At 46.8% G+C, this 72,089-nt stretch overlaps 1 protein-coding gene and 1 long non-coding RNA gene across 2 annotated transcripts; one reads left to right on the top strand and one right to left on the bottom strand.

The window, feature by feature from the left end:
* Nucleotides 1-52,698: 52,698 nt before the first annotated feature.
* LOC115475020 (olfactory receptor 1F1-like) lies at nt 52,699-53,691 on the top strand. Its single transcript, XM_030210758.1, has one exon. The coding sequence runs from the start codon at nt 52,699-52,701 to the stop codon at nt 53,689-53,691; it is 993 nt and encodes a 330-aa protein (XP_030066618.1).
* Nucleotides 53,692-55,654: 1,963 nt separating this feature from the next.
* On the bottom strand, nt 55,655-71,496 carry LOC115473784. The gene is made up of 3 exons (XR_003942748.1): nt 71,486-71,496; nt 64,217-64,222; nt 55,655-55,738 (listed from the first exon to the last, which is right to left on the bottom strand). It is a non-coding gene; the product is annotated as an uncharacterized LOC115473784 (long non-coding RNA).
* Between the last annotated feature and the right edge of the window lie 593 nt (nt 71,497-72,089).

The raw sequence follows: 72,089 nt of genomic DNA, 5'->3' as shown, positions 1-72,089 counted from the left end.
TTTTTTTTTTGGGGGGGGGGGGGGGGCGGAATACCTCAACAACTATAATTTTTTTTTAATGCAGTAGACCACAAGCTAGGGGAGACTGAAATGGATATCCTTAATAGAGGATAAGGATACTAAAAAAGAAACAATATCACAGAAAGGATGGATGTCAAGAATTACGATTACATTCTACTTTTAATGTCCAAATAAATAAGGACTCCTCTGAGTCAGATTGTTCCAATGCCCTGGTAAATGGTTGTTACGTCCCTCACCTGGTGCCAGGCCTGCGCGGCTGATTCGCCGGTGAGTCGTGGTCCAGCAGAGATAGCCGGCCATCTTGGTGTTGGTTTAGCTTCAGGAAGGAAGGAGGGTCTGTTTCTGTTTCCTATTTCTGGCAACCGTCATCTGGGTTGGATCAATGGCCGCAGCCGTCTTGGATGGATCAGGTCCTGGGAAGCCATCTTGGAGTAACGAGGTCAGGAAGGAAGCCCATATTTGGATGTAGGCACCTCTGCTGATGGGGGCAGCCATCTTGAATCAGCTGCACATGCTTGAGCCTAATTCCTCCACTACTTAAGGCCCTGCCTTCAGTCCTTCGTTGCTTCGGCCTCAATTGTCTCAGAGGTCCACACTGGAGTTCTGCTCACCGGCTTTCCTCAGTTCCTGTATTCCTGTCTACCAGACTTCGGCTTGTTTTCCTGACCACGATTGTTTGCTGCCTGCCTAGACCTTGGACTGGTTTGACTATTCTTTGCCCTACGGATTACTTGGCTATTGGACTGTGTCTGCTTGCCCGTCAGCCTGGTCAGCGGCTGTGCAACCCCGCTGGTTCCAGAAGTCCTGGTGGCCACTTGCAGCTGGGAGCTCAACTCTTGGTGAATGGTGGTTGCTTCCCAGGTGAAGCTAGGGGTTGTCTGGCTGCCTGACCGAGTGCAGCGTCACTCCATCTCTGCCGTGCTCAGTCGGGGCACAGGGGCTCACTACTACCGGGTCATAACACTAGGCCAAAGCCATGAGCTCCCCAGACGGTTCCTACTACTACTACTACTACTACTATTTAGCATTTCTATAGCGCTACAAGGCATACGCAGCGCTGCACAAACATAGAAGAAAGACAGTCCCTGCTCAAAGAGCTTACAATCTAATAGACAAAAAATAAATAAAGTAAGCAAATCAAATCAATTAATGTGAACGGGAAGGAAGAGAGGAGGGTAGGTGGAGGCGAGTGGTTACAAGTGGTTACGAGTCAAAAGCAATGTTAAAGAGGTGGGCTTTCAGTCTAGATTTAAAGGTGGCCAAGGATGGGGCAAGACATAGGGGCTCAGGAAGTTTATTCCAGGCGTAGGGTGCAGCGAGACAGAAGGCGCGAAGTCTGGAGTTGGCAGTAGTGGAGAAGGGAACAGATAAGAAGGATTTATCCATGGAGCGGAGTGCACGGGAAGGGGTGTAGGGAAGGACGAGTGTGGAGAGATACTGGGGAGCAGCAGAGTGAATACATTTATAGGTTAGTAGAAGAAGTTTGAGCAGGATGCGAAAACGGATAGGGAGCCAGTGAAGGGTCTTGAGGAGAGGGGTAGTATGAGTAAAGCGACCCTGGCGGAAGATGAGACGGTTCCGAGCTTCCTAAGCTGGCTCAAGCGGTACAGGAGCAGCAAGCACAAATAGCATGATTGTCCAGTGAGCTGCAGAACATCTGCAATCAACTTCCAGCAGCCCAGCAGGAGGCCGCTACGGGTCCGCCAGGATCTAGAGCGGAGGCTTCCACCTCACATCTGCATCTCCCGGAGCCACCGCGTTTTGATGGGCCCCCGGCAGCCTGCAAGGGGTTCCTTAATCAATGTCAGATCTTGTTTGAATTACAGCCGGAGGCTTTTCCATCTGACAGAATTAAAGTAACTTATATTATTTCCCTGTTGTCCGGGGCCACATTGGCTTGGGCGTCTCCGTTGTGGGAACAGCGGAGCCCGATACTGATTAACCTGGAGGAGTTCTTACGACAGTTCAGGATGGTGTTCGACGTACTTGGCCGACCATCTTCTGCCTCGGGAGTACTGCTGCGGATTCAGCAGGGCTCCAGGTCGGTCGGGGCGTATGCCATCTGGTTTTGCACGCTGGCCGCGGAGCTCCGGTGGAACCAGGAGGCATTGACGGCCATCTTCTGGCAAGGACTGGACAGGCGAATCAAGAATGAGCTGGCTGGCCGAGAGATTCCGGCCACTTTGAACGGCCTTATTGCTCTCTGCACAAGGATTGACATCCGGTACCAGGAGCGAGCCCTGGAAAGGGGCATGTCGCGGTCAGGGCAAAGGTCCAGAGGTCCATCTCGTCATCCAGAAGCGCCTGGGTCCCGTGAGGAGGGTTCGGAAGGAACCAAGGAGGAACCCATGATAATGGCCGGCCATCGTCTGTCCAAAAAGGAGAGGGCCCACCGTCTCTAGAATCGGCTATGTCTGTATTGTGGGCAGGACGGCCATTTCACGCGTACCTGCCCAAACAAGTCTGGGAAGTCAGGAAACGCCCCGGCCCGAGCCCTATGAAGGGGGTGGCTCAGGGCCGGTTGTCTGCCCTTCCTGACCAGTTGCTCTCCGTTCCTGTACTACTTCAAGGTGAATGAGGCCAGGTTCATGCTCAGGCCTTACTGGACTCCGGGGCCGGAGGGAATTTTATTGATGCTGAGTTCCTGTCCCATCTGGGTGGCTCCTCGGTACCCTGCCAACCGGAGCTCTGAGTGACCTCCATCCAGGGGGATAGTCTTCCCCGGACCATCACCTGGATCACCGTGCCCCTGCGTTTGCAGGTAGGGGCACTACATCAGGAAGATATTCAGTTCCTGGTCCTCACCCGAGCCATTCATCCGGTGATCCTTGGACTGCCCTGGCTCTGTCTACACGATCCAGTGATCGACTGGTCCACCGGTGAGATCGGGCAATGGGGCGCCCAGTATGTCAAGCAATGCCTACAGCAAGTCAAGCCTCCCCTGTCACTTGCTCGGCTCAGTTTCAGACCCCACCGAAGGAGCTGCCCGGGCTGCCTAGGGACTATCAAGACTTTTGCGATGTATTCAGTGCCCGGGCGGCTGACACGCTGCCTCTGCATCGGTCATTCAACTGTGCCATAGACCTCCTGCAAGGAACCGATCCTCCCCGGGGGCATCTTTACACCCTATCCCGTGAGGAGTCCCATGCTATGAGGGAGTATATCTGAGAGAATCTCCTCAAGGAGTTTATCAGAGCTTCTATGTCGCCAGCAGGAGCCGGGTTCTTCTTTGTATCAAAGAAGGACGGGTCTCTCCGTTCCTGCATTGACTACCGGGGGTTGAACAAGATCACGGTGAAGAACCGGTACCCGCTTCCACTTATCCTGGAGTTGTTTGACCGTCTGCAGGGGGCCAAGATTTTCACCAAGCTGGATTTGCGCGGAGTCTACAACCTGGTGCGGATCCAGGAGGGAGATGAATTGAAGACGGCTTTCAACACACATGAGGGACACTTTGAATACCGGGTAATACCGTTTGGCCTCTGCAATGCTCCTGCAGTGTTTCAGAATTTTGTCAACTTCATTTTCAGGGATCTGCTCTACACTTCGGTGATTGTGTACCTAGACGACATTCTGATCTTCTCTTCCTCGCTGCCCCAGCATGTTTCCCACGTCCGCACGGTACTTCAGCGCTTCCGGGAACATCGGCTGTATGCCAAATTGGAAAAGTGCTTGTTCCACCAACAGAGTCTGCCTTTCCTGGGGTATATTGTCTCTTCCACTGGATTGCAAATGGACCCCGGGAAAGTGACTGCTATTCGTGACTGGCCGGCTCCCCAGGGTCTGCGGGCCTTGCAGAGGTTCCTAGGGTTTGCCAACTACTACTGGTAGTTTATCCAGGACTACTCCCTCATCACGGCTCCCACTAATGGCCCTCACAAGGAAGGGCGCTGATGTCAAGAACTGGACGCCGGAGGCGGTTGCTGCATTTACCACCCTGAAGAAGGCGTTCCTTTCTGCACCAGTCCTCCGCAGTCTTGATCCTACCCAGCCTTTCGTGGTGGAGGTGGACACCTCAGCCCTGGGAGTAGGGGCCGTGCTCTCTCAGACGTCTGCTGCCGGGAAGAAGCAGCCCTGCTTTTTCTTCTCCCGCAAGTTCACCCCCGCAGAACGGAACTATACAGTGGGGGATCAGGAGCTTCTGGCACTCAAGTTAGCTTTTGAAGAATGGCGCTACTTGCTGGAGGGGGCAGCGCATCCGGTGACGGTGGTCACCGACCACAAGAACCTGCTATACCTCCAAAATGCCACCAGACTGAATCCTCGCCAGGCCCGGAGGTCTCTGTTTTTTGCTAGATTCGACTTCCGCCTGATTTTCAGGCCGGGGGAGAAGAACGTCCAGGCAGATGCCCTGTCCCGCAGCTTCGAGGCTCCCAGGGACCAGGAGGAGCCCTACCCCATGCTGAACCCGGCCTGTATTCTCTCCATACCTGGAGCTGGCGCCGCTTGCCAGAAGGCAGTACCAGTGAGTCTCTGTAGGAAGGTGCTATGCTGGGGGCACTCTTCCGAATTCGCCGGACACTTCTGGTTCCACAAGACCCTCCATCTGATTGCCTGGTCATACTGGTGGCCTCGGATGGCACAGGATGTGCTGCAATATGTGTCCACCTGTCCAGTGTGCACCCAAACTAAGAGTTCCCATCAGCGGCAGTGGGGCTTGATGCAGCCCATGCCGGTACCACAAGGTCCCTGGGAGGACCTGTCCATGGATTTTATCACTGATCTACCAGGGCAACACTGTCATTTGGGTAGTGATAGACCGGTTCTCCAAGATGGCTCACTTTGTTCCAATGAGGGCCTTACCCACTGCTGCCAGCCTTGCCATCAGCTTCATAACCCACATCTTCAGGCTCCATGGATTACCCCAAAGGATTATTAGTGACCGCGGCTCACAGTTCACCTCCCGCTTTTGGCGAGTATTGTGTTCAGCCTTTGGGGTAACCACTCTTTTTTCATCAGCGTACCACCCACAGACTGATGGAATGGTGGAGCGGGTCAACCAGATGGTGAAGGCGTTCCTCCGGGCCTACTCCAATCAGCGCCAGGATGACTGGTCCACTCTACTACCCTGGGCTGAGTTCACCTATAACAACAGCCTGCATTCAGCCTCCCAGACTAAACCGTTCAGCACCATCTATGGACGCCATCCACGTCTACCTCCGCCTATTTCCCCCGTGGAGTTCCCACCGCAGGTACAGCCCATGGTCCGTTCGCTTCAGGAGGCTTGGAAGAAGGTGCAGGAGCAGTTGCGCCGGGCAGCAGTCAAGGCCAAGGAGACTTACGATCGTAGGAGACAAGCGGCGCCCACATTCCTGCCGGGAGACAAGGTCTAGCTAAGCACCCGGTACCTGAGACTGCGGCTCCCATCGCTCAAATTTGCTCCACGATTCATTGGCCCTTTTGCGGTATGCTCCAGGACAGGAGCAGTGACTTACCGGTTGCACCTACCCAGTCAACTCCGGGTGCACAATGCTTTCCATGTGTCTCTCTTGAAGCCTTTCCGCAGGTCCAAGTGGCATCCTGAACCCAAGAAGGTGGTTGTGCCTGAGAGTGATCCAGATCCCGAGTACAAGGTGGACCGCATCCTGGACTCGAAGTTGCGTGGAGGAAGGCTGTTCTACCTGTTGTCCTGGAAACATTTTGGACCAGAAGACAACTCCTGGGAGCCAGCAACCAACGTCCATGCTCCAGACCTGGTCCGTGAGTTCCATTCTCTTCATCCTATTCAACCCGGGCCGGGGAGAAGGGGGAGGCCTCACCTGGTGCCAGGCCTGCGCGGCTGATTTGCCGGGAGTAGTGGTCCGGCGAAGATAGCTGGCCATCTTGGTGTTGGTTAAGCTTCAGGAAGGAAGGAGGGTCTGTTTCTGTTTCCTATTTCTGGCAACCGTCATCTGGGTTGGATCAATGGCCGCAGCCATCTTGGATAGATCAGGTCCTGGGAAGCCATCTTGGAGTAACAAGGTCAGGAAGGAAGCCCATATTTGGACATAGGCACCTCTGCTGATGGGGGCAGCCATCTTGAATCAGCTGCACATGCTTGAGCCTAATTCCTCCACTACTTAAGGCCCTGCCTTCAGTCCTTCGTTGCTTCGGCCTCAATTGTCTCAGAGGTCCACACCAGAGTTCTGCTCACCGGCTTTCCTCAGTTCCTGTATTCCTGTGTACCAGACCTCAGCTTGTTTTCCTGACCACGATTGTTTGCTGCCTGCCTAGACCTTGGACTGGTTTGACTATTCTTTGCCCTATGGATTACTTGGCTATTGGACTGTGTCTGCTTGCCCATCAGCCTGGTCAGCGGCTGTGCAACCCCGCCGGTTCCAGAAGTCCTGGTGGCCACCTGCAGCTGGGAGCTCAACTCTTGGTGAACGGTGGTCGCTTCCCAGGTGAAGCTAGGGGTTGTCTGGCTGCCTGACCGAGTGCGGCACCACTCCATCTCTGCCGTGTTCAGTCGGGGCACAGGGGCTCACTACTACTGGGTCATAACAATGGTGAAGTGTGTGACATCACGTAAGCTTCCACTCTCAAGGCAGGGTCCTCCGAGCCAAAGAAGTGAAGTCGTTTGTTTCCATCAATTTGCCATGCAGCTTCTTCGAAGACATTAGCTTTTGCCTCCAATCCAGCAATTTCTTTGTCTTGCTGGAGCGCTTCTAACATGATGTCCAACTCAGCTTTTCGATGTGCTGCCTCTGCTTCTCTTTCAGCGTTTACATGTGCTGCCTGAGCTTCCAATTTGGCCCTCTTAAACCTCAGGGCGGTTTCTTTCTCACTGTGGCGACGGCGTGCCTTGGCCATCTCTGCCATAGCCCATGCCTGAAGGGTCGCTGAGCTCGTTGCCGATTGACTGGAGTGGTTTGTTGCACTTGATCAGGAGGATCTTAAGCTCTTGAATGTATACTTAGACGAATTAGAGCACTGGGAGACACTGTCTTGCGGATCTACAATTACAGACTCTAATTTCTTTATAGCCTTGACCACTTCTGCTTTGCACCTTTGATCTATGGCTTCTTGAAGTTCCTTTTCCATAAGACTCTGTTCAGTACTTGTCTCATCTAAGAACTGGCAATACTCTGTTGCCTTTTACTGATAGCGTGCATAGCTGGTCTTTATTGATGATAGACAGGCTTCCTTGTCTGCACCTGCCTTTAAAGCATTAGACATGTTCTCCTCCACTTCTGCCCTTAACTTGCTTAATTTATTACTATACCCTTCCTGTTTGACTTCATAAATTTCCAAGGCTTTCTGAGTTAACTTGCGAGTTCTTCTATCTCTGACCCCTTGCTGGGCCTGAAGAGAAAGGGTATTCCCCTTATCTGTACTGCTTTCTGGCTGCTCTTGCATCTCTGGAGCAGGGGACACTCTCTCTGGTGTGGTCTGTTCAGCCTTGAAATCTGCCATCCTGTGATTACTTATTTAACTGGATAGGTGAAGAGTCAGCTCTTATATGACAGGAGGGTAGAGAGATAGAGATTACTCTGAAGACTCTGTGCTGAGCCCTACTTGCTTGCAGCTGCTTATGTCTCTCTACACAGACTTCAGGAAAGAGACTACCTTTCAGGTGCTAAAATCAGTAGTGGATCAAATTTCAATGGCAAGTGATGATCAAAGGAGAAGAGAGGGGAAGGAGTAGCTCTCAGTAAAACACCTCCCTTATTCTGTCTCTTAGCCCTGATCACACCCAGTGAACAGTGTTGCGGGTTGCGGTTTTTTGGGCTTCTTTTTTGGTTCTTGGGCGGTTTTTTTGGCGGTTTTTTCGGCCGCGGGGGGCGGGGTTAGTGACGTTTTGGGCGGGGCCGATGACGTTCTGGGCGGGGCCGATGACGGGGGAGGCGGGGCCGATGACGTGGGAGACAGGGCCGATGACGTTCTGGGCAGGGCCGATGACGGGGGAGGCGGGGCCGATGACGTGGGAGGCGGGGCTGATGACGGCAGGGGCGGGGTTGATGACAGCGGGGGCGGGGTTGATGACGGCGGGGGCGGGGGCGATGACACGGGGGTGGGGGTGTCGGGGGCGGGGTTTGAGTTTGGGCGGGTTTTGGGCTGGATTTAGGCTGTTTTGGGTGGGAAAAAAATTTTCCACCTGGCAACCTTGCCAGTGAACAACAGTGTTGCAAATGTCTAGCTTGATTGGCAGCTGTAAGCAGAAAGGAGGAGGTAGAGTCACTCTCAGCAAGGCACCTCCCTTACTCTGCCTTTATTAAGTGAGGGGTCAGCTCTTGTATGCAGGGAGGATGGGGGTGGAAAAGGCTGTTCGTTATGAAGGCTGTGCTGGGACCTGCTAGCTGTAGTGGCTTCTCTCTTTGTGCTGGGTCACAGAGCAGTCTGCTTTTCAAGCTGCTGAATTAACAGTGGATCAGGTTTCACTGATAGAGCAGAAAAAAGGGAGGGGGACGAGTAGCACTGAGTTCAGTTCCTCCGTCCTTTTGTCTGCTTAGCAACCAGCACACCCTTCTCGCCCACAAAAGTTCCAGGCTGGCTTTCTGTTGCCCTGACTGCCGACAGAGGGGAGGGGCTGGTTTTGAGCAGGAAGAATTGTTACATTACAAGCTGGCTTTTCTGTCTTAGTTTCTCACTAAGATCCAGTGTTGGTAGGTGGGCGGTTTTACCGCCCAATTGGGCGGTTTTCCGCAACCAGCCGCGGGAAAATTTTGCCCGCGGCGGGTTGCGGTTTTTTGGGCTGCTTTTTGGGCTTCAGGGCGGTTTTTTGGGCGGTTTTTTTCGGCCGCGGGGGGCGGGGTTAGTGACGTTTTGGGCGGGGTTAGTGATGTTTTGGGCGGGGCCGATGACGGGGGAGGTGGGGCTGATGACGGGGGAGGTGGGGGTCGATGACGGGGGAGGCGGGGCCGATGATGGCGGGGGCGGGGGTGGTGATGGCGGGGGCGGGGTTGATGACGGCGGGGGCGGGGGTGATGACGCGGGGGTGGGGGTGTCAGAGGCGGGGTTTGAGTTTGGGCGGGTTTTGGGCTGGATTTAGGCTGGTTTGGGTGGGAAAAAAAATTTCCACCTGGCAACCCTGCTAAGATCTGATCAGTTCATAAACTGGCACTTTGACACTGATTTCTAATGTCCATAATATGGTCTGCTGTACACAGATTTAACTTCTCATTTGTTTTACAACTACAGTTCAAAAGGCTCTCTTTCAAGCTGAAAGTGTCTTCTAGCCATGACCACGCCCAGTGAACAACAGTGTTGCAATTTTCTAGCTTGGCTGTCAGTAAGCAGAAGGGAAGGGGGCAGAATCACTCTCAAGGTACTTCTTTCTCTGATACCAAGCTTCACAGATTCAAAAGGATTTTAACATAGTCTTTTATACACTGGCTTCCCTCAGCCAAAAGGATTACTTGTATGCAGATCAGTTAATATCCAAAATGATCACACTCCACTCTGATAACATTAACTCACTCAAATCCACTTCCCTATGTAACCCAGTGGGTTATATTTATCTTTTCATTTTTACCTGGGTTCCCAGAGATGGTTGGTGGTCAGTGCTGTGACTCCAGAAGCAGTTCTGGACTTCCTGCATGGAGCTCCGTTGTCTGCGGCTTGCCCCAATACTCTTGAGTGTTGGATAAAAGTCTGTAAATGTATTTAGATATGTGTTTAAACACGTGAAATGTGCACTGTGTGTGTGGTTTGATGGCACCAATGATTGTGGGATGTTTTGATCTGATTGTATAGAAATGTTATGGGGTTTTGTCTGAAAGTATAGCTTTTCTATTATTTCCTATGGAAAGTTATTTTCAAAAATGGCGATTGTGAAAAAATGTAAATTAGTGTCCATGAGGCAAACACCCTGTGTTCTGACACCTTATTGGCCAGCAGAGGTCAGCTGGTGATTCAGAGACCCAGTGTCCCTTGGCAACAGCTTGCCAGAAGTGGAGGGAGGGTCTGAAGACACTGGAGAGGGAAGATGTGTTTGGGAGAACTCTGAGTGCATGACAGGATTTCTAGGCAAAAAAAAGTGTGTGAAAGTAAGTTTTTCTGTGAGCTTTAAATTCCTGAATACAGGTGAAGAGAGTTGAAAGTGAAAATTGTTGGATTTGAGCAGAGAAAGAAAGTTCTAAAACTGATGTTTTTTTGGTGTACTGTTTAAGTATCTGAAATGGAATTTCTCTGCTAGTGTTTAGTGCTGAAACACTGGCTGGATGCAGGTGAAGTGTGCTGAAGGTGATTTGAACAAGAGAAAGAAAGAACTAAACTGGGGTTTTTTGTGTGTTGTTTAAAAGTTTTACAATTAAGATTGTGGTGGAGAGACCCTATGCAAGGTTGAGTAAGACAGATTTATGCAAGTGGATTAATCCCAGTTAAGCCACTAGGAAAACTGGTCTTCAAGCTTAAGGTTGGGCTTGCAGTATATGTGTTCACATGCTGGTGCACTAGAGTGGAAGATTGCATGAATTTGGAGAGACAAAGATGCTGAGAGCTGTGTGACTGCAAGATCCAATGAACAGTGCCCTTCCTTAGTTAGGGAACTCAGTACAAGAACAGAGAAACTATTTAAGGTTATACAATTATTCTTTATTTTGTTAGTTGGCCAGCCACAGTTATCCCTGAATCCCAGCTAGTGCTGTTCCTGCTGTTAGTCAGGAAGGAAGGTTTTTTTGTTGATTTCATTTAAAGGGTGAGGCAGTAGGTTCCTGTACTGAAAGAGAAGATCCTGAGCTCCAACATACAAGGGGGAAGAACAAAGAAGCTCCAAGAAGGGCCAAAGATAAGTCTTCACTCCTATGCAAAAGGACACTGAAAGGTCACAGTTTAATCTGACTTACCTGTTGTAGAGACTGAATCTGGGTGTTCACAGCTAAAAGACAAAGAGGGGCATAATTGAACGAAAACGTCTATCTCCATGGGCGTTTATCTCCGAGAACGGGTCCGTGAAGGGGCGGACCGAACCGTATTTTCGAAAAAAATAAACGTCCATGTTTTATTCGACAATTTGTGAGCTGGGCGTTTTTGTTTTTCAGTGATAATGGAAAATGAAAGCGCCCAGCTCAAAAATGAATAAATCCAAGGCATTTGTTCGTGGGAGGGACCAGGAGTCGTAGTGCACTGGTCCCCCTCACATGCCAGGACACCAACTGGCCACCCTAGGGGGCACTTTTACAAAAACAAAAAAAAAGGTAAAAGAGCTCCCAGGTGCATAGCACCCTTCCCTTGTGTGTTGAGCCCCCCAAATCCCCCTCAAAACCCACTGCCCACAAGTCTACACCATTACTATAGCCCTAAGGGGTGAAGGGGGGCATCTACATGTGGGTACAGTGGGTTTGGGGGGGTTGGACGACTAAGCATTAAGCAGCACAATTGTAACAGGTAAGGGGGGATGGGCCTGGGTCCACCTGCCTGAAGTCCACTGCACCCCCTAACAACTGCTCCAGGGACCTGCATACTGCTGCCAGGGAGGTGGGTATGACATTTGAGGGTAAAAATAAAAAGTTGTGAAACATCTTTTTTTGTGGTGGGAGGGGGATAGTGACCACTGGGGGAGTCAGGGGAGGTCATCCCCGATTCCCTCTGGTGGTAATCTGGTCATTTAGGGCACTTTTTGGGGCCTTATTCGTGAAAAAACAGGGTCCAGGAAAAGTGCCCTAAATTCTAGCTACAAACGCATACTTTTTTTCCATTATCGGCGAAAGGCGCCCATCTCTCCTCGGCCGATAACCACGCCCCAGTTCTACCTTCGCCACGCCTCCGACACGCCCCCGTCAACTTTGTACGCTTCCGCGATGGAGTGCAGTTGAAAACGTCCAAAATCGGCTTTCCATTATACCGATTTATTCGTTTTTGTAAGATAAACGTCTATCTCCCGATTTGGGTCGAAATCTAGGCATTTTTCTCTTTCAATTATAAGGTGGAAAGTAATTCAAAATAATTGATTCTTGAGACACACAATATAAAGGAAATTGGTTAATACTTTGGTTAATACTTGTCTGTTGGTTTCACTGTTGTTCTACTGCTGCACTGTAAGGAAAAAAATTATGCTATTAGTTTATGTATAAATGTATTTTTATGTTACAAAGGAACCTAATCTGTTAAGAACATCATTTTTTCCATACCCTAAATTGGTTTTAAATAAACAACTAGTAACTTGTACTTACCATCTGTCTGGTTACTGGGTCTTAAAATCATTTTAGTTTTCTTTCCCTTCCATGGTCTAGGACTTTGGAGCGAGGTTAGTTTAATTGTCTCCAAGCTCAGAGGTGAACTGCATGAGGTATTCGGCCACGGGTAATAGTAGAGCTTGCAGGGCCTTCTGGGACGAAGAAGCTACACCTACAAGCCCTCTTCCTCTGACTAAGTGCAGTGTAGGAGGCTCCCTGAAGACAGCACTTGCCCTTACTGAAACTTTCTTCAGTTTTTTGAATAACTACTCAGTTTACTTTGAATTTCCTGAGTGTCTGGGTCTTTATTTGTTTTTTTTACTATTCAAGCCTCCCAAGATCTGTCACTGTAAGATCTCAGTATCTTGGTGTATAACCTAAGCACATCAACACACCCTGAAGTCTCTTTATATTTCTGAAATGTCCTTTAATGAATAATAAACAGTTTACTCACAAATCAGAAGAGGTGCTTCTTAGCACAGAGCCTTCGTGTTCTGAAAGCTGCCTCAGATGGAATCAGAGACCTGAGGAAGAGGGCAGTTCTACTGCTTAGGTAGAAAACAGTTACACAGGTAGAGCAGCTCACAGATGGGAAATTGAAGATACAATATCTCATTGGCAAGATATGTATGAGATATGAGGTAAAAACCGAGTTCTCTCCAGTAAGTCCATGAGGACAAGTGCTGACAGAAAATAAGATGGAGACAGCCATCAAGTCAGTCAGAGAGAGCAACTGGACAGGAGAGGGGGTCTCCCTCAAGCCCACAGAACAAGAGGCCAAAAGGACCAATGAGAACAGATCCAAGATAGGCTGAGCAAAAAAGCCTAGGCAACAGCACACTAATAATAACAGTTTTCTAAACAAGCGTGTCTGCACTACCTGTGAACTTCATTTCACATAATGCCTTGCTTATTTAACATTACAGTGACTACATTAAACATTAAACACATTACAGGAATCTATCCCAACCAGGCAAGGCTGTCAAAGGAGAGAACAGTATCTCCAGGGGCTTCTGCCCAGGAAGGAAAGGTTGGAATGGAATTGTAATTGGAGATTCGATCATTAGGCATGTAGATACCTGGGTGTATGTTAGGCGTGAGGATCGCTTAGTCACTTGCCTGCCTGATGTGAAGATGGCAGATCTCACATGTCACTTAGATAAGATTTTAGACAATGCTGGGGAGAAGTCTGCTGTCTTGGTATATGTGGGTACCAATGACAAGAAAATGTGGGAAGAAGATTCTGGAAGCCAAATTTAGATTGTTAGGTAGAAATTTAAAACTCAGGACCTCCAGGGTAGCATTTTCAGAAGTGCTCCCATTCCACGTGCACGGCCCAAGAGACAGGCAGAGAGCTCTGAAGTCTCAATACATAGATGAGGTGTTGGTGCAGGGAGGAGGGTTTTAGATTTGTTAGGAACTGAGCAATATTCTGGGGAAGGGGAGCTTATTCTGCCTTAACCAGGGTGGAACCGGTTTGCTGGTATAAACATATAAAAGGAGATAGAGCAGCTTTCAAACTAGAAATTGGAGGAAGGCTGACAGTCACTCAAAAGCACATAGGGCATCTAGATAGAGAGGTTGCAATAAAGATAATAGTACCACAGGTATATTTATATACAGAACAGGCAATTCCCTGCTTGGCACAGATAATGATATTGCACTACTTTGATAGTCTTTATTAGCTAAAAAGTGGTATATACAAAAGTATAATAAATAAACAAATAAATAACACAGAAAAGTGATCGGGCCAGACCAAGAACAAATTAGACCCTGGAGCTATGGTTGAACACATCTGTTCCTGAGCTCAGCAAATCAAGTAACTCCCCCCCTCCCCCGATATTGTATTTTCTAATCTCTTGTATATTGCATAGAGTGATTTCAGAGATGCAGAATATCATGTTCTAATAAATAAAGGGAGAAGTGAAGTATAAAAGGTAAAGTTCTATGCATAAAAGAAAAGTAGTAGCTGGGGTGATCAGATCTGATGATCATAATCTAGCCAAACAGATAAGGCAACAGCAAAAGGCACCCACCACAATGCATTGCTAATGTGACTCTGCAGGGCACCTAACAGAAAAGGTGTCACACTCACCCATGAGCCACATCGCAACCAGGGAAAGGCTGTCGGAGGATACAACACATCCTGCTTTCGATTATAAGCTGGTATGTTACTCAGTCCTTCACAGCTTGTCTAATATATCTCTGTATGATATATGTCTGTATACTTTGATTTGTTTACCATTTCTGATAACATATTCATTTGTTTATGGTGATTCTTCACATTTGTCACACATATTTTGGTATCCGCTTTCAATGTATATGTTTTATACTCATATTTATGTATATTTGTATTTCTAACCTTTGGTTGTTTTAGAGCCCCTGACGCATCCCTGATGTGGGCGAAACATGGCCTGTGTCAGGAAGTTTGAATTCAAGTTTGTTTTAATAAACATTTGGTTTGACCCAGTGGTGTGCTGGTAAATTTTTAACAACAGACTCTCTCCCCCATCCACCTCTGTGCCCCCCAACCACCTCTGTGCCCCCCACCACCTCTGCGCGGCGCCCCTCTCACACACACATACAAATTGCAGAGCTGGCTATTCCCAGGAAGAGAGTTAGCTGGTAAAGTATTAACAACATGTAATTTTATTATACATTATTGGTACAAAGGACTTCTGTAGCAACCAATTTACAAACAATATCAAAAAGATACAATATTCTTTACTGTAAATTCCAAATGGCCAATTGATTTTCACACAATGCTTTGGTTGATTTTTGCCGCACTCTTGTATCTGTAGCCAACCTATGTTTGCTATTCATCCAAGATTTAACAAATGGAGTTGCATCCCAATCTGCTAACTCTTTTCCCAATAAATTTATTGACATTAAATGTGATATATGATTTACTGTCAGACTATTTCTCACCCTCGTACAAACTACATTCATTAAACTGAAACCTCTTTCAGCTTCAGCACTACTGACTGCAATAGTGCTAGCTATTTTTCTAGCTTCCTGGATAGTTGAAGGAATTGGAACATCTTTTGATTCTAGATTACTGTCTACAAAATCTCGAAAATCATTCAAGTCAATGTCATATTTTAAAATTTCATTTAAGTGACACAATTTCTCTTCACCAGCTATCCATGGTGAAGTTAATTCTTCATAAGGACAAGTAGATGGTTCTAGCACATCAAAACAGTCAATATTAACAATGCTTTCATCATTGTCTCTGTCTGGTAAAAGACGCAAGTTCATGTGTTGAATTACATTTTCTAATAACACATTCCTTGGAAGAGCAATGAATTTACTACTTTTAGTAAATGGAATATCTTTAAACTTTTCTGACTTAATCAAATCCTCAATTTGAGATTCATGCTTTCCAGCACCAATCCTTAAATTTTCTAAAGTTCTTATGGTACGTTTGATCAATGTGTGTGCTTTTTGGATGTTAGTTGATCTTGACTGCAATGCAGTTGAAAGTAATGAAAATTCCTCAAGAATATCAATCATTAAAGCAAGGTCTTGCAAGAAATTTATGTTAGCCAATCTCTTTGCCAAACCAGAATAAGCAGAAGAATGCACATATAATGCAGTATATGCACGCCACACAGCAGTAGCAGCTCGTAAACTACATGCTGCCCATCTTGGCCCTAGTACTCAACCAATTTTAATAATTTCAAGTTCAAGTTCTTTAGCTATAGCTTGTAGCTCAGTTTGATTTTGATTAGATTGGTGATAAATGGAATATATTTTATCTAAAAATATTTTAAAATTATTTACTTGCTTTATTTCAGATATTGAATCGTCAAGTGATAGTTGCAATCGATGATTTAAACAGTGCCAAATGATGATTTAAGGAAATTTTGCTAACAAGTTTGCAGCTACTCCAGACTTTCTTCCCAGCATTGTATTAGCACCATCAGAATAAAACGAAATCAAGTTTGCTTTCAAATATTCAATATCAAAGCCATAGTCATTTAATGTAGACAATAATGTATTGAAAATGTTCTCTGCTGTGGTTGATACCAATTCTTTTAAATCAACAAATACCATTACAGGTGCAGGGGCAGATTGAATTGCACACTGGAGATAAATCACTAGGGTGCTTTTCTTTGAAACTGTAGATGCCTCATCAATTATGATACAAATTTTGGCATTCTCTGCTATAATATTCTTAAATATTTTCATCTTAATTTCATTTGCAATGTGTTCTGCTATTCTTGTTGCACTGTAACATGTATGCAAACAATTGCCTACATCAACTCCATTTTTCTCTTGTAATTCAATTGCCCCTTCTATATCAGACAGAGGCCTATTACGTTTTACTAAACTGTAAATAGTATTAAAAACTTTTACAGTAGCCTCAATATTTTTATTATTTAGTTTATGCACTAAACTGGAAATTGAGTCATTAGCTGATTCTTTTAACAAATCTTGAATGTTAGCATGAGATTTAGAAACGTCATGTTCCCTAATTTTTTTCCGTATATAGAAGCTTGCCTAGTGGTTTTTATTACTGCCATTTGGGGTTACTAAATATGCACTCCATTCCTTGGACACATGGACATGCTTTCCTGCTGACACCCCTAAATGCTGAACTTTCGAACAATCCTTACATCCAAATTTACTTTCTTTTATGTCAAGCCATTCGTACTGTTTTGTAAACATAGATAATTGTTTCTCAGTCCAACAATCTGGAAATGCAAGATTATCTGTTTTTTCTTTTGATGTACATGATGGGTTTTCTTCAATAACTGGTTGTTCAATAGACTTAACATTTGTTTCTGCTGGCTTCTCTCTACAATGATTTTCGTTCCCATCATTTTCAGTATCTGTCCTCATGTTCTTCACTTTTAAATAACTTAAATAGATCACTCTATCATTTTCGCATTTTAGGGATCACAATCTGAAAATAATTTGTTACATTTTAATTTATAAATTTATTTATAGTAGAATAAATAAGGTAAAACAACCTACGTAGGGTTACCATTTTTGTGGAGCCAAAATAGAAGATACAAAATTTAAATGGTTGCTAATACATCTTTGCTAAAATAATATTTAATTGTAGCAAACATGTAATTGGATTTTACCTAACACACATCAAACTACTTTTCAAAAAAAACCTCCTTCCAGATTTTAGTTTGACTGAGTCTGGGGCTGATAATGTAACTTTATTATACATTATTGGTACAAAGGATATGCACATGGTTTTGCTTTTTAAACCCAATAAACTGTGTTGTTTCTGACTACTTATTTTGGAGTGCTTTGGGTCCTCCTATTGATCTGTACATGTGCTGTCTGGAATTTTGGAAGAAAGAAATAAGGAAATAAAAATTAAATTTTGGACGTACTCTGTAGAAGTTGTTTTCTTTTGCAATGTGATGTGATGGATGCCTGTTCTGGTGTATGAATGTGATAATCTTTGAATAACTACCTATACTAAATGGCTATGGATTTCTGAACATATGGTATCATTAAAGGACAAACTTTTAAATGCTCAGTTGGGTATATATCATATATATGCTAATCTCAAATGTTTCAGACATATCCATCTATTTGTTCCCATGATATAACTGAATTCTATTATTCTGTCTCACTGTATTTTCAAATGTAAGCCGACTTTCCTTGGAATAATGTGTGCTAAATGTTTTTTTTTTTAATCCTTTATCCTCCTTCTTTTAAGACACTGCCTTCCTGCTGGATAGTGATGGCACAAGGAAAGCAAGTTCGGTCCAGTGAAGACTAATTCAAAATAACCTTGCTAGAAAATAGTAATGAAATCTGGAGTGTCCCCAGGTAGTGTACATAAACCAAAAGCTGCCTGAACTGACTGTTTGTTAGAAGGAAAAACGGCCTCAAAGAGCTCACTGATATGGTATATATCTACGGAGGTGAATCGGATCAGTTTAAATCATCTCACCCCAAGCCAGGCCAAGGCTTGGGGTGAGATGATTTAAACTGCCGCAGCAGCAGACAGTGTGATTGTTGCACAAGGACTCGTTCAGCAGACACAGGCACAGGACAAGCCTTGTGGTACTAATTATCTGCCGGTTTTGTATTTAAGCACATTCTACCAATTGCTTAGCCTGAAGTTTATAGCTCAGCCAATCCTGGAGTTCATTTGATGTTGCATAATTATTGTATGTTTTGCCACATGTTTTCTGTGGTTTATACTCCAGTTTTGAAGGTTTTTTTATGTTCTGATGATGAAGGGAGGATCGGTGTGATACGATTCAGCTCCGTAGATATACCATATCAGTGAGCTCTTTGAAGCCGTTTTTCCTTCTAACAGTCAGTTCAGGCAGCTTTTGGTTTATGTACACTACCTGGGTACACTCAAGATTTCATTACTATTAAGTTATCACAAGAACAAAATATAAGAAAACCGCTATGGGCTGCATTAGGGGCTTATATAGCACATTTATGTATAAACAAAAGAAATCTGCATGAAACAAAATATTTATTTTGACTAATAAAACCACTTGGCACTGAAACATGTTCAAAACAGAATAATCCATTTGTGTATCTAGAAGGTAAACTTCTACAAAACAGATGAAGATCTGATTCCATGTGTGACCCAAATGAAAGGAGAGTTTAATTCTACTTCCATTTAATTTTAATATATTCCATCAACTTTATAATACCAGGCTTCCCATGGTAGATTACAACAACAGCAGAAGATGAACCCATCAGTAAACAGGATATACCTACTGAAATTTGGCCATCTGTATTGTATACAGTGTATTTATTTATTTTTATAGTGTAGAAAATTTAGCACAAAACACAGAGTTTAAAATTGCTGTTTCTACCAGCTATAATAATTTTTTAAGATGTGTGTTACTGATATTTGATTGTTATTTCATGAAATTTATATATGGGAAGCTTTCAAATAAATTAAAAAGCTGTTCAATAAGTAAAAAAAAAACCCAAAAACTTTTGACCTCTACTTTTTAAGGCACTACCTATCCAATTGAAACAGCTTTAGAGTTGTTACAGAAGATGGGCAATAAAGAATGACAACATGGATGCAGCAGCTCATAGGTTTGCTTCCTTTGGTGCAGCAGCAGACTGTCTAGAGGAGATGACAGCTGGGGCAGTGAAAACAGAGATTTTTACCAAACTGGCTTCCTTACTATGGAGTAGATAGGCAGCACAGCAAGCTCAATTTCACCTCCTTGGTCCCAACTCCTGACAGTGTCCGCTTTGACTGCTGCGTCCTGCCTACGCGGAAACAGCAAGTAAGTTCAGAGTAGGCCGTAGGCGGGATGTGGCAGCAGAAGGACCCTGACACTGACATGATCCGATCTTGTTCTACCGGTAGGAAGATGACGACGACGACATGAGAGGGAGGGAGGGAGCGGCGATGCAAGAGGGAGAAAAAAGTTTCAATGCATCGCATGGCAGTGCAGCGGGAAGGGCAGGGGAGAGAGAATCTTTTCCGGAGGACGACGATGACGATGACGATGATGATGACGACGACAACATGCAAGGGAGGGAGGGAGGGAGGGAGGCGGGAGGGGGTAAAAAGTTTTGTTTGGCAGTGCAGCGGGAAGGGCAGGGGAGAGAGAGAATCTTTTCCGGAGGACGACGATGACGATGACGACGACGACATGCAAGGGAGGGAGGGAGGCGAGAGGGGGAAAAAGGTTTCGGTTGGCAGTGCAGCGGGAAGGGCAGTGGAGAGAATCTGATCCTGTTCTATGGCGGTAGGAGGAGGACGACGACGACATGTGAGGGAGGGAGGCAGCAAATGTTTTCAACGGTTCTTGGCAGTGCAAGGGGAAGGGCAGGGCCGGAGAGAGAGAATTAGAACACGACGGTGCAAGTGTTTTGGGGGGGCGGCGGCGGCGGGCCACGGGGGACAATGCTCCCCCAACCACTTGACAGTGTGTAGTTGTCCTACCTACCTCCTCCCTCTCCCCCAACAAACGGGCCAGCAACAAATGTAAAATTCTTACCAGACAGCCAGGAAGCTACACAATCGCTGAGCTGCAGGAGCGCTACACGAACACCTCTTGCCTAGCCTTACCAGTGCAGCACGAGGAGGCAGGGGCTGACACATCACGCATGCACCAATCAGATGACAGCTGGTGTGTTTGGGCATGCATGATGCGTTCCTCCAGCCTTCTGAAGCAATTTGTGGAGGGAAAAAAAAAGTCCCTGCTGACGGCTTAACAACCGGCTAGCAAAAAACTTCAAAAAGTAACAACCGGCTCTGCAGAGCCGGTGCGAGCCGGCTCCAGCATACCACTGGTTTGACCTTTTCATTTGGTCTGCTTATATTTTGACAACATTTTGTAGTTTGCAGATCGATTGCACTGTTATTTCCTGGGACATTTTCACATACTACTGTTACACAATGGTCAGAAAATAGGTTATTTTGTAAATTGGCCACCAATTATATATTAGTGAGAAAAACTTTCAAATGTGTGTAAGCAGCTGCAAAATGCTAAGGTATTTTTGATTAGGCACCAGATCTCAGACGAAAGTGAGCATACATTTTCCCTTTGAGAATTGCCCAGAAAAAAAGTACTCTAGACATTTGTACATACTTTTGTGTGAGCATATTTTTCACAAATCAACTAAATGGTGCAGTTTTGAAAAGGGCCTACCATGGGACAACATTATCACATAGGCATTGTCAGATAATGGAAAGCCGGCCATATTAGTGCATTGGAAAGACCCAAGTAAGGATGCACTAAGGCCACTTTCTACTGCACCTTTGTAAAAGGACCTCTTTGGGCCCCTTTTAAAATGCTACGATAAAAGAGGGCCTGTGGTGGTGTCGGCGCATGGATTTGCTACATGTTGAGTCCCCCTTTTACCGAAGTGGGTAAAAGGAATTTATTGAAAAAAGAAATGGCCATTTCCAGAGGAGCCTTATCACCACCTATTTAGATGACGGTAAGGGCTCTTATGCTACTACTACTACTACTACTATTTAGCATTTCTATAGCGCTACAAGGCATACGCAGCACTGCACAAACATAGAAGAAAGACAGTCCCTGCTCAAAGAGCTTACAATCTAATAGACAAAAAATAAAGTAAGCAAATCAAATCAATTATTGTGTACAGGAAGGAGGAGAGTAGGTGGAGGCAGGTGGTTACAAGTGGTTACGAGTCAAAAGCAATGTTAAAGAGGTGGGCTTTCAGTCTAGATTTAAGGGTGGCCAAGGAAGGGGCAAGACGTAGGGGCTCAGGAAGTTTATTCCAGGCGTAGGGTGCAGCGAGACAGAAGGTGCGAAGTCTGGAGTTGGCAGTAGTGGAGAAGGGAACAGATAAGAAGGATTTATCCATGGAGCGGAGTGCACGGGACGGGGTGTAGGGCAGGACGAGTGTGCACTGCCCGATTACTGCCATGTGTGCCCCCACCACCAGTTGTATCTGCCCCATCTAATCAGTTATTTGCCCTCTTCCCTCCATTCATTTTATCTTTATTTTTATTTCAGATTTTCTTTGTAATACACCAACAATCCAATATGCAATGTATAAACAAAAGAAGAGGTACCCATACTCCACAAAACCCTTCAGGTGTACCTTCTCCTCCTTATAACCAAGAGCCTTAATACATTGGTATTGAATCATAATTAAACACAAAAGCAAAAGAAAATGTAACACGCTTCTCTCACTTAGCCAGGCCACACCGGGTCCAAGAGGCTGGGTGTAAACTACTTACTTCAGATCCCTTTCGGATCTCACACAGGAATCACACAATAGTGAGGAGAATGCAAGAAATTAACTGAACTTTATTTAACAAATATAACTGTGCAACATTGGTCATAGGAATCCTCAGCACAGGACTTAGATGGTAAACACAATTGACCTTATAAAGTCACAAGAGCAGTTAGTCTTTCCTTACTAGGGTTATGCACTTATACACAACCCCTGGCCTGATCTGCAACCAGTTGGTATTCATAATCATCTCCTCCGTTGCTTCAACATCGCCAACAGAAAATTGGATTACAGCACTCACTGACCAAGACCTTCAGGGGTTCACTCTTAAATGAATCACAGGCCGCGACCAGACCACGTCCTATCCCTAAGCCCGGGTTAGGGTGAGAATCCCCAATCTCCAGCCTGCAGGTCGGCTTCTCTTTACAGCTCAGGAGATTAGCACTAAAAGTTTTAATCCTGCTCCTCATTCAAGGCTCTCAGCAGGTACCCCTTTTAGTTCCAATGGGTCACTCATCCTTCTAAATTGATTACAGCATGTCCTTTTCAACTTCTTATAATTATTTTCCTGTTACACATCTGAAGCCTCAACATTCCTTTGGGGTTTTGTCTCATAGGTGCAGGAAACTCTTAAATGCTTCTGCCTGATCCAAGCCTTTGTTATCAGGAAGAGAATCTTTGCCACAAAATTAACCAGAAAAAGTGAGTATCCCTTTCTATTTTTATATTTCCTTTTATCAGAAATTCATGCAAACCAATATACAGCTATGACCTTTTAACCTATGCAGTTTTGGGGGTCTTTTACTAAACTGTGGTAACATTGTTAGCTCATGGTAGAAATCAGCTGGCAGTAAACACCGAAACACCCATAGGAGCTCAACTGCAGCTTAGTGAAAGACACCCTTTATTAGCTGAAAATATAGTTTTTGTCTGGTTGAATCTAAACAGCATAATCATCTCAAACAGAAGATGCATCCAATAAATATTATATGATGAGATTGGTAATCTTAAGAGGAATAATTTCACAAAGCATTTTCTGTGTGGAAAGTATGTTGTATAAATAAAAGATGACATAAAATTGCATTGTGTACATATGCATAAAATAGGTGCACAGAAACACAGCACCTACTTCCACTCAATATATGGGTAGGCATTTATGAAACTACAGTTTGGGTGGAGCGGGTCAGAGCTGCGATGTAAAGTACTTAAATGCATACTACATATGCACATATATTCACCTGTCCTGGAGTGAGTGTAAATTTTTACATGAGTATTTCTATACGTTTGGGGATAATTCTGGGTGCCTATTTTAAAAAGGCACAAAGAGGGGCATTTTCGAAAGAGAAGGGCGCCCATCTTTCGACAGAAAGCAGGAGATGGGCGTCCTCAACTGCTTTCCGTCGTGGGGATGACCAAAGTTCCCGGCGGCGTATCGGAAGCATAGCGAAGGCGGGACTGGGGCGTGCCTAGCACTTGGACGTCCTCGACCAATAATGGGAAAAAAGAAGGACATCCCTGATGAGCACTTGAGTGACTTTACTTGGTCCATTTTTTCTTACAACCAAGCCTCAAAAAGGTGCACAAACTGACCTGATGACCACCAGAGGGAATAGGGAATGACCTCCCCTTACTCCCACAGTCACTAACCCCCTCCCACCTTAAAAAAAATCTTTAAAAATATTTTTTGCCAGCCTCTATACCAGCTTCAAATATCATACCCAGCTCCCTGACAGCAGTATGCAGGTCCCTGGAGCAATTTTAGTGGGTGCAGTGCACTTCAGACAGGCGGACCCTGGCCCATCCCCCCTACCTGTTACACTTGTGGTGGTGAATGTGAGTCCTTCAAAACCCACCACAAACTCACTGTACCCACATACAGTGGTGGAAATAAGTATTTGATCCCTTGCTGATTTTGTAAGTTTGCCCACTGACAAAGACATGAGCAGCCCATAATTGAAGGGTAGGTTATTGGTAACAGTGAGAGATAGCACATCACAAATTAAATCCGGAAAATCACATTGTGGAAAGTATATGAATTTATTTGCATTCTGCAGAGGGAAATAAGTATTTAATCCCTCTGGCAAACAAGACCTAATACTTGGTGGCAAAACCCTTGTTGGCAAGCACAGCGGTCAGACGTCTTCTGTAGTTGATGATGAGGTTTGCACACATGTCAGGAGGAATTTTGATCCACTCCTCTTTGCAGATCATCTCTAAATCATTAAGAGTTCTGGGCTGTCGCTTGGCAACTCGCATCTTCAGCTCCCTCCATAAGTTTTCAATGGGATTAAGGTCTGGTGACTGGCTAGGCCACTCCATGACCCTAATGTGCTTCTTCCTGAGCCACTCCTTTGTTGCCTTGGCTGTATGTTTTGGGTCATTGTCGTGCTGGAAGACCCAGCCACGACCCATTTTTAAGGCCCTGGCGGAGGGAAGGAGGTTGTCACTCAGAATTGTACGGTACATGGCCCCATCCATTCTCCCATTGATGCGGTGAAGTAGTCCTGTGCCCTTAGCAGAGAAACACCCCCAAAACATAACATTTCCACCTCCATGCTTGACAGTGGGGACGGTGTTCTTTGGGTCATAGGCAGCATTTCTCTTCCTCCAAACACGGCGAGTTGAGTTCATGCCAAAGAGCTCAATTTTTGTCTCATCTGACCACAGCACCTTCTCCCAATCACTCTCGGCATCATCCAGGTGTTCACTGGCAAACTTCAGACGGGCCGTCACATGTGCCTTCTGGAGCAGGGGGACCTTGCGGGCACTGCAGGATTGCAATCCGTTATGTCGTAATGTGTTACCAATGGTTTTCGTGGTGACAGTGGTCCCAGCTGCCTTGAGATCATTGACAAGTTCCCCCCTTGTAGTTGTAGGCTGATTTCTAACCTTCCTCATGATCAAGGATACCCCACGAGGTGAGATTTTGCGTGGAGCCCCAGATCTTTGTTGATTGACAGTCATTTTGTACTTCTTCCATTTTCTTACTATGGCACCAACAGTTGTCTCCTTCTCGCCCAGCGTCTTACTGATGGTTTTGTAGCCCATTCCAGCCTTGTGCAGGTGTATGATCTTGTCCCTGACATCCTTAGACAGCTCCTTGCTCTTGGCCATTTTGTAGAGGTTAGAGTCTGACTGATTCACTGAGTCTGTGGACAGGTGTCTTTCATACAGGTGACCATTGCCGACAGCTGTCTGTCATGCAGGTAACGAGTTGATTTGGAGCATCTACCTGGTCTGTAGGGGCCAGATCTCTTACTGGTTGGTGGGGGATCAAATACTTATTTCCCTCTGCAGAATGCAAATAAATTCATATACTTTCCACAATGTGATTTTCCGGATTTAATTTGTGATGTGCTATCTCTCACTGTTACCAATAACCTACCCTTCAATTATGGGCTGCTCATGTCTTTGTCAGTGGGCAAACTTACAAAATCAGCAAGGGATCAAATACTTATTTCCACCACTGTATAGGTGCCCCCTTCACCCCTCCTTAGGGCTATGGTAGTGTTGTGGGTAGTGGGTTTTGGGGGGGGGGGGGGGTTGAGGGACTCAGCACCTAAGGTAAGGGAGCTATGCGCCTGGGAGCAATTTCTGAAGTCCACTGCAGTGCCCCCTAGGTTGTCCGGTTGTTGTCTTGGCATGTCAGGGGGACCAGTGCACTACGAATGCTGGCTCCTCCCTCTCCCAAATGGCTTGGATTTGGTCATTTAAGAGATGGGCGTCCTCGGGGACAACCATCTCTAAGGACAATCAACTCTAAGGTCGACCTAAATTTCATGATTTGGGCGTCCCCCACCGTATTATCGAATCAAAAGATGGACACCCATCTTGTTTTGATAATACGGGTTTTCCTGCCACTTCGCCAGGACGTCCTGCGAGGATGTCCTCAGGAAAACTTGGGCGCCCCTTTCGATTATGCCCCTCCAAGTCTGACTTTGGACATTTTGCTCAAATGTCCAAAATCCAAACAGTAAATATAGCCATTTTCAGAACAGCAAAACGTCTATCTTTTTTTTCCCCGAAAATGGCCAATTGCTTGATGTTTTTATGTTCTGTGCATTTATCTTTTTGGTACATTTTTGAAAAATATGTCCAAGTGAAAAATTCACAAAATGAATTTAGATGTAGGAGGAGCCAACAGTCTTAGTAGACTGACCAAACAGATATCCCAGGAGAGAAATGGGACATCCTCAGGGGCACTGCTGTGGACTTTTTATAAAAGTTATCAGGTACACATCTCAGTGTTACCCCCTTATCTTGTCTGCTGAGCCCTGCAAAACCCACTGCCCCCAACTGTACACCAACTGTACACCACTATAGAAGTCCTTATGGGTGAAGGGGATCACCTATATGTGGGTTCAGTAGTTTTTTGGTGAGTTTTAGAGGACTCACTGTTTCCACCACAAGTGTTGCAGGTAGAGTGAGATGTGGGCCTGGGTCCCCTTCTCTACAGTGCACTGTACCAACCACTACACTACTACAGGGACCTGCTCACTGCTCTATCAGAACTGTCCATAATATTGGAAGCTATCATAGAGGCTGGTAAGCAGTATTCACATCTTGGGGGTGGGGTGGATTGGGAGGGAGTATGGAGTAGGGATATAGTTTCAAAAAGCTCAAGTATGCTTAGATAAGTTTTTACAGGTTGCCTAGTCTGAATGGCAAAGTAGGCTATTTTATAAAAATATATATACACCTATGGAGTCCTTTTACTAAGCCGCAGTAAAACGTGGCCTGTGGCAGTGTAGACACCTGTTTTGGAAACGTGCCAAGCCAGTTTTTACCGCATCTTCAAAAAAGGGCTTTTTTAATGGGATGGGTTATCAATAGAAATCAAACAGAATAAAACATGGAAAAGAAAATAAGATGATACCTTTTTTATTGGACATAACTTAATACATTTCTTGATTAGCTTTTGAAGGTTGCCCTTCTTCGTCAGATCGGAAATAAGCAAATGTGTTAGCAGATAGTATATATAAGAGAAACATCAAAGCATTACTTTGACAGTCTGACAGAGTGGGAGGGTGGGGGTATGCATGGGGACATCAAAGCATTTCATTGATATTCTAACAGGATGGGTGTTGGTAGGTGAGAGGAGGGTATGAAACAGAGAAATAAACAGAGAAATACAGCTTTATGGTTTATAATGGGTTAGAAAACCCAGATCCTTATTAAGTCCTGTTTTTTGGGTGTCAAAATAGTCAATCATTCTTATTTCAAAGGTCTTACGTTCCTGTATTGTTTTAAAATTACCTCTCACCTACCAACACCCATCCTGTTAGAATATCAATGAAATGCTTTGATGTCCCCATGCATACCCCCACCCTCCCACTCTGTCAGACTGTCAAAGTAATGCTTTGATGTTTCTCTTATATATACTATCTGCTAACACATTTGCTTATTTCCGATCTGACGAATAAGGGCAACCTTCGAAAGCTAATCAAGAAATGTATTAAGTTATGTCCAAAAAAAGGTATCATCTTATTTTCTTTTCCATGTTTTATTTTGTTTGATTTCTATTGATAACCTTTAAGAGTGGACTAACACGGCTACCAGACCTCTCTACTTAATGGGATGGGAAAAGGGCATGTGGTAAAACTAGCAGACATCTAAAACTGGCCTAAGCCCTTAATGCCACCCATTAATCTAGCGTTAAAGGCTCACGTGCTATAGCCGCATTGACCGGTCGGCATTTGCCAACTGCTGATTACTACTGAAAACGTCATTTGTGTGAGGAAATAAACAAATTAATCATTAGAGTGTTACGGGCTCATGCCAAATCTGAAATTACCACTAGGGGGGCGCGGTAGCCTTGAGGTAGTCTCATTTGGGAATGCGCTGCATGCGTATAGAGCCTAACGTTCCTTTATAAAAGGGCCCCTTGATGTGCTAATCTCTAAATTTATATAGTGTTCCTCTACTCCCCGTATAGTGTTGGAGAAACTAAAATTACCTCATAGATTTGAGGGACTTAATCCCTCCCAATTTAAAAATTACCATAAGGCATTCCAAATTTCTCGGGCTAAATATTGATATCAATCTGATCATGATTCTAATGTTTCTAGACAGGTAATGTTTGAAAGTATACATTTCATCCTGTCCCATTGAGCCTCCTCCCATCTATGAACAAATTTCACTGTTTCAATGATTTATGCGTTCTGAAATTCACTTCACGCACTGTCAACAAGGTAATGACTTTTCAAAATTATAAATGGTAAGAAAGTATTGATAATTCCTCTATTTAGTGTATACTGTCCTATAAGATTAGAAAAATATTGTGTTCTACTAATAATTGGTCTTGTCCTCAATTGATTTCAAATGGTAAATCAGTTTCCTTTCAGGGAATATGTCAATACTTTGGCTTCCAGCCTAACCAAGGGGTCCTTTTACAAAGGCACGCTAGTGTTTTTAGCACGCCCTAAAGATTAGCATGTGCTAAATGCTAGAAATGCCCTTAGGAATATATGGGTGTCTCTAATGTTTAGTGCACGCTTATTTTTATTTTGCACTAAAAACGATAGCGTGCCTTTGTAAAAGACCCCCAAACTGAATTATTAGCAACAAATCTCTCAGGTAATTCAAAGTCAATACCCCTTGTCCTTTCAAAATATATCCACCTCCTTCAGCTTTTTAATATTTTGCCAAAATCTATTACCAGCTTCTAAACCTGTATCCAAGGTCTGCAAATCCCTTCAAACACTCAAGTACCCAGTTTTGCTGTAGCATAACCTTAGACTGGGAAAAAGAATTAAACACTTCTTTATCCTCTATGGAATGGGACTTATTTTGGACTATAACTATACATCCCTTTATTCAATTGTCATATTTTATTATACACAAAGCATACTGGACTCCAGTTAAATTGGCAAAATTGCCACAAATACTATCAGATCAGTGCAGGCCATGCCAAAAGGAATCTAGCAGTCTGTTCCATACTATCTATCATTGTATCAACTTAAAATCCTACTGTTCCCAAATCTGGGAATAAATCTCAATAATCCTCTCCATTACAAACCAGCTACCTTATAAAATAAGTATGTTGTGCTACATTCTTCATCTCCAGGCATTTCAGTTAATCTAAAATATGAGAAAGTGTTTAATAAAATGCTTATTTTAGCCATTCATATTGTTGTTTTAAACTGGAAAAATAATCTGAATACCTCATGACATGAATGATGGAACACTTTATGTGCATATATGAGGAGGCAGACCTTTCAAAAGAGGTCATTTAACCTCCTTTCCTTAAAATATGGTCTCTCCTGGACAATTACTGTTCATTTTCCTCCTCTGTTTGAGACTTTATTTCTAACTTGTTTATCCTCCTTATCCCACAATTGCATTATATTACATTACAGACAGTATTTCTACGCTGCAGGTAACCATAAAGGGATCATTACGGCTTACATTATTTTTTTTTAAAGGATATATCCCAGATAATGCAGTCTAAAACAATATGTTACAATTTTTAATGTCAAAAAAACAGATGGTCTATAGCAATAACTAATGGATTATCATACTTGAATTGTCGACATTAATTGGACTGTTTCTTTTTTTATTTTCTTTATCTTGTTAAAGAAACTTTATAAATAAATTTGGGGAAAAAAAGGTGATACTGGAGGTATCCCAGAGGTGTGTTTAACCAATTATGTGGGGCTGTAAAAAGAACAGGTATAAAGGTAATAGGATTAGTTATCTGAGGGGTCTTTTTACTAAACTGCATGAAAAGGGCCCTGTGCTAGCTGCAGGGGCCATTTTTCCCAAGCGCCAGGGCCCTTTTTACCGCAGCAGGTAAAAAGCTCCCAGACACATATGGTCATGTGATAAGAGAACTCTTACTGCATGGCCATGCAATGGGGAGCCCTTACCGCCACCCATTGAGGTGACGATAAGGGCTCTTGCGCTAACCCAGTGGTAACCAGGCAGGGCGCAGTACACATATGACCTCCAAGGAAGCCATTTCTGGGGGGTTTTCTTTTTCTCCCAGAAATGGTGCGCGCTCGGGGCAGGACTACCGCCGGTGGCCATATTGTGCCAGTGGTAGTCCCAGAAGAGCGAACTGTAAGCCCACGTTGGGCTTTGCTCTGTAAAAAAGGTCACTGAATATCTTTACAAAGGAATATTCAAAGACGCTGACATAACCAGTTATGTCTTTGAAAATCAAAGTACAATTAACCAGAAATAAGAGGAAATCACTACATGCTGATGTCATAATTTTTTTTTTTTAAATGATGGAGTCAATATTCAAAGCGATTTAGATGGACAGGAGAGGATCCTGGTTGGTTACATCACTCTTGTTAAACAATTGGTTGATATTCAACAGTACTTAACCAGTTAGTGCTACTGAATATCTGACTAACTGCTAAAGCCATAGCCGGCTATTTTCTGGGTGGTCTGGGGCGTTATGCAGTAGTGTGCATTTAACATGGGGAAAAATGGCCTAACACAGGATGTAGTAAAAGCTTTTGAACTAATTTTGCCATTTGCGGGATCCTTTTACTGAGGTGCGCTGAAAAATGGCCTTATGCATTAACCAGGCGGTAATGGTCTATGCACATCAAAAGCCTCTTACTGCACGGTAGCATCGCACGCCAGAAAATAAAAATTATTTTCTGGTATGTATATTGGACACATGTCAAAAATGAAATTACTGCCCAGGCCATGCGGTAGCCGGGTGGTAACTTGGAATTGGTGTGAGTTGGGCGTGTATAGGCGCATACGCGGCTTAGTAATAGGGCCCCATGTGCTAACTGCCTGGTGTTTGTTTTGTTAGAGGGGTGTGTTAGCGGTGGAGAATGGGTGTGGAAGCGCTATTCAGTTAGTGTGCTGACATTAGCGCATGCTAACTGAATAACACTAACTTAACACAGAAGTCCTAAGCAGCTCCTAAATAGGAGGCAGTAAGGGCTCCCGTGTTAATTTTTTTCAGTAGCCCTGCGCTAATGCTAACATTAGTGCACAGGCAGAAAATGAAATAATGGCCATGTGCTAATTGGGAAATTAACGTGTGGCCATTAATGAAAAATATAGAAATGTGGCCATTTTACTGAAGCGCTAAAAGTGGTCGCAGTGCGTGGAAAACCCACGTGCTAAGCACAGTAAAAACCCATGCGCGGCTTAGCAAAAAGGACCCCATAGCGGGGTCTGCACTGCCCCAAACTTTTCTCAAGCAAGATATTGTTTCTCTTCAGTTCATCTACCTTTCAGAGCACTAGCACATTTCCAGCATCACTGGTCTTTTATTTTTCTCTTCCCCTAGCCCTCCCCACCTGGTTTATTTATTTATTTATTTATTTATAAAATGTAAATCTGAGCACTCACTATACTTCTAGATGGATACACATGAAACATACACAATAAAACATAAAATGGATTTCCCTTCTCCTTCCCAATCTCAATTCCATAAGTCTCCCCCTATTTTGGCTCACCTTGTCCTCAGATGGGGGCGGCAACTTGTGGACCTGGAATAGTCTGCTTTTCTTTTTCCCTTCTAAAGCAAGGACTAGGGGTGTGCAGCCTAAGATTTTTTGTTTCTTAATGTTTCCCATACCTATGGGAATTTTCATTTTGCTCTCTTTTTTTCTGGTACAGGAGTAATATCAGTAGTTCTCTCTCTTTCCAAAATACTGCTTGCTCTTTCACAAAAGTGAGGACGTTATAATGCCTTTGTATCGTTCCATGGTGCGACCGCACCTCGAATATTATTTTCAATTATGGTCACTACATCTCAAAAAAGATATATTGGAATTAGAAAAGGTACAGAGAAGGACGACGGAAATGATAAAGGGGATGGGATGACTTCCCTATGAGAAAAGGCTGAAGCAGCTAGGGCTCTTCAGCTTGGAGAAAAGATGGCTGAGGGGAGATATGATAGAGGTCTATAAAATAATGAGTGGAGTGGAACAGGTGGACGTGAATCGTTTGTTTACTCTTTCCAAAAATAGTAGGAATAGGGGGCATGCAATGAAGCTACAAAGTAGTAAATTTAATATGAATCGGAGAAAATGTTTCTACACTCGTGTAATTAAACTCTGGAATTCATTGCCAGAGAATGTGGTAAAGGCGGTGTGTTTTTCCTGTCTCCTAGCCCTGATAGCGAGGGGAAAAACACTACAGCCTCATAGGCTGAGAAAAAAATAATAAGAAAGAAAACTTAGACTCTGTTAGGCGCAGTCAGTAAGGTAAAATTATATCTTACCTGATCATTTTCTTTCCATTAGTCCCTCAGATCAATCCAGAGACTTGTGGTTTATGCCCCTCCTCTAGCAGGTTAGATAGAGAGAACTCAGAAGTTTCCCTCTAGAGGGCATGTGCAGCCACGGTAACTTCAGTATACACGATACCAAAGCAGTATGAAATGGACCAAACACAGTCTCTTGCCTCTGTAAGAGCAGCATCAACTGGGTGAATCCTCCGCGCTGCTAAAGGAACAAGTATAAAATTTTAACTTGAAATCCACAGTAACCGAGCAACCGTTCAACCAAAACAAGAACGTGACCAGAACTAGCTGATTATACTGATCTTATCTAAAATCACGAAGTCGAACAACAGGGAGAGCCTCTGGATTGATCTGAGGGACTAATGGAAAGAAAATTATCAAGTAAGATATAATTTTACCTTCCATAGCATCCCCAGATCAATCCAGAGACTTGTGGGATGTACCAAAGCACACTTCAATCAGGGTGGGACCGATCTACCCTGGCCGCCAACACTGAAGCCCCGAAATTCACTTCCCGACGCACCGCTACATCAATCCAGTAATGCTTCGAGAATATATGCGGGGACGACCAAGTCGCCGCCTTCAAAATGTCTTCCCACAGCACCAGCCGAGACTCTGCAAACAATGCCGCCTGAGCTCTTGTGGAATGTGCCCGTATGGTCAGCGGAGAAGACTTTCCCATCAAAAGGTATGAGGAGGAAATGACCTCCTTTAGCCATCGAGCAATGGTCGCCTTAGATGCCATATTGCCCTTCTTACCTCCTGAAAAACAGAACAAACAGATGATCTGATTTTCTAAAAGAATTAGCCACCTCAAGATAAGCACAAAGAGCTCTCAGAACATCTGGACACCGGAGACCTCGAAAATCGTCAGGATAATCCTCACGCTTGAAAGATGGCAACACTACCTCTTGGTTCACGTGAAAACGAGAAACCACTTTAGGCAGAAAAGACGGAACTGTTCTAACTGAAAATCCCACCTCCGAAAAACGGAGAAAGGGATCTCTGCACGAGAGTGCCTGAATTTCCGATATCCGCCTAGCGGACGCCATAGCCACAAGAAACACTGTCCTTAACGTTAAATCCTTCAAAGATGACTTCTTCAGAGGCTCAAAGGGAGGTCGTTGCAAAGCCCGAAGTACCAAGTTTAAATTCCACACCGGCACCACCGGCACTCTCTGAGGCCTCAAATGTCCAACTCCGCACAGAAAACGCACCACATCTGGATGGGAGGCTAAGGAATGCTTCCCCAACCGGCCCTAAAACAGGCCAAAGCCACCACCTGCACTTTCAACGTGTTAAGCGACAACTTCTTGTCCATGCCTTGTTGTAAAAAAGTCAGGATAGACCCCAGAGAAGCTAAGTGCGGAGAAAGTCCAAGCCACAAAGGTTCTCCAAACTCTAGCATACGCAGTAGAAGTAAACATAGTAAACATAGTAGATGACGGCAGAAAAAGACCTGCACGGTCCGTGCAGTCTGCTGAGGTGGAAGGAGGTGTTTCAGAGAGCTCTGCAGACTTCCAGTGGGAAGGGAGTGAGGCCTAGCTCCCTCCCCAAGGATGTGGAGGGCCTCTGGGGAGCGTTCCCCAGGACAGGCCCAGGCCATGGGGCCTCTTGGGCTCAGGGACCAGAGGGTCAGGAAAAGCGGTCCCCTCCCTTGCAGTGCCACAGGGAGGAGGGAAAGGAGCCCTGTGGATAGAAGAGGGCCAGACTCCAAGGGAGGAAGCTGGACTGGTACCCCCCTCGCAGCCGCACAACGTCCAGCAGGTGAGGGGGGAAGAGAGCTGGCGGAGGCCCTAGAGAAGAGCTGGTCTGAGAAGGAAAGAGTGGTAATGGAGATCTGTCAGGAGGCCCTGCCGGAGGTGGAGGAGGAAGGCAGTGAGGTGACGATCTAGAGGAGGAAGAGCTTGTGGACTACTGCCAGGATCCAGAGGACCCGGCCAGTGGCATAATTAAAATGGTGAAGAGAATTAAAAGTACGGAGAAGGAGGTGGTGGAGCTGGGGAAGCGAGTCAAAATGGCAAAAGCCCTGAGCAGGCTGGCCCCAGCAGAGCATCGCAAGACCTATATGAAAGAGGAAACCAGGCTGCTTAGGCTTCTCCAGAAAAAAAGAACAGCTGCTGAGGGCACTGAAGAAAGGCCCTGGAAATCCTCTGAGAGAACTCTATATCAACAGAGACAGGATGGCCTCGGGGGGGACAGGCCCCGTCAGCCTCGGTACAGTGGAAGCAACAAACAGAGCAGGAAGGAATCAGCCCAGGCTTTGGACCCCAGAACATTGAAGCATCAGGGGAGCTGCCAGGAACAAGCACCCAAAATACATTAAAATTCATGCAATACCTTGCTAGTCAGGCAGCTTCTGGAGTAAGCAGGACTGAAGTTGGGTCTGTGGAAGCCTCATTGAGAGCACCTGAGTGTGGGAGAGCAGAACAGGAAAAAAACTTTACCGCCAAGACTTTTCAAATTGTTGAAACAGAGGCTGGAATTTCAGGAGAGAGACCTTTTTCCACAGAAGTGGTGGTGGAAGTTGAAACAGAGAACTTACCCGGAGAAGAGGCAAGGGGTACACAGAGGCAATTGCAGCCACAGGTTGTCCTGTTCCCATTGTCTGTAGTAGGAGCAGACGGCAAGGAAAAAATGCCTGCCCCAGCACAGCCTGGGAGGCCTCACCCACAAAGCTCTGAGGAGCAGGATATTCCAGCCAATCAGCCTGCAGCAGGGCTAAGGACTGAAAGTGGAGATGTTCCAGCAGGGAGCTGCCTCTTAAAGGAGAATGCAGGAAGAAAGGCAGGTGAAGACGAGGAGTGGTTTTCGATAGAGAAAGCACAGGAGGACACACAGTGTTCCCCACAAAAAGGTTCAGAATGGCAAGGCACTGCGCTGCCGGGTGGCGGGATGCCACGCCCGCCCAGCACATTGGAGCAGGATGCGCCAGCCAATCGGGCTGGAGGAGCAGGGATGGCCGCAGAGGAGCTGCAGTGGCCGGTAGGGGAGAATGCTACAAAGCAGGAGGATTCCCCACGTTTGGGAGAGCGAGCGGTGCTGGAGTGCGGGAAGCCACGCTTACTTGGCAAAACGGCAGAGCAGGAAGTCCCAACGAAGCAGGACGCCAGAGGGGAGACCAGTTCCCAGGAAAACAGCGGGCCCACACAGGGAAAGCTGGAGCAGCACGTTGCAAGGAGGGACCCAGCACAGAGAGCAGGTTCCGGGGGGGGGGGGGGGAAGGAGGGGGCAGGAGCGGGAGGTGTTTGCCTTGCAGTGTGCGCCAGAAGGAAACTTGACTGGTACCTTTGACTTTGAAGTTGGCCAGGCTGCGGGGATGCGAGCCAGGGGGGAGTGTTCGGGCCGGGAGGGGAGGGTTGGCTCTGTGGGAGGGGGAGGGGGTCAGGGGCATTGGGAGGGGAACAAGTATTTAGGGGAACCTGCTCTCACTGTCTCTAGCGAACGTGTTGAAGAGGACAATGGCAGGTTTTTTGCTGCAGGGGAAATGGTACAGAAGGACACTGTGAAGGCAGGGGATGTGCAAAGTCTGCTGATAGAAGGGAGGGAGGGGAGGGAGGCTGAGAGGGGGGGGCAAGAGAGAGAGGGGGGTATGGTGCAGCAGGAGCAGGGGGGTCTCAGTGCAGCACATGGAGGAGGGGGACGGTGGGGGGTGCTCCATCCTTTGCAGCGGTAGTAGGTGGGAGGGGCGGGCGCAGGGGGAATGGGGGGGCAGGAAGCAGTGGGGAAGGATGGGGGGAGGGTGGGGGGGCCAGGTTCCCAAAAGGAGGAATGTGGTTCAGTTAAGGTGGGTGGGGGAGGGGGGATGCCAAGTAGGGATGAGGCCCTGAAGTTGGTCCTGGGTTTAGGATTTCTCCCAGAGGACCTCTATGCCTGTATCCACCCGGTGAATATCCCAGAATATGATGATAGTTTTCTGACCCAGCGAGGCATGGAGGTCTTCTGGGAGAAATACGAGGGGGTAAGGGGGAAAGGGGATTGGAGAAACTTTAGGGCCGTACCGATCAGCAGACCTGACCTGGTGCAGGTAACCTTGCTGGTCCAAAATGAATCCATCTCAGGGGCGGACCTGGCCTTCTGGCTACAGCGGTATGCAGAATTGTGTACCCCCTTGTCCAAGCTCCCTGACCCCAGTAGGGTGTGGGCGGGAGTATGGGGTGCGCAGGTGAGGCTGAAGCAGGCAGGGCACGTGACCCAGCACATTCCCTCCGCGGCGTTCATTGGCAAGGATCGGACCCTCTGCTTTTACAAGGGGCAGCCGCGGCAATGTCACTGCGGGTCATGCAGACATTTTAGTATGTCGTGCCCAGTACGGCAGTGTGGGAAGTGCGGGTCTAAGGAGCATCCTACGGAGTCTTGTGCATCTATCCGGTGTAATTTGTGTGGGGGTCTGGGGCATGCATTCAGAGCTTGCCATTGGGCCTCCCATAACAGGGGAGAGGAGGACATGGGAGGGAGCGGTCCAGTTCATAGGGAGAGGGGGGAGGGAATGTAGGGTGAGATCAGGTTCCCGGGGTGGGGGGGAAAGGAGCTGTGAAGGGACAGGGAGTGGGAGGTGGGGGAGGGTTGGGGAAGGGCGGAAGCGGCAGGACGGGGCAGATGAGGGTTGGATGAGGGTGTCAAAAAAACAACGGAAGGTGACAGGGGTACTGGAGGAAGGGGGAGGGGGGCAGGAATGGGGATAGAAGTAGAGAACAGATTTAGGGGATTGGAAGATGAGGGAGGGGGTGAGGAACTGGCAGGAGAGGAAGGAGAGGATGGGGTGAGCCGGCAGGATGGGTTGGAAAGCATGGCAGATGCTGAAAAGGGAACAGCGGGTAAAAGGAAGAAGAAGAAGAGGGAGAAGGCTTTGAGGGACGAAGAGAAGGAAATGGTAGTGGAGGAGGTCGGGGAGGTGGGGACGGATTGGGGGGGCTGAAGGGAGAGTGGGGGAGAAAAGGAGGGTAAGAGAGGGGATGGGCAAGAAGGGAGGGAGGATGGGCTGGAGGCAGGATTGACGGAGGGGGGACGAAGAAGGGGCAGATGGGGCGGGAGAGGGGGCAGGGGGAGAGGGGGGAGGGTCAGTGGATGACTCCCAAGGAGGGAGGGAGGTGGGCCTAGAAAAGAGGAAGAAGGGGAGGAAGAAAATAAGGAAAGGGAGGGGGGCTTTTTGAGCTAGGTGTCCGGGACTGGGCGGACGAGGAAGGGGAGGGGGAAGGGGAAGGGATCCCTGGAGGTAGTATGGAGCAGAGGGAAGGTAGCCAGGAGGGCGTGGGGTATGGAACGGCACAGTGATGGCGGGACTGCTGTTAACATTCGCCACACTTAATGTGGCTAGTGTCGCCTCCCAGAGGGCGAGATGCTTGGCGTTCGATGGCCTCTCTGCCGTGGCAGCGGACTGTTTTCTTCTGCAGGAGACCAGGCTGCGAACGCTGGAGGAGGTTTGGCGGGCAAAGCAGGGCTGGAGATGGGGGCCCTCTATTTGGGGTCTGGCAGGGGAACGGTATGGGGGGATAGGCATCCTCTTCAAAACCTTTAAAGTAGAGATCCAGAGGGTGGTGGAGCTGGGAATTGGGAGGTGTCTGCTGTTAGATGTGAGATTGCGGGGGGTGGCTTTGCGGGTGATTAACATCTACGGGCCGCAAAGCAAATGGGGAAGGGTAGCACTGTTTGGGAAAATTTGGCCGTACCTTTACACCTCACGGCAGCTACTGTGGGGTGGGGGGGGGGGGATTTTAACACAGTCCTGAGGAAGGAGGATGGGGGGGGGAGGGCAGCGCAAGTAGGTTACGATGGGGTACGGCTAGCAGGGATCATGAAGGGAGCGGGATTGGTGGACGCGCACATAGAGTTTGGTGGTGGGACGCAGGGTTTCACTTTTGCCCGGGGCACTTGTAGAAGTAGAATCGAACGGTTTTTAGTTCAGGGAGGGGCGTGTGGGAAGGTACCAAGGGTGGTAGAGGTTGATTTCTCAGACCACAAGATGGTGCTGGTCGAGCTGGGGGGAGGGGGGATTCACGGATTGGGGAAAGGATTGTGGCGTTTAAATCAGAAATGGTTGAGGGAGGGGGTGTTGTACCAGGAGTATCTGGAGTTTCTGGCAGACCAGGTATCCATTCAGGGTGTCTTCCCTTCCCTAGGGGACTGGTGGGAAGTTTTGAAACACCGCATCAGGGGGTTCTTTCTCCGTCAGGCGAGGAGGCAGGGGAGGGAGGTCACCCGGCTAGGAACTGCTCTGAGGAAGCGAAGGGACAATTTGATTTCCAGGGGAGGGAGGACATTGAGGCCTTGCAGCAGGAGGTGGAACGGGTACAATACAATCGGTACTCTTCCCTCGTCTATGAGCAGGACTTCGGGAAGCTGCTCAGCCCGAACCCGTATGACTGCTGTAAGGAAAGAAGGGAGAGGAGGGTGGTAGAGGGGTTAAGGGATGAGGGGGGGACGCTCCAGCAGTCTAGGGAAGGTATCTTGCAGGTGGTGGGGACCCACTATGGGTGGGTATTTTTGGACCAACGGTTGGGGGAGGAGGCCATGGCGAGGTACATTGAGGAAACCCCAGGGGTGGGTAAGGGGGGGCCTCATCTTCGGGTCTTGCTGCGGCCATGGACGCTGCGGGAGGTACAGGAGGCCATTGGGGCCTTGCGGCGCAGGACGGCGCCGGGGCCAGACGGACTCCCGGCAGAGTTCTACCAGCGGTTTAGGGATCAGTTGGCGCCGGTCTTGTTGGCAATCTGGGAGGCGGCACGAACAGGGGGATCCTTGCCTGAGTCGATGGGGGCATCAGCTTTGGTCCTTCTTAGCAAAGTCAAGGACCCCAGGATGTGGCAAATTGGCGGCCGATTGCACTTCTGAACACCGACCGGAAGATCTTCGCTCACATGCTCCTTGCCCGCATGAGGAAGATCTCCGCGGAAGTGCTGGCAGCCCCGCAAGGGTGTGGGATCCCGGGAAGGGGGGTGCTGGAGGCAGTGGCCTGGGTGAGGGAGGGCCTGGAATGTAGTCGGGTGGGAGAGGGCAGGCTGGTCGTGGCCTTGGACCAGGACAAGGCTTTCGACTGAGTGCAGTGGGGCTTTTTATGGAAGGTCCTAGACCACTATGGATTCCTGGGGGAATGGATCGCGCAACTTCAGTTATTGTATGCGGGGGCGCGATTCTTTCCCCTGGTGAATGGATGGAGGGGGGCAGAGGTGGAGATCTCGGCGGGGGTGCAGCAGGGGTGCCCGTTGAGCCCCCTGCTGTATGCTTTCGACATTGATCCCCTGGTGAGGAGGCTGGAAAGGGGGGGGAGGACGGGCTCAGAGGGGTGGAGGTAGGCAAAGGGAATATGTTGCGAGTCATCGCCTATGCGGATGATGTCACCGTCTGGGTGGCGGATCGCAGGGAGGGGAGGAGGCTGCGGGAGACCCTTGCAGAATACTCCCAGGCTTCGGGGTCTCGGGTAAACCTGGGCAAGAGCACCAGCTTGTGGGTGGGGCCGGAGGGATGGCGGTTTAATTTAGGGGGTGGGTTCCCGGATGGGATTGAGAAAATGAGGGTTTTGGAAGTGTATTTTGGGGAGGGGATTACGGGCGGGAGAATTGGGAACAAAGGATAGCGGAGGCGAGGGAGAAGGTGGTCCGCTGGAAGGGGTGGAGGATGCCCATGGAGGACCGGGTCCGGTTGCTTAAGAGCCAGGTGGTCCCCATGTTCCTCTTCCTAAGCTACATTAGTCTCCTGCCGGAACGCTGTTTCACGGCAATTTACAGCGTGTTCTTTCAACTCCTGTGGGGAAACAGGATGAACCCAGTTAGACGTAATATTACTTACCGGTCGCGGGAGGAAGGGGGAGTGGGAATGGTAAACCCAGTCTTGCTATTCTCCTCCTTCTTCATCCAGTTTAACCTGGGGCGGGCGGGGGGTCGGTCTGGATGCCCCAGGATGGGTACACAGTGTTGTCCAGTGGTGGGAGGGATTTTGGGGTCCTTGGTTGGGGGGAGGTAGGGTGGGACGGTTGCGGAAAGGTTTCCCGGAGGGGGTAGGCTACTACAAATCCTTGGTAAAGCTGGTTCAGCTGTGGGACATTACATGGGAGGAAGTTAGGGCAGGGCAGAGGGAGATCTGGGTGGAGCGGGTTCACTCCCAACGCTTCTCCTCTCCCCTGGCTCTTAGGGATGCTCCGGAGCCCGTGCTGAGGCAGGGCCTGCGTTTTATTTCGTCCAAACGCATCCCACACAAGTACAGGGACATTGCCTGGCTGTCCCTACATGGCAGGTTGTATGTTAGGGCAAACCTTCGGTGTAGGAACCAGCAGGACCGAGACTGCCCGAGGGGGGAGTGTGCTGGCCGGCTGGAGACCATGGACCACTTCCTGAAGGAGTGTCCATTCTCCGTAGCGGTTTGCCGGAGAGTAGCTGCCTTGCTGGCCATCCCCAGCTTCACGTCCTACACCTATGCGGACTGGGTGTATGGGAGGCAGGGGGAGACGGGGCGGCTAGAGCCAAGTACCGCCTTTCTAATCTCAGTTATCATCAGATACTGCCTATGGATGGCTCGCTGCGGGGTGTCCCTGGGCCAGGAGTGCAGGTCTGCTGAGCAGGTCTCCTGGGACATTGTCCGAGCTGTTCAGGAAGTGGCCCGATGGGAACGGGTGGAGGTGGGGGTAAAGACCTTTGGGGTTTGGTGGAAGCATGTACGCTTGAAGTTGAGTTGAATGTTTGGGGGGGGGGGGTTGGGGGGGACGGTTTTTTGTGTAAATTTTGCATTTTTGTATAAAAGTATAGAAGGGCTGGCTTTATAACTGCACAATGTAATGAATTGAAATTTGATTTTCCGCTTTCATTTAATAAAGGAATTCTCCAGTCTGCTCAAGAAGATAAATTCATATGTGCTACTTTTTTATTTGTACTGTCCTCTTCAGTGCACAGACCGTATAAGTCTGGCCAGCCCTATCCCCGCCTCCCAACCACCAGCTCTGGCACAGACCCTATAGGTCTGCCCAGCACTATCCCTGCCTCCCAACACCGGCTCTGGCACAGACCGTATAAGTCTGCCCAGCACTATCCCTGCCTCCCAACACCGGCTCTGGCACAGACCGTATAAGTCTGCCCAGCACTATCCCCGCTGACCAAACAACAGCCCCAGCACAGACCGTATAAGTCTGCCCAGCACTAGTCCCGCCTCCCAACCACCAGCCCTAGCACAGACCGTATAAGTCTGCCCAGCACTAGCCCCACCTCCCAACCACCACGCGCATGCAACATTGTGGCAATGACCTCCTTCGGGTAACCTTTAGCTCTCAGGCGCGACCTTTCAATAGCCAGGCCGTAAGCCGAAACTGAGCGTGATCCTGCATGACTACCGGACCCTGCAACAGGAGCTCCGGCAGATGAGCTAGATGGAATGGCTCGTCGATCAGAAGACGAATCATATCTGCATACCACGGACGCCTGGGCCAATCCGGGGCAACTAGAACCACCGGTCCCGGATGACGAGCTATTCTGCCCACCGTCCGACCGATCATCGGCCACGGAGGAAAGACATAAAGAAGCTCCCACGGCCACTGCTGAAGAAGAGCATCCAACCCTTCGGAACCGACCTCTCTGGCTCTGCTGAAAAACCGAGCCACTTTGGCGTTGGAAAGACGAGCCATCAGATCCATCACCGGCGTTCCCCACCGATCCGAGATCTGCCAAAAGGCTGACGGGGACAGTTCCCACTCTCCGGCATCCAAGCGGTTCCGGCTGAGAAAGTCGGCCTGAACATTTAAGACCCCTGAAATGTGCGCCGCCGACAGCTGCGGTAAGCGGACCTCCACCCAACGAAAAAGTACTGCAGCTTCCTTCGCCATTGGAGCACTCCTTGTCCCCCCTTGACGAATGACATATGCCACCGCCGTCGCATTGTCAGAGAGGACCCGAACTGGCTTCTCTGATATCAACCATTCGAACGCCAACAGCGCCAGTTGAATCGCCCGAAGTTCCAGAAGATTGATCTGCAGTTTTGCTTCCGACAATGTCCAATTCCCCTGAGCTGAATGTCAGAGACAGTGAGCTCCCCAACCCGACAGACTGGCATCCGTCGTCACCACACACCAGTCGGGCGTGTACAGGGGCAGGCCCCGAAGCATGAGCCACCATCGGAGCGAAAAACGAGCTTGTGGAGACCAGGGGACTCGAACCGAGTAGTCCTCGGACAGAGGAGACCAATGACTGAGAAGATGCCATTGTAGAGGTCGCATGTGACTCCGCACCCATGGCAGCACCTCCAGCGTCGCCGCCATTGATCCCAGTACCTGGACATAATCCCAGGCCCTTGGAGCCGGAGTCTGCAGAATAGTAACATAGTAAATGACGGCAGAAAAAGACCTGCATGGTCCATCCAGTCTGCCCAACAAGATAAACTCATATGTGCTACTTTTTGTGTATACCCTACTTTGATTTGTACCTGTCCTCTTCAGGGCACAGACAGTATAAGTCTGCCCAGCACTATCCTCGCCTCCCGCCACCGGCTCTGCCACCCAATCTCGGCTAAGCTCCTTAGGATCCATTCCTTCTGAACAGGATTCCTTTATGTTTATCCCACGCGTCTTTGAATTCTGTTACCGTTTTCATTTCCACTACCTCCCGCGGGAGGGCATTCCAAGCATCCACTACTCTCTTCGTGAAAAAATACTTCCTGACATTTTTCTTGAGTCTGCCTCCCTTCAACCTCATTTCATGTCCTCTCGTTCTACCGCCTTCGCACCTCCGGAAAAGGTTCGTTTGCGGATTAATACTTTTCAAATATTTGAACGTCTGTATCATATCACCCCTGTTTCTCCTTTCTTCCAGAGTATACATGTTCAGGTCATCAAGTCTCTCCCCATATGTCTTGTAACGCAAATCCCTTACCATTCTCGTAGCTTTTCTTTGCACCGCTTCAATTCTTTTTACATCCTTCGCAAGGTACGGCCTCCAAAACTGAACACAATACTCTAGGTGGGGCCTCACCAACGACTTATACAGGGGCATCAACACCTCCTTTCTTCTGCTGGTCACACCTATCTCTATACAGCCTAACAACCTTCTAGCTACGGCCACCGCCTTGTCACACTGTTTCGTCGCCTTCAGATCCTCAGATACTATCACCCCAAGATCCCTCTCCCCGTCCGTACCTATCAGATTCTCCCCGCCTTAACACATACATCTCCCGAGGGTTTCTATTCCCTAAGTGCATCACTTTGCATTTCTTCACATTGGATTTTAATTGCCAAACCTTAGACCATTCTTCTAGCTTCCTCAGATCCTTTTTCATGTTTTCCACTCCCTCCCGGGTGTCCACTCTGTTGCAGATCTTAGTATCATCCGCAAATAGGCAAACTTTACCTTCTAACCCTTCAGCAATGTCACTCACAAATATATTGAACAGAATCGGTCCCAGCACCGATCCCTGAGGCACACCACTACTCACCTTTCCCTCCTCCGAGCGAATTCCATTCACCACCACCCTCTGGCTGTTATGATTGGGGTCAGAACCCCTCTCAAACTTACCTCTTTCCTGTGGGTCAGCTTCTTAGCTGGCTTCTGTTTCTTTTCTCTGTCCTTTCTGAGCTGGCAGCTTCCAGCAGCATGGGGTTAATTGTTTTACTTTACTACAGCTGTGTGGGTGGACTGAGTTAACTCTACCTCTCTTTGGGTGTACTGGCTTCAAGTGCTTCACGGTGTTGCATTGGTGTGGGTTGGGCCTCTCCGGGTCAGTGTGCTTTTGCCTAGGTCTAGGGAGTGTGACATCATCAGGGAGGGCCTTGATAAGGAAGTGGTGTTGTTTCCTTCAGAGCCTTTGCAACAGTTGTGTTTGCTTTAGGTAGGGTGGTGCAGTGTGCACTTCTGACTTTGTGTCTAGTTTCCCTGCTTGCTTTTGCTAAGGTCCAGGTTAGTGTTAGTGCAGTGTGCACTGGTGTTTGTGTGTTTAGCTTTCCTGCTTTTCCCTCTTGGTTTTGGAAGCATTGCTGTGTGTAGGGCTTTGGAAGCTCTGTTGCTGTTAGAAGTACTTCAGGGTTTGGTGTTGTTAGGAACACTGCAGAGTTTGCTGTTAGAAGTACTTCTGGTGTTTGTGCTATTGGGAGCATTGCAGTCTTTGCTGTTGGTGTTTGGTGCTTTAGAAGCACTTTTGGCTTATGTGTTAGCTTCCCTGCTTTTTCCTTGTGGTTCCCCTGTCTTCCCTTTTAGTGCTAGGAGCTCTTCTGGTTGCTTGCCAGAGTAGTGCTTAGGAAGCACCTTGTTAGTTTTGTATCTAGCTTGCTAGAGCAGTGCTTAGGTAGCTTGTTAGTTTTGTGTTTAGCTTGTTAGTGTAGAGCTCTGCTTGTAGCTTGGTGCTTAGTAGCATCTGTGTTAGCTTTGTGTTTAGTTCCCTGCTCTGTTAGTTTAGGGCTTAGGAAGTCCCTTTCTTGAGCAGGGCTTAGGAGCTCCTGTTTAGTATAGGGCTTAGGAAGACCTTTTGTCAGTTTTCTGTTAGGAACACTCCTGCTGGGTTAGGGCTTGGGAGCACTTAGATCAGTTTAGGTTTAGGAGTACTTCTGTTTCCAGTCCTGGTCCCTGTGTCATCCGGTATCCGGTAAGTCCTGCCAGCCACTCAAACCCAAGGGCTCAACCCTGGGGGGGGGGGGGGGGGGGGGGGGGTAGTGGCCAAGCGCAGGTGAAGCTGTGCGGACCAGTCCAGTGTGCTCCAGTCAGTGTGTTCCGGTCCGGTGTGTGTTCCAGTCCTGTGTCCTCCAGTCCGGGGGATTGCAGTCCAGTGTTCCAGTCCTGTGTCCTCCAGTCTGGGGGATTCCAGTCCATGTGTTCCAGTTCACTGGGCAGTGCCTGCAGTCCCTGCCGGTGTGCTTACCCAGTGTTGGTTGGTGGGTTTTGCCTGCTGCTGTCGCTCCTCGGCAGCAGCCCAAGGGCTCACGTTTGCTCCAGAGCCCGGCCCCGCGGGCTCTGAACCTGAGAACCTGACACTGGCTTCTGTCCATCAACCAGTTCCTAATCCAGTTCACCACTTCGGGTCCTATCTTCAGCCCATCCAGTTTATTTAAGAGCCTCCTGTGGGGAACCGTGTCAAAAGCTTTGCTGAAATCTAAGTAGATTACGTCCATAGCTCGTCCCTGATTCAATTCTCCTGTCACCCAATCAAAGAACTCAATGAGATTCATTTGGCAAGATTTCCCTTTGGTAAAACCATGTTGTCTCGGATCTTGCAACTTATTGGCTTCCAGGAAATTCACTATCCTTTCCTTCAGCATTTCTTCCATTACTTTTCCAATAATCGAAGTGAGGCTTACCGGCCTGTAGTTTCCAGCTTCTTCCCTATCACCACTCTTGTGAAGAGGGACCACCTCCGCCGTTCCTCAATCCCTCGGAACCTCTCCCATCTACAAGGATATGTTAAACAAATCTTTAAGACGACCCGCCAGAACCTCTCTGAGCTCCCTCAATATCCTGGGGTGGATCCCATCCGGTCCCATGGCTTTAGCCACCTTTAGCTTTTCAAGCTGTTCATACACACTCTCTTCCATGAACGGTGCTCTATCCACTTCAATCTCATTTGTACTTTTTGCAGTCCATCGCGGTCCTTCTCCAGGATTTTCTTTTGTGAAAACAGAACAAAAGTATCTATTTAGCAAATTTGCTTTTTCTTCATCATTATCCACATAGCGGTTTGCAATATCTTTTAGTCTCACAATTCCCTTTTTAGTCATTCTCCTTTCACTTATATACCTGAAGAAATTTTTGTCACCCCTCCTTACATTTCTAGCCATGTGTTCTTCCGCTTGCGCTTTCGCCAGACGTATCTGCTCCACCAGCTTGAACCATTGCTGATTCGGAAGAAAAACTCTGCCCTGGGCGGTGTCCAATCGTACCCCCAAGTACTCCAATGTCTGAGTAGGGACGAGATGACTCTTTTGAAAATTTATCACCCAACCCAGAGACTGCAGAAGATCTACCACTTGCTGAGTAGCCTGAATGCACTCCTCGTAAGATGGCGCCCGGACCAACCAATCGTCGAGATAAGGGTGAACCTGTAATCCTTTGGTCCGCAAATACACCGCAATGACCACCATCACCTTGGAGAACGTGCGCGGGGCCGTGGCCAGCCCTAAAGGCATGGCCCTGAACTGGAAATGCTGCCCCAACACCGTGAACCGAAGAAATCTCTGATGAGGGGCCCAGATGGGAATATGCAAGTAAGCCTCTTTCAGGTCGATGGCCATCATGAATTCTCCTGGCTGTACCGCTGCCAGCACCGAGCAAAGAGTTTCCATTCTGAAGTGACATACCGCCAGGGCTTTGTTAACCGCTTTGAGATCCAACATTGGGCGGAAAGCACCTTCTTTCTTTGGCACCACAAAGTAAATAGAGTAGCGACCTTGCCCCGCTTCATCCGCCGGTACCGATACTACCGCCTCCAGGTGAAGTAACTCTGATAAGGTAGCCTTCACCGCTGCAGACTTTGTTGCCGACTTGCAGGGAGACTCGAGAAAACTGTCTCCTAGAGTGCGAGCAAATTCCAGTTTGTATCCATCTCTTATAATACTCAGGACCCAGTCGTCTGTAGTTACCCTGGCTCATTCCTCTCTGAACTTGGACAGCCGTCCCCCTATAGGCGGAGAGGACTGGACCAGGGCCCCATCATTGCGGACCTCTGGCTCCAGGCTGCCCTCTGGAAGCTGCCGGAGGGATTCTACATTCCTGACGAAAGGGCTGTTGCTGTTTCTGAGAAAATCGGGGCTTTGTAAATCCCCCGAGTCTACCAGGCCTGTACTTCTTTGCCTCCTTAAAACACGGACGAAAGACTCTCACTGGTTCTTAGCCTTTTCCTCAGGAAGCTGCCCTTTGGACTCACCAAGGTCCTTAACAATCTGTTCCTGCTCATGACCAAACAGAAGCCTACCTTTGAAAGGCAACCGTGCTAACCGGGACTTAGAAGGAAAATCAGCGGCCCAATGCTTCAGCCAAATCCACCGCCTAGCTGACACCGCCAAAGAGACTCCCTTAGCTGACGCCATAAGGATATCGTACAGTAGATCAGCCAAATATGCCAACCCCGACTCCAGGAGAGGAAGAACCTCAATTAGCTCAGCCGGGGACGTTGCCTTCTGGACCCAAGAAAGGCACGCTCTAGCCGCATACGAGCCGCATACCGAAGCCTGTAAAGTCAAAGCGGCTACTTCAAAGGATGATTTGACTGAAGCCTTGAGTTTTTTCTCCTGAGGGTCCCTAAGAGCCGCCCCACCCTCTACTGGCAATGTGGTCTTCTTAACCACCGCTGAAATCAGTGAATCCACCACCGGCAGCCGCAAGGACTCCAAATCTTCTTGTCTCAACGGGCAAAGCTTACCTATAGCTCGAGCTACTCTCAGACTAGCCTCAGGAAAATCCCATTGAGCTCGAATGAGCACTTGCATGGCCTCATGGATATAAAAAGACTTTGGGGGGGGGGGCCCTAGTACCTGACATTATAGAAGAACTCACCGCAACTGGGACTGAGGGCTCTGGAGCAGACAGATTCAAAACTTGCAAAGCCTGTACTATTAGAGGAAGCAGTTCCTCTCTTCTGAAGAGCCTCGCCGTGGTGGGATCATCCCCCTCAGCCGCAGGGAGCTCTCCATTCTGAAGGGTCTCTGGACATGACTCCACTGACCCCTGGTCACCCTCACCATCCGAGCAGCCCGACTCAATGCTCATGGGATCCGGAAGCTCCACCTGCGACCTCTTGGAAGGCCTCTGAAGCAGCTGCGAGCACAAGGCCACCGGACCCTCTAAAATGGCCGCTGGGTGACGTTCGCCTCCGAGCGCATCAAAAATGCGTCGTGCATGAGGAGTACGAACTCCGGAGAAAACCCCGCGAAGGCTGACGGTTCTGACATCGAAACCGTGCCGGATTGAGCTGACGTGATTCCAGCTGAAACACTCTCCTGTCCTGCTGGCCCCTGAGAGAAAACGGCGCTGGCAGAGGCCCACGTCGACCCGAGCCCCACTTGTCCCGCCAAAACCACCTCGCAGCCCAGGGCCTCGGCGCCTACTTTGCGGTCCTCAACGTCCACCCCGGTCTTAATTAAAGGAGCCGAACAAGCCTCGCAAACCCCTGACGCCGATCTACAAGCTCCGCAGTGCGAACAGTGTTTAACCGACTCTGACGGTACAGACATCATTACACAGCCTTACCTACATCCCAGTCTTAGTCCTGCTCATGCTGAACTGAAAGCTGCTCAGTACTAGACAAATTTCAGAGCTGGGAGCAAGGCCCGTTTAAAGTGAAATCTTTAGCCTTTTTTTTTTTTTTTAAGAGGCAGGAGACTCACAGTTATTTCCAGGTAATTCTTCAGGCTGACAGGGGGAGAAGGGTAGGGACCTGGCACCACCAGGTGTATCCTAAATGTGCTTTAGCACCTCAACCCCACCAACAGCTCAACACACCCAAGGGAACGGGATAGGAGCTTTGGAACACAGAGCTGCACAGTATGCTCCTTCTACCTGCTAGATAGAGAGAATACTGAAGTTACCGTGGCTGCACATGCCCTCTAGAGGGAAACTTCTGAGTTCTTTCTATCTAACCTGCTAGAGGAGGGGCATAACCCACAAGTCTCTGGATTGATCTGAGGACGCTATGGAAATTACCTTTATTATCACAGTGCCAAAAAATACAAACAATAGTTCTCTTCCCTGGAGCAGGTTGTCAGTCAGTAATGCGCATCCTGAAAGACAAGGGACTGCTCAGCTAATTCTACCCCGGACATCACATATATACTGTTACAAGTTACGTTTTCCCAGAAATCATGTGATTTCCCATAAACCAGAACCATTAGGTAGCCTTATACCATATATGGATTGGTCATGTATTCTATCAGGCTCTCCTGATGTGTTTGCACGTGCCCAGTCAGTGGTCACTGATTAATTACTTATGAGTTCTGTGTCAGTTGTGCTTGCACAACCAGAACAATACCCTTGTGTCCTCTCTTTGTCTATCTCCCCAAATGAAACATTCTGGACATGTTAGACTAACACTGTGCCCTCAGCCTGTCTCCTAGCAACTTACAAGGTTACATCCACCCTATATGAAAAACATACTCAGCTGCAAACAAATGTTATGAAGTGTCAGTTCTCAGCTCCTGAGAAAGCAATGATTGTTACACAAGATGCTGAGTTAGTAGGCTAACATGTGAGAACCAAACTGACAGTACAGGCCTTAGGAAGGCATATACAGCGGTTAGCTTAGCGGGGTTTTAAAAAGGTCTAGACGGCTTCCTAAAGGAAAAGTCCATGGACCATTATTAAATTGACTTCAAGATCTTGCCATGTATTTGTGACCTTGATTGGTCACTGTTGGAAACAGGATGCTGGGCTTAATGGACCTTTAGTCTGTGCAGTGTGGCAATACTTATGCCTTTCTAGAAATGGGCTTTGCACATGGGAAATTCCAGCGTTATGATGCACTAAGCCCATTTACTAGCATAGATTAGTAAAAGGTTCCCTTAAACACCTAAGTTAACCAGTCACATCGGAATCATAAACTCAGTCCTATCTTTATCCAGTTTCACGTGGAGGGGCATAATTGAACGGCGCCGGCCATCTCTATGGGTGGCCATCTCCGGGGCCGGCGCCACAAGCGGACGGAGCCAACCGTATTTTCGAAAAAGATGGCCGGCCATCTTTTTCTTCCCTAATACGGATGGGCCTGGCCATGTCAGAGCTCGCTGGGTTTGAGATGGCCTTCATCGGTTTTTAGCCATAATGGAAAATAATTCCGGCGATCTCAAATCTGGCGAAATGCAAGGCATTTGGTCATGGGAAGAGCCAGCATTTGTAGTGCACTGGCCCCCCCTCACATGCCAGGACACCAACCGGGCACCTTAGGGGGCACTTCTAAAAATTAAAAAATAAAAATAGCTCCCAGGTGCATAGCTCCCTTCCTTTTGTTGTTTAGCCCCCCCAAATCTCCCCAAAACCCACTCCCCACAACTCTACACCATTACCATAGCCCTAAGGGGTGAAGGGGGCACCTACATGTGGGTACAGTGGGTTTTGGGTGGGTTTTGGAAGGCTCCCGTTTACCACCACAAGTGGAACAGGTGGGGGGGGGGGGGGGGGGGATGGGCCTAGGTCCACCTGTCTGAAGTGCACTGCACCCACTAAAAACTGCTCCAGGGACTTGCATACTGCTAATAAGGAGCTGGGTATGACATTTTAGGCTGGCACAGAGGCTGGCAAAACAGTGGTTTTTTTTGGGTTTTTTTGGTGGGAGGGGTTTGGTGACCACTGGGGGAGTAAGGGTAAGTTATCCCCACTTCCCTCTGGTGGTCATTTGGTCAGTTGGGGTCCTTTTTAAAGCTTGGACATGAGAAAAAAGGGACCAAGTAAAGCCGGCGAAATGCTCGTCAAGCCTGGCTTTTTTTTTCCATTATCGGGCGAAGCCGGCCATCTCGTGAGCACGCCCCCGTCCCGCCCCATCCTGCCTTCACTACCCTACTGGCATGCAGGGGCGTATCTGCGTGGGGCCACAGGGGCCTGGGCCCCCGCAGATTTCGCCCTGGCCCCCCTCCCCGCCGTCAACCCTCCCCCGCTGCTTACTTTTGCTGGCGGGGTCCGACCCGCAATCTCCATATTTCGGCTTCCTCCGTGGCCATGTGCTTCCAGGAAGTAACGCTGCAGTGCTGATTCGTTGAATCCAGTTTGGCGTCTGACGTCCCAGCACGTCAGACGCCGAACTAGATTCAACGAATCAGCGCTGCAGCGTTACTTCCTGGAAGCACATGGCCACGGAGGAAGCCGAAATATGGAGATTGCGGGTCGGACCCCGCCAGCAAAAGTAAGCAGCGGGGGAGGGTTGACGGCGGGGAGGGGGTGGAGAGAGGCGGCGGCGGCGGCGGGGGGGGGGGGGGGGGCAAAAATGTGCCCCCCCTCTCTGGCTCTGGCCCCCCCTACCGCCGGATTCCAGATACGCCCCTGCTGGCATGCCCCCTTGATGTTTCGCCGGCTCCGTGACGGAAAGCAGTTGAACCCGGCCAAAATCGGCTTTCGATTATACCGATTTCGCCGGGTTCAGGAGATCGCCAGCAATCTCCCGATTTGTGTCGGAAGATGGCCAGCGATCACTTTCAAAAATGTGCTGGTTAGGTGGTTAAGTGCTGAATATGACACTTAACTGGACATAGGTTAGCAGGCCACATAAACCTGGATATTCAGTACTGGAAAGTTCATTGGTATTTTCATCCATTTACACCAGAGAGAAATTGAGTGTATATTTTCATTTTGAAAATTTCCCAGAAACAATGAGAGTGGGAAGAAGAGGTGGAGTTGGGGAATGGTGTGGGAGGCAGACCTGAAGTCAGGGCAGGGTACAGATGAGACAGCTGAATTCAGGGAAGAGTTCAAATGAGAAAACTGATACTAGGGAATGGTGTGGAGGGAGAGCTGGTTTTGAGAAAGGGTACAGGAGGAAGAACTGATGCTGTGGAAGAGGGAGGGAGGGAGAACTGAGGTTACAGAAGAGACTAGATTGGGGATGAGTGAATGTGTTGGGAGGGTTGAGTGCACCACTGCTGCTTTTAAATGCTTATTTATATATTTTCAGATAGGGTCCCCACTGCGTTACATGTTGTGACAGATAGAGCGGGTGCATGTAAAGCAATGTTATGATATAAATGTCCACCCTGTGTAGTAAATGCAGGAGAGATGCAGGGCACACCTTCTGCACTTACTGCACAGCCTTTCACTTACTGCATGGTAATTTTTGTGTTAACTGTACAGTGCCCCATAGAGCGAGCATGTAAAATAGTGTCTACTCTGTGCAGTAAATGCAGGAGAGGTGCAGGGCACAGCTCCTCCATTTACTGCAACGGTTGGCGCTGACCCCAGATATTCAATGTCGGGCCATTTCTAGTGATCGGTATTGAATATTCATTTTTCGTCCTGCGCTAACTTAACTGGCTAACGTGAACATTCAGCACTGGCTGATTAAGTCAATAGCAGGAAAAGATAGGATTGCTATTTATGCAGTCCGATTTGCACACTAAACTTAGTTGGTCAGTGCTGAATATTGCCAGTTATCGTGTAATATAGCCTGTTAAAATTTCAGTGCTGACTGCGAATATTCAGCGGAGATAACTGGTTATCTCATACTGAATTTTTGTGGTTAGGTGCTGAAACACTATTTTCATAGTAGCATAGTAGGTGACAGCAGATAAAGTCCATCCAGTCTGCCCGACAAGATAAACTCATTACATATGGTATGTGATACCATATTTAACTAGTCAGCGACCATTTCTGGCCAGCTAAATAGCTTTGAATATTGGTAGGACAGTATGTAAGGTAATTGCATATTTATAGAATCATTTAGGCAGCATTTTGGGGTTTAAACACTTATGTGTACACATATATGAATATATGTCTTTATTCTAATCATTTGTATGCATAATCAGCATGTAAATGTTAGTACCCACTTAATAGAATGACCACCACAGAGCACACACACACATTTGCATTTTCTTTGGAGTAGGTTTAAATTTGGGTATTGGTGTTTGTGCATTATTGTGACTGAATATGAGAGTCTATTTAATAAAGGCACATTGGTGTCTACATTGTTTTTATCAAAGAGACTTTAACTAGGCAACTTTTTGGACTTCCTTCATAGATGTCCTGCTATAATGTCAAGCCTTTAGATAAATTAGTTTTAATTTTCTGTTTTGCCTTTCTTATTCCAACAGGTATCAGAATGGGAGAAAGAGAAAAGATGAATCACACCAAGGTTACAGAATTCATCATTCTGGGATTCTATGAGTTGCCTGAGATGCAGCCCCTCCTTTTCCTTCTGTTTTTGATTATTTATCTGATGTGCTTGTCAGGGAACCTTCTTATTATATTCACAGTGTGCTCTGATTCCCATCTGCATAGCCCCATGTTCTTCTTCCTGAGCAACTTGTCCTTCCTTGAAATCTGTTATGTGACTGTCACAGTGCCTAAATTGTTAGCAGTGCTCATAGCACAGAATAAGACCATCTCTTTCATGCATTGTTTGATCCAGATGTACATGTTCACGGCCTGCACAGATGTTGAGTGCTACCTTCTTACCGCCATGGCTTATGATCGCTATGTTGCAATCTGTAAACCCTTGCATTACACCATTATTATGAACAAGAAAGTCTGCATTATTCTAGTTATTGTTTCATGGACAGTTTCATTTCTAAATCCACTTCCTCATTTTACTTTAATATCACAGTCATCTTTCTGTAGCTCCAATGAAATTAATCATTTCTTCTGTGATATGACAGCATTGATGACTCTGTCTTGTTCAGGGACCTATGTCATTGAAACTGTGAATTATATTGAAGGTTCACTTTTAGCTTTTACCCCATTCATATTAACAGTTATATCATATGTGTACATTATATCTGCCATATTAAAAATCCACTCTGCTAAGGGTAGACAAAAAGCATTTTCTACCTGTTCCTCTCACCTCACAGTCGTTCTATTATTTTATGGGACCTCTTTTGGTGTGTACATGAGACCCAAGTCTACATACTCCATTGATCTTAAACTAATTACTGTAGTGTATATAACTGTAATTCCACTACTCAACCCCTTGATTTACAGTTTGAGAAATAAGGAACTGAAAGAAACTTTAGGGAAAACAACCAGGAGAATTATTTTTCTTCCAGAATTAATAAAATGCTGCACACAACATTTGGTTGCAACATTTCAACGTTGAGAAAAAAGGTATGGGTGGTAATTTCATAGAAGGGTGCCTATATGAAATGTCAAAGAGGATGCTTATTACATATTTATAAAGATAACATAGCAGAGCTGCCAAGGGGTCCCAATTATTGAAAGGGAGATTATAGTACATGCCCCCCAGCCCCGCCCCATTCTGCCTTGGCTCCACCATACTTTATATGGCTCTACACCTGGCACTGCTCAATCCCATGGCCATTTCAGAAAATATTTTATTTAATAGCCTAAAACCCTTTTTAATTAGCTTTCAGAGGCAAAAACCTCCTGCCTCAGATCAGGTCAGGACAGTATAATGCTGTTATTTTATCCTCTCCTGACCTGAGGAAGGACGTGCTGGTCTCTGTAGGCTAATCAAAAATGTTTTAAAATCATTGAAGGTATCACCTTATTTTCTATTTTATGTTTTATTTGCATTTATTAACATTTATTAACACAGCTACCACATTATAGTAAATTAAAAATAAAATTATTTTCTGTATCTTTGTTGTCTGGCCATTTACTTTTTCTAGTTGTGTTGGTCTTCTTTGCTTTGTCTTCTCTTAACTCTCTTCCCAGGGTTTCCTGTCCATTTGACGTTTTTCTCTCCTTTATCTTTGTTGTCTTCAATTTATTTTTCTGCCTCTCTCTCTCTGTCCAGATTTAATTCATTCTTACTATTCTTTAAATTTCCCTCTTTTACTTCATCTACCTATGGCTTTTCATTTTTTCCTCACTTTTGTTCTCCCCCTGCCCCTTCCTTTTATTCTACAGTCTTTCACTAACTCTATCCTCTCCCCCTTTCCATCTAGCATCTCCCCCTCTTTCTCTCCCCATCCTTCCATTGTCTCCCCCTCTTTCTCCCTGCATCCTTCCATCCAGTGTCTCCTCTTTCTCTCCCTATCTATCCAGCACCTTTCCTTTTTCTTTCCTACCCTTCCATCTAGTGTCATCTCTCTTTCTCTCACCATCCTTCCACCAATTACCCTCTCCCAATCCTTACATCCATTGTCTCCATCTCCCCTTCCTTCTAGACAGTTCTCTCTCTCTAACCTTTTCCATCCAGCATGTCCTCTCTCTCTCTCTCTCTCTCTCTCCCTCCTTCTTTTGTAATATATGGTAAGAAATATATTAAATGATTTTTTTTCTTTCCTGGGGCTCTGGGGAGGCCGTTTCGGGGTTTTGGTGGCGGGTGCTGATTGGAGAAGGTTTACATTTAGTTTGGGAATTTGTTTTTATAGAGTTAGGTGAAGAAAGTGTGAGATGTTTCTTAAATATATATATTTTTTTACAAGAAATAACCCATGACTAGGTGGGGATTGTACTATTAAATGTTTCTTGCTGTTTTGGGTACAGGTTAGGTTAAAATGGACTTGGAGATTCTGTGTATAGTGAGTTTTGCATTAACTTCTATGGGGGGAAGGGGAAGCCATAATAGAGATTCAGTTAAGGCAGCCAAGAGTCTAAAACAGATAAGGGGAAAAAAACTGTCTTTAGCTGACATGCTGATTGGTTGAGGGATGTCAGATGTTCCTCTGGGTGGGGGGTGAGTTGCTAGGGAGACTTCTGAGCTGGGGACTTGGGGAGAAGGGAAGCACTGAGAGAGAGAAAAAAATGTATGCTGGGTGTCTGTGAAATACAGGAGAAACAAAAGTATATATTTTATGGGTTTAAAGTGAAATAAGTGACAGGAAGAGCAATTAAGACACAGGCTTATGTGTGCCAGTTTGAAAGAAGGTGGTTTGATATTGAAAGTGGGCTGAGGTGAGGGTGAATGGTGTTCCAGTGATAGAACTGGATTCCAAGAGATAAAAAGTGAGTTACAATTTTGGGGAGGCAGGAATAAAAGAGCCTTGGTACTGATGAAGAGAGGATTTGGGCTGAAAAGTGAGTAGTTAAATAAACAGGCAGCCCCTTGACATAGCTGTATTGCTGAATCCAATTGGGGAAAACTGATGTGTTTTGGGTGAGTGAGAGCTGTTCTAAGAGAAAGCAGTGAGAAATTTTAAACCATATTTAATTTGGTTTGGAGTGAAGAAGAGGTATGTCTCTGCATACAGTGAATGGAATGGTTAAGCTATAGGGAATTCAAAGTCATGGAAGTTTGAATGCGAGTCTGTATGCTGAGGTACTAAGTGGACACATGGCTGCCTACACTTTTTAGAATAGGGGAAACAGTGAAGCACAGGTTTGAGAGAAAAGGATATTTTGTTAAGTTTATTTTGATTAGTAAGTAAGCCACAGTATTATTATTCCTTAAATGTCCCAGAGGAACGAGTGGAATCAGTAAGTAGTCAGGGTTTTGCTTCCTATTTGATTTTATTAATGTGAGGTTTAGGAAGAAGAAATCTGTGAATTATCCTCTGCAAGATTTCCAGCTGAGCTCCAACGCAAGAAAGAAATCACCTAAATCAATTCAACTACAGCTAAGTGACATTTGCAAAGGGTGTTGAAAGACATATATTTCTTTTTGTTTGCAACATTTTAAGGAAAACCCCCCAAAAGAACAGAACATCAAATATAAAAAATCCATACTTTCCTGACTTGCCTAAGTGTTCTGGTTTCAGTGAGACCCCTGCACAAACATCAATAGTACACACAAAGACTCAAATTCTTACATTAATAGCAAGGAAAGAGAATAACAACAAATATCTGATTTTGATAAAAGACAATTTAAATATTTATCTGAAAAGGTTCTTTTCTGCCTTTTAAGTGATTCTGTTGAAATAAAAAGTAAAGGGTATACATGTAGTTCTACATTTGAATGTTGAATATATTATTGCAGTTCTATTAAGCCACACACTAATTGTGAATTTGAGTTTATTTGAATGAAAATTTGCTTGCATTTGTATTCAATAAAGAAAAAGATAACTTGCAAATCTGAAGGTGTGGTTCTTCCATATCAGGGACAAATCCTAAATTTTTGCTTCTTTTCCGCCTTTATTCTTTGAGAGTAAAGGACGAGGTTAGTTTATTTATTCTACTCCCTTGACTTTGAGTGTGTGTTCCCTGGATATTCGCCACGGCTACAACAACAGGTATCTGGGAGCATACCACTCAAGTCCAGCCGAGAGGGGTAGTTACACTAGTGTTTTTCCTCTTTCTCTCCCTACCCTTCCATCCAGGGTCTTCTCTCTTTCTGGCCCCTCCTTCCAGCATTTCCCTCTCTCTCCCTCCTTTCATCCAGCACTTCTCCATCTGACCAGCTAATCTCCCCCAGTTTCTCTCCATGCTTCTCCCCAGCAGCTTCTCTCTCTCTCTCCTGCCCTTTTCCATGCCCCCTCTTTCTCTCCCCATCTTTCCACTCAGTTCTCTCTCTCTCTCTCTGTGTACCCCTCTTCTATCCAGCATCTTCCCACATTCTGCCCCTCCTTCTAGCATTTTTCCTCTTTCTCTCCCTCTTTTCATGCAGCATTTCTCTTCTTTCTCTCTCTATCTGACAACCCAGGGTCTTCCCTTACTCCCGTTCCTTCTCCCCAGCAGCTTGTCTCTCCCCTGCCCTTTTCCATATCCCCTCTTTCTCTCCTCATCTTTCTCTCTCTCTTTCTGTACCCTTCAGCATCCTCTCTTCTTTCTTTTTCTCCCCTCTGCTCTCTCCATTTATTACCTCCTGCCTCCCACTGCACACCCTTTCCCCATTCCCCTACCCTTTCCAGCCAGTACACTGTGTTTCCTCTCTCCCTCCCAATCTTGCAGCAGCAGCGCGGGCAAAAGAAGAAAAACAAGCGCGGGGCCGCAGCAGTCTTCAAGCATGCGCTGTCGGCTCTGCTGTCCTCTGTCCCTGGTGATGTCAATTTCCTGTTCCATGGGGAGAGGTCAGGCAGAGCCAACAGCACATGCCTGAAGGCTGCTGTGGCCTCATGCTTGTTTTTCTTCTTTTGCTGCAGCTGCTCAAGAGAGAAGCAGTGGCAGCGGTGGCAGTGGATCTCAGCGGGAGACTTTCCCGCTTTGGCGGGAGTGTGGGAGATTATCCACCCAAGTGTGAGACTTGGCAAGTATGACATAGGTGCCCATATGTGTTTACAGAGCTGCCAAGTTACTCATTCAAGGAGGGATAATTTTTGGCTGGTCCTGGATTTCTGACAACCTCATCCTGGTGCATTATGGGATCTGCAGCACTGATTTCAAAGGATAGAATCATGGTCTACAAATACTACACTGTTTTAGGATGAAAGTTTAAAACTAGGACTGGCCAAAAAGGTTCCCTCCTGGAATGGGTAACTCAGCAGCTCTGCATTTATATCATAGGTTCCTACCTTGACCTCTAGTGAGGCAGCATGGGCATAATTATACATATATAAGAAGCCATATTAATTGGGGTTTTAAAAGTTTGGTTCAGTTTTGCAAGTACAGTGAAGGAATGTCAGATGGTTCAGATTATTTTGAAAGTCTAGCGTTTGCCGGGCTGGGTTAGAAAGGTCAGTGAGAAATGAAACTCTGTCCCTTGTGATTGATGGATTGCTAAGCAAACACATATGTATTCTATTATGAGCCGGCATATTGCAGGCAGTTTGTTTAGGATTAAATTAAACACTGCTTAGAAGGAAATAGTTAGAGTCTAAATAATTCTAGATATAAATGAGTTAGATTTTAGAAGTTCTTGCTTATAAGGAATACTGATTCTGTGTATTTTAGAATATGTCTTATAAGGATGCTTATTTTAGAATATGTTTTATTCTCTGTAATTTCTATGTAGAATATTTGTTCAATTCTTTGTCTGATGTTCTAAGCAAAGACTGTAGTGAAGAGGCCAACATGTGTTTTGAATTAACTACGGTCTTAGCTAGTTCTGTGAAGGAAGCTGATAGGTGAAAAAGGTCAGAACTAGTCAGCTCTCTTCTCCTTGATTAATTGTAGGTAAATGTAGAAATGGTCCTGAAAGAAATAAACAAACTATAGCCGTATGCTATTAAGTAAGATTGGCCCTTGACCCCTTTAATGAATGCCAGAGTTCAGCTAGCAGGTAGTATGAAGCTGACTAGGAATATGAGAATAACCAATGTCAGATTGGGTCTCTTAGTCTCTAAGGGAACCCAGTTTAAGTTATAGCTGAGAAATCAATCATAATGAGAAATGTAAGAGTTCTGGAGACCAAATGTCTGGTGTAAGGGGCCCCAGGTCACAGGTCAGTTTAGGATGTCTGGAACCTATGTAACTGATATTTGTATAGAGCTGATTGGTTGAGGCCAGGTAATCAATCTATTCCTTAACCAATTGGAGAGTAAGGGGGGCTAGGCTAGGCTAGATAGAACTGTATTTAAGTAAGAGCAGAAGCAGTTTACGTCAGAAAGAAGGACAGAAGGAGCTCAGAAGAGAAGAGAAGGAGAGCTGAAAGAGAGCAGAAGGAACAGACAGAGGAGAAGAGAGCTGAAGAGGACAGACAGAAGCCACAAAGATCCAGAGAGCTGAGACAGAGGAGAAGAGAGCTAGAACTGATGTCCTGCTTTGTTTGCTGGCAAATAAAGAAGATTACTCTCTCATTCTGGTGTGTGCTGTCTGACTCCTGAAGTATCACAAATTCCTATCTTAATTCCTGCAACAATTCTTGGTGGCAGTGGTGGGATTCTGAATCCTGCATTAATCCCAGCACCCAACTGACTGGAGAACATTCGCCGGGTATGTATTCTGTATTCTGTATTGTAATTCTAGCTAGAAAGTTGTAAACCAGCCCCTCAAAAATTGAGGGAAGGAGAGCCTGATCAACTCTCAGCGAAGGCCCTAGTACCTTCTAGTCTAGTGGAGATTAGAAGCGAAACCACTTAAGCTTATCTGTATCTGAGAAATCTGAAATTGTTGGGTGGGATTTTTTGTGCAGAATGTGTGATGCGTGAATGCTAAATGAGTGCGGACTTCTTATAACTGCGTTTCCAATTAACGCGAGTTCAATTGGCCAGTGACGGAAGGAAGCGATTGCTGTCTGTCTACCTAGTGTCTCGAGAGTGCGGACCCCTTACTGCACTTTCAAAAATTCCCCCCCCCCTCTTTGTGTGTTGTAACTGTAAGCATTATGGGTGGGACATCATCTAGACAAATTGCTACCCCCCTAGATTGTATGCTTAAGAACTTTCAAAAAGGCTTTTTAATTAATGATTATGGGCAGACTTTAAGCTCAAGTACTCTAAGAACCTTGTGTGAAGTTGAGTGGCCATCTATGGGAGTGGGGTGGCCCCCTAGTGGCAGCTTAGATATTGAAGTAATCCGGAAGGTCTACAGCATAATTGCAGGAGAACCAGAATATTCTGAACAACTCCCTTATATAGATTCCTGGGACAGCCTTGTGACTGACCCTCCCTCTTGGTTGAAAACTTATATGGGATCCCCAGTAAAATTCATGTTAGGTCGTGCTCAAAGAAAGATTAGAAAATCTAAACTAGAAGAGGGAAAGAGCCCTAGGAAGCCTACCACCCAATCGGTGGCTTCCGCCCCTACCCTGCCTGAGAAACCCATACTCTCTGATGACCCCTCAGACCTTGAGCCACCACCTTATGGCCCATTGTTGGGGTTCCGTGCCACCCCCAGAGATCCACGCCGTCCAGCCCAAGCTTCTCCAGCACAGGCTTCTCCGGATAGCTCCTCTTCTGTGCAAACCCCGTCACATTCTAGGGTGGACCTTTCAGCCAACCTCTACCCTCCTTTGCCACATTCTCCCCTGTTAACCTCCCAAGACCCGCTTTGGGCTGCACCCCCTGACTCCTCAACTCCCGACAGCCCAGCCTCTCCCTCTAGTACCCCTACCCACTCATTAGGGGCCCGGCATCCCTTTCAATGGACTGAATCACCTGTGACCACCTCTCAGTCTATGAGTACCCCTCCCCATCCCTCAGGGGTTCAACATACCTCCACTGAATGGGTTAGACCTGCTGCAATCACTTTTGAGCATGATAGGAGGATAGCTCCTAGCTCTACCTCAGATTCCATTCCCACCTCCTCGAGAGTTCTGCCACTCCGACAGGTAACCACCACTCGACCGGATCCTAATAATGAGGGTCAGGTTATACAGGCACAGGCCTACCAGTATGTACCTTTCACAACCACCGATCTCCTGAATTGGAAGACGCATTACCCCTCTTATACTGAAAAGCCTCAGGCAGTGGTGGACCTAGTGGCTAGCATTATGGCCACCCATAACCCAACCTGGACTGATTGTCAACAACTTCTCCTGACCCTCTCACAACTGAGGAGAGGCGGAAGATTTTGCAAAATGCTGAGGCCATCACGCGAGAGCGTGTCCCCGGGGGGACACAGGACCCAGAGGGATGGGTTAGAGCTCGGTTTCCTCGCGCAGCTCCAGAATGGGATCCAAATGATGGGCAGCACTATGAACTGTTGTCTGGCTATTGCCGGGACTTGCTGGAAGGTATGAGGAAAGGCATAAAGAGGCCCATTAATCTGGCAAAGGTCTCTGAAATTCTCCAAGGGGCAACTGAATCCCCTGGGGCTTTTCTAGAGCGACTAATTGAAGCCTACAGAACATACACCCCATTTGATCCTGAAGCCCTAGAAAACCAGAGAATGGTGAATAGTGCATTGGTGGCCCAGAGTATGCCAGATATCCGGAAGAAGTTGCAGCGTCAGGAGGGATTCGCAGGGATGAATACCACCCAGCTAATTGAGATCGCAACCAAGGTTTTCATTAATAGAGATCAGGAGGTGCGCCGAGAGGCTGACCGGAAGATGCAGAAGAAGGCCGACCTTTTAGCGGCAGCTATTACTAATTCTACCCTTAATCGAGGTCGACCTCTAGCTAATGGGAAGCCAAAGTGGGACCCCGGACCGCCAGCCAGGCCCCGAGATTCCTTCAATCAATCCCGGCCAAGGGGGGAGAATCCCAGACCAAGATTGGAGAGGGACCAGTGTGCCTACTGTAAGGAAAGAGGGCACTGGAAAGATGAATGCCCCCAGAGGCGCCAGGGACTGAGAAGGGGACCAGGAGATCGAGGAAGCCGAGGCCGAGTTCGAGAGGGAAGGTATGAGCCTCCTGAATCTGACATCATCGGGATAGCCGAGATGGCAGAATGGGACGAATAGGACAGACCGGGTTCCTACAAACTGGGCTCCCAGGAACCTATGGTCAAGTTAACTATAGGGAGCCGCTCAATTCCATTCATGATTGATACAGGAGCTGAACATTCTGTTGTGACGGAGCGATTAGCGCCTGTGTCTGGAAAAAACTGTCCGAGTGGTGGGAGCCACGGGGGTGCAGAACCGGAGGCCCTTTCTGACGACCCGTAGATGCCAATTAGGCTCACACATAGTCACTCATGAATTCCTTTATATGCCAGACTGTCCAATCCCTTTGTTAGGTCGAGACCTGCTGTCGAAGCTTAGGGCCCAAATTTCCTTTGACTCTGATGGCCAGACTTCAGTCTCCTTTCGGCCCCCGACCTCCAGCCCTAAGGGTATATTGAGTTTCTGCTGCCCTCTTGAAGAAGAATGGCGGCTGCATCAGTCGCAGGGCCAAGTTGACCTATCCCTGGCGGACAGCTTTCAGGTCAGTGGGGTATGGGCAGAAGATAATCCCCCAGGGTTGGCCCGAAATATTCCTCCTGTCCATGTAGATTTACTTCCAAGTGCCCGGCCAATCCATCTTCGCCAATACCCAATTCCCAGAAAGGCTTTGGAAGGGATTCAAGCACATTTGAACCGTCTGTTATCCCATGGAATTATTCGACCTTGTCAGTCTCCATGGAATACGCCACTATTGCCAGTTCAGAAGCCAGGGACTGAGGACTACCGGCCAGTCCAAGACTTACGAGTGGTCAACAAATCCACTATCTCATTACACCCTGTAGTGCCTAATCCATATGTCCTGCTAGGATTGATACCTTCTGGAGCTACCCATTTCACAACACTAGATTTAAAAGATGACTTCTTTTGTATTCGGGTGGCCCCTGCCAGTCAACTGCTTTTCGCCTTTTAATGGGAAAACCCAGTAACAGGAAGGAAGCTTCAGTATACATGGACCCGCCTGCCACAGGGGTTCAAGAACTCCCCCACTATTTTTGGGACTGCCCTAGGACAAGACCTTAAGACTTTTAAATCTGAGCCTTCCAGGCGAGTTTTACTCCAGTATGTAGATGACCTCCTGATTGCAGCAGTGACCCAGGAAGAGTGTTTTGAGGCTACCAGAGAATTGCTGGAGCTACTCTTGGATGCAGGCTATAAGGTATCACGCTCAAAGGCCCAACTCTGTCAGTCAGAAGTGAAGTATCTGGGCTTTTGCATTTCCCAGGGAAGTCGGAGACTGGATGTTAGTAGGAAGCAAGCAGTTGCTGCAATTCCCCAACCCAAGTCCAGAAGGGAAGTTAGGGAATTTCTGGAGCAGCTGGATTCTGTAGAATTTGGATTCCAAATTTTGCATTGATGGCGAAACCCCTTTACCAGGCCACAAAGGGGGGTGAAAAGGAACCATTTGAATGGGGACCTACTGCTCAACAATCCTTCATTGCCATAAAGAAAGCCCTACTCCAAGCCCCTGCGTTAGGCCTTCCTGATGTGGAGAAACCTTTCTCACTGTATGTCCATGAGCGACAGGGGGTTGCTCTGGGTGTGCTGATCCAGATGATGGGATCCTGGCAGAGGCCTGTTGCATACCTGTCTAAACAGCTGGATGGAGTGGCTAAAGGATGGCCAGCCTGCATGAGGGCCATTGCAGCAACAGCCTTACTGGTCCAGGAAGCTGATAAGTTGACCTTGGGGCAAGAACTGGTTGTTAAAGTCCCCCACGCAGTTCTTACCCTCATGGAGTATAAGGGCAACCACTGGTTTACAAATAACCGCATGGTTAAGTACCAAGCTAGCTTGTGTGAGAATCCACGGATACACCTGGAAACAGTGGCTACATTCAATCCCGCCACTCTTTTGCCAGCATCTGAGGGACCACCAGATCATGACTGTATCCAAACCATGGATGAAGTGTACTCTAGTCGACCAGATCTTAAAGATGTTCCTTGGAGGGACCCAGATGTAATTTATTTCACAGATGGAAGCAGTTACGTGGAGAACTCCAAGCGATTGGCAGGCTATGCTGAGGTGACAGAGGACAAGGTGATAGAAGCAAGAGCCCTGCCCCAAGGAACTTCAGCCCAGAAAGCAGAACTTGTGGCCCTCATACGAGCTCTGGAGTTAGCAGCAGGACTGGTGACCAACATTTATACTGATTCTAAGTATGCCTTCACAACCCTACATGCTCATGGAGCTTTGTATAAGGAAAAGGGACTCATAAATGCTGCAGGCCAACCTGTTAAGTATGGACCTGAAATACTTCAGCTGCTAGAGGCTGTTTGGGGCACCTAAGAAGGTAGCTGTCATTCACTGCAGGGGACACCAAAGAATAGATACTCCAGTGGCCCGAGGGAACCGCCATGCTGATCGGGTGGCCAAGGAAGCTGCTCGAGGACCCCCAGCAAGTACTGTGACCCCCTTGTTCCAAATCCGATTGCAAGAATGGACACCTATGTACACCCAAATGGAAGAGAAATGGGCTCAAGAAGAAGGTGCAGTAAGGAGACCTGATGGCTGGTTACATCTCCCTGATACCAGAGTTCTGGTGCCACGCCACCTAGCTTGGCCTGTAGTGTCTCAAGCTCATGACCTATCACACTTAGGGAAAACAGCACTAGCCCGCCTACTCAATCGAGTAGTGGTGCTGGAAGGATTGGATAGTCTGGTTGCCACTGCCTCTGCCCGATGTACTCTCTGTGCCCAGAATAATGCTCGTCAGGGACCCCGTATTCCACCAGGAGTTCAGTTTAGAGGACTAACACCCTTTGAGTCTCTAGTTATAGACTTCACAGAAATGCCCAGGAGCGGTAGGTTCCGATATCTCTTGGTCATGGTCTGTACCTTTTCTGGGTGGGTGGAAGCATATCCTACAGTCACTGAGAAAGCCACAGAAGTAGCTCGAGCCCTCCTTAGGGATGTCATCCCCAGGTATGGACTGCCCCTTGCCATAGGTTCAGATAATGGTCCCGCCTTTGTTGAAGCCACACTTCAGGCCCTGTCCCGCGCATTGCGCATTACCTGGAAATTGCATTGTGCCTACCGTCCCCAGAGTTCAGGGCAGGTTGAGCGAGCAAACAGAACCTTGAAAAATAGCCTAGCAAAGATTTGTCAGGAAGCATGGATTAATGAGACAAAGCCAACATGGATTTAGTGAAGGGAAATCTTTTCTCACCAATCTACTACATTTCTTTGAAGGGGTGAACAAACATGTGGATAAAGGTGAGCCAGTTGATATTGTATATCTGGATTTTCAAAAGGCATTTGACAAAGTACCTCATGAATGACTCCAGAGGAAATTGGAAAGTCATGGAATATAAGATAGTGTTCTATTGTGGATTGAAAACTGGTTAAACGATAGAAATCAGTGAGTAGGGTTAAATGGTCAGTATTCTCAATGGAGAAGGGTAGATAGTGGGATTCCCCAGAGGTCTATGTTGGGACCACTGCTTTTTAACATATTTATGAATGATCTAGAGATGAGAGTAACTAGTGAGGTAATTAAATTTGCTGACAGCACAAAGTTATTCAACTTGCAGTGGAGGAGTAGCCTAGTGGTTAGAGCACAGGTCTTGTTATCAATAGGAGGCTGGTTCAATTCCCATTACTGCTCCATGTAATCTTTTGCAAGTCACTTAACCCTCCATTGCCTCAGGTACAAATTTAGATTGTGAGCTCTCCTGACAGGGAACTACCCAGTGTACCTGATGTAACTCATCTTGAGCTACTACTGAAAAAAGGTGTTAGCAAAATCCAAATATAAAAAAAACAAAAAAGGTTGTTAACGCACCAGAAGATTGTGAAAAATTACAAGAGGATCTTGGGAGACTGGGCATCCAAACGGCAGATGATGTTTAATGTGAGCAAGTGCAAATGTGATGCATGTGGGAAAGAGGAACCAGAACTACAGTTACACAGTGCAAGGCTCCACATTAGGAGTCACCGACCACGAAAGGGATCTAGGTGTCATTGTTGATGATATGTTGAAACCCTCTGCTTAGTATGTGGTGGTGGCTAAGGAAGCAAATAGAATATTAGATATTATTAGGAAAGGAATGGAAAACCAAAATTAGGATGTTATAATGTTTATTGCTCCATGGTGTGACCACACCTCGAATACTGTGTGCAATTCTGGTCATCGCATCTCAAAAAAGATAAAGTGGAATTTGAAAAGGTACAGAGAAGGGTGACAAAAATGATAAAGGTGATTGGACAACTTTCCTATGAGGAAAGGCTAAAGTGGCTAAGGCTCTTCAGCTTGGAGTAAAGATATCTGAGGGGAGATATGATATAAGTCTACAAAATAATGAGTGGAATGGAGTGGGTAGACGTGAATCACTTGTTTACTATTTCCAAAAATACTAGGACTAGGGGGCATACATTGAAGCTACAAAGTATAATTAAAACAAATCAGAGAAAATATTTCATCACTCAACATGTAATTAAACTCTGGAATTCATTGCCAAAGAATGAGGAAAAAGCAGTTAACTTAGCGGGGTTTACAAAAGGTTTGGATAGCTTCCTAAAAGAAAAGTCTATAAGCCATTATTAAGATGGAATTGGGGAAAATCCACTACTTATTCCAGAATAATCAGCTTAAATATTGTACTGTTTGGGATCTTGCTAGGTACGTGTAACCTGGATTGGCCACTGTTGGAAACAGGATGCTGGGCTTGATAGACTTCAGTCTGCCCCAGTATGGAAATACTTATGTACTTATCTAGGCCTTCGGTCCATTGTATCCATTCTGGAGCCTTCTTCTGTAGGCGGTAGGTAGCAGTTCTGCTTTCCTCAGTAAACCCGGAACAAACCAGTGGTAATATCCAAGGAGGCTGAGGAAAGCTCCTATTTGTTTCTTCGTCTGGGGTCTCATGTCCTTTCCAACCGAGTACCCCAGATAAAGGAGTTCTTGTCCTCCCGAAAAGCACTTTTTAGGATTTTCTGTTAGCTCAGTGGTCCATAGACTATCCAGTACTACTTCTATCTGGATGAGGGGGTCTTGCAATCTTACTATGGATGACAATGATGTCTAAGTAAGCAGCCACATAGTCTCCATATGGTTTGAGTATTCGGTCCACGAGGTGCTAGAAAGTAGCTGGAGCTCCATAAAGGCCAAACAGCAACTCTGTGAACCAGAGGTATGGAATAGTCTTCCTTTTCCTTAGCAGCCATGGTGTCAGGTCCAACGTTGAGATGAATCAGGCTTCTTCCAGACATCTACTCTCAGCACTGAATAGGCCTCTAATTTGGAGACAGCATCCTCAAAACGAAACTGGATACTCCCATCTGGCCTTGGCACCAGCACAATTGGAGATGGCCAGTTACTGGTCAACTCCTCGATGATACCTAGTTGCAACATTTTAGCAACCTCTTTTGCTGCAAGGCTTCTGGAATCTGATAGGGATATTGCCGGACTATCACTCTGGGCTCAGTGAGAATGTCATGAGTTGCAAGGTGGGTCCAGCCTAGCACTCTGGAAAATACATCTTGATTGTGACATACCAACTGCTGTAGGTTGGCCTTCTGTTGAGATGGAGAGCTGTTCACCTGGCAAGGAACCGGACTCTGTTGGGACCTCTGACCTAAAATCTCTCTGGACCAGTGCTACAGTCTTTGGAACCCACTTCTTCAACAAATGAATGTGGAAGATCTTTGCTTTGTCTTTCTTGTCTGGTTGGGCCATCTTATAATTTTCCACAGTTTCATAAGGACCTTGCCACTTGCATAATAGTTTACGCTCTGAGGAGGGTAAAAGGACTAAGACTGTGTCCCCTGGATGGAAGATTTTCTGCATTGCTTTATAATTGTAGGCTCAGGTTTGACCCACTTGAGCCTTTTCCAAGCAGTGCTTGGCTACCTTTCTGTCTTCCTTCCCAGGCTGGGTTCTCCTTCCCAGGCTTCATGAGCCTCAACCAGGATTCCTCTCAGTCTCCTCCCATATAGCACCTCAAATGTAGAGAATTCTGTTGAACTCTGGAGTACTTTCCAGATGGCAAAGACTATATACAGGAGTAATAAATCTCACTTATCCCATCTTTGGCCATAAACTTCTCCAGCATTATTTTAAGAGTCTTGTTGAGGGGTTCCACTAGGCCATCTGTCTGTGGATGATAACTGGATGTTCACAAGGTCTTCACTCTTAACAGGGAACTTGAGGAACTCGGAGAAGTTCTGGCGGGTCTGCTGTCTGGCCTGTTCAATGATTCCCTAGAATCTGGAGTGGTCCAGGAGGACTGGAGAAGGGTGGATATGGTTCCTCTGCACAAGAGCAGAAGCCAAGAGGAGGTTTTGAATTACAGACCAGTCAGTCTGACCTCAGTAGTGAGTAAACTAATGAAAACACTTATAAAGCGGAGGATTGCTCATCCACACTAGGTCGTAAAGAATCTGGAATCATCAATAAACTGGCTGTATCGGTCATTTTCTCAAAGAGTTTTGCTAGTATTATTAGATCGCTGAATCTCTTAATCATAGAAATCATTTTTTTGGCCTGTGAGATCTACAACCTGTAAATCCTAATCTCATTTCTCCAGGTTATATATATCTGACTATCCTTGCTTTTTCTCCATTGTCGTTCTAAATTTCTGCATAGTCTTCTTAATTGCTAACAAAAATTGCCAAGAATACATTGATTTTTCTTTCTAAAAAGGCTATTTCCTCCAATAATGAATAAATTGTATCATCCCAAGTCTTAGGAGACGCATTGAGGTGTTTGTTCTCTAAACTGCAAGCTGCTCTTTGCCAAAATTGTGATTTATTTAATTTCTTATGTTGTATCTTAACTAACTGTTGCCCATTAAAATCAGACACTGGGACCAACATGATTAGAAAAATTAAATGGCCAAACAGCAAAGGTAGAAAAAATGTTTTTATTTATAGTTCTTGTGGAGGAGCATTTTCGATATGACATTTTGCTGAAAACATCTATAAATCAAGTAGTGAACATGGCCATTTTCTAACCAGAAAAAGTCTTTTTGTTTTGAAAATGCCTATTTCCTAGATGTTTTGTAGACATTTCCCCCAAGATTCTATATAGCATGCCTAGAGATCCACGCCAAAATCCAAGCAAATCCTATAACAATGTGTGTAACTTAACAAGCTAATGAGCACTGATAACAGTACTTAACAAGCAATAATGACCACTAATAGGCACTGATTAGAATTTACACCAGGGGTGTAGCCAGACTTCAACGGTAGGGGGGTCAGGAGCCGAGGTGAAGGGGCACATTTTAGCCCCCCCCCTCAGCGCTGCCAACCCCCCCCCCCATTGCTGACACCTGCCCCCCTGCCCACCTACCATTGTCGACACCTCCAACAACTTTGACCCCCCCCCCCCTGCCGAAGACCATCTCGACCCCCGCGCCCGCCATTGCCTACCTTTGCTGGCAGGGGACCCCAACCCCCGCCAGCCGAAGTCTTCTTCCTTCGTTTGGTTTCTGACTGAGTCTGATGTCCTGCACATACAACGTGCAGGACGTCAGACTCACAGAAACAGAATGAAGCCTTTGCGATCTGCAGGGCTTTGTTCTGTTTCTGTGAGTCTGGTATCCTGTACGTTGTACGTGCAGGACGTCAGACTCAGTCAGAAGAAACCAAACGAAGGAAGAAGACCTCAGCTGGCGGGGTTGGAGTCCCCCACCAGCAAAGGTAGCAGGCGGCGGGTTGGCGGCGGGATGGTGGGTGGAGAGGGTCGCCGGCAGGGGTTGTCCAGGCCCAAATCTATGGGGGCCCAGGCCCCCATGGCCCCATAGCAGCTATGCCCCTGGTTGGTATTCATAATCAGCTCCTCCATTGCTTCAACATCGCCAACAAAAAATTGGATTACAGCACTCACTCTCCAAGACCTTCAGGGGTTCACTCTGAAAGGAATCACAGGCCAAGGGCAGACCACGTCCTACCCCTAAGCCCTAATCTCCAGCCTGCAGGTCGGCTTCTCTTTACAGCTCAGGAGATTAGCACTAAAAGATTTAATCCTGCTCCTCATTCAAGGCTCTCAGCAGGTACCCCTTTTAGTTCCAACGGGTTACTTGGTGGGGGTTCTGGTCTTCTGGAATACAGTCAACCCATGACAAATTTACACAGCACTACCCCCCTTAAATAGCAATTCACCAGACTCCACCAATCAGGATATCCTCCAGTGTGTGATGGACTCATGATGCTCTCTATGCTGGGTTACTTCAACACAGGGCTCAAATATAGCAATGGGTTGCACAAACTTCTAGCACTACCGCCCATTTCCCCAATTCATAACCTCCCATTCACTCACATACTCAACCCACTTATCATGTATAAAATCCATCCCCGTGCTCATTCACTAGCTTCCCTGTTTCAGACAACACTTTACCTGCTTACTCAGTATTATGCCACCAATAATCCCCAATCAACTCACCCAGCTCCCTTCCACCAGTCACCCCCACCCACTCAATCACTCAGCCTCTTTATCCACAAATAACTTCTCCAACTCTTCATTATCTCATTAACCAACTTTGACAAACTCAGTATCTCTATCCACTTACAATCAAACAAATCTAAAGCGCACACTCTATGAGCAAAACTCATCTTTCTAAAGTGATTACAGCATGTTCTTTTCAACTTGTTATAATTATTTTCGTGTTATACATCTGAAGCCTCAACATTCCTTTGGGGTTTATCTCATAGGTGCAGGAAACTTCTTAAATGCTTCTGCCTGATCCAAGTCTTTGTTATCAAGAAGAGAATCTTTGCCACAAAATTAACTAGAAAAAGTGAGTATCCCTTTCTATATATTTCCTTTTATCAGAAATTCATATAAACCAATATACAGCTATGACCTTTTAACCTATGCAGTTTTGGGTGTCTTTTACTAAACTGTGGTAGCGTTGTTAGCTCATGGTAGAATCAGCTGGCAGTAAACGCCAAGACACCCCACAGGAACTCTACCGCAGCTGAGTAAAAGACACCCTTTATTAGCTGAAAATATAGTTTTTGTGCGGTTTAATCTAAACAGCATGATCATCTCAAACAGAAGAGTGCATCCAATAAACATTATATGATGAATTGGTAACAAAGCATTTTCTGTGTGGAAAACATGTTGTATAAATAAAAGATGACTCATAAAAATTGCATTGTGTACATATGCATAAAATAGGTGCACAGAAAACACAGCACCTACTTCACTCAATATATGGGTAGGCATTTATGAAACCTGCAGTTTGGGTGGAGCGGGGCAGAGCTGTGTTGTAAAGTACTTAAATGCATACAACATATGCACATAATGTTCATTTGTCCTGGAGTGAGTGTAAATTTTTACATGAGTATTTGCATACTTTTGGGGATAATTCTGGGTGCCTATTTTAAAAGGCAGAAAGAGAGCATTTTCGATACGATGTCTAACAGGCTTATTGTCGAAAGAGAAGGACGCCCATCTTCAACACAAATCGGGAAATGGGCGTCCTTCTCCCAGGGTCCGCTCAAATCGGCATAATCGAAAGCACGATTTGGGCGTCCTCAACTGCTTTCCGTCGCAAGATCGACCAAAGTTCACGGGGGCATGTTGGAAGTATAGCGAAGGCTGGACTGGGCATGCCTACACATGGGCGTCCTCAACCGATAATGGAAAAAAGAAGGGTGCCCTGATGAGCATTTGGGGTGACTTTACTTGGTCCAATTTTCTTATGACCAAGCCTCAAAAAGGTGCCCGAACTGACCAGATGACCACCGTGGTCTCTAACCCCCTCCCACCCTAAAAGAACTTTAAAATATTTTTTGCCAGCCTATATGCAGCCCCTCAAATGTCATACCCAGCTCCCTGACACCAGTATGCAGGTCCCTGGAGCAGTTTTAGTGGGTGCAGTGCACTTTAGGCAGGCGAACCCAGGGCCCCCCCCACCTGTTACACTTTTGGTGGTAAATGTGAGCCCTTCAAAACCCACCCGAAACCCACTGTACCCACATGTAGGTGCCCCCTTCGCCCCTTAGGGCTATGATAGTGTTGTACAGTTGTGGGCAGTGGGTTTTTGGGGTTTTGGGGGGGCTCAGCACCCAAGGTAAGGGAGCTATGCACTTGGGAGCCATTTCTGAAGTCCACTGCAGTGCCCCCTAGGGTGTCCGGTAGGTGTCTTGGCATGTCAGGGGGACCAGTGCACTACAAATGCTGGCTCCTTCCATGACCAAATGGCTTGGATTTGGTCGTTTCTGAGATGGGCATCCTAAATTTCACGATTTGGGTGTCCCCGACCATATTATTGAAACGAAAGATGGACGCCCATCTTGTTTCAATAATAAGGGTTTCCCCGCCCCTTTGTTGGGACGTCCTGCGAGGATGTCCTCAGGAAAACTTGGGCGCCCCTTTTGATTATGCCCCTCCAAGTCGGACTTTGGACATTTTGCTCAAATGTCCAAAATCCAAACAGTAAATAT

The sequence above is a fragment of the Microcaecilia unicolor genome, chromosome 7 (assembly GCF_901765095.1).
Source record: "Microcaecilia unicolor chromosome 7, aMicUni1.1, whole genome shotgun sequence".
In the NCBI taxonomy this organism is placed as follows: Eukaryota; Metazoa; Chordata; class Amphibia; order Gymnophiona; family Siphonopidae; genus Microcaecilia; species Microcaecilia unicolor.
The sequence above is the reverse complement of the archived record's forward strand: the minus strand, read 5'-3'. Positions and strand labels throughout refer to the sequence as shown.

Excerpts from the sequence above, each read along its gene's own strand:
- LOC115475020 (XM_030210758.1), top strand. The coding sequence starts at position 52,699 with ATGGGAGAAAGAGAAAAGATGAATCACACCAAGGTTACAGAATTCATC.